Source organism: Hibiscus syriacus, unplaced genomic scaffold, assembly GCF_006381635.1.
Source record: "Hibiscus syriacus cultivar Baekdansim isolate YM2019G1 unplaced genomic scaffold, ASM638163v2 tig00110678_pilon, whole genome shotgun sequence".
Lineage (NCBI taxonomy): Eukaryota > Viridiplantae > Streptophyta > Magnoliopsida > Malvales > Malvaceae > Hibiscus > Hibiscus syriacus.
In genome coordinates this window covers 804,128-876,216 of record NW_024062822.1, presented here as the reverse complement: position 1 = coordinate 876,216, position 72,089 = coordinate 804,128, and the positions used below count along the sequence as shown (strand labels likewise).

Genomic DNA, 72,089 nt, shown 5'->3' with positions numbered 1-72,089 from the left:
CTGCTCGACTAGTTTTTCAGGTAAGATAACTATTCTCGGGGTAGACTCCTGCCTAGAAGTCTCAACTGGAGTAGTACTTGGTTCTTTAGCTGTTTCAATATGTAACCCATACATTTTATTCATCATATCGCTCATCATGTTAGCCTGACCTTGCAAGATTTGATCTATAATTGTCTTTTGTGACTGATCCATTTTTACCTGCCATTCTTGTTGTATTTTTAATAACTCTTCTTGGATCTCTCTTTTCAATTGCTCAATCTTGCCATCCATGGTTTTACTTCGTGTTTGATGCAGATTTTTACAAGTGGCCAAGTACCCTGAATGGGTAGCAAACATAGTGCCAGTCCCAAAGAAAGATGGCAAAGTTCGGATGTGTGTTGACTATTCGGGATCTCAATCGAGCGAGCCCCAAAGATAATTTTCCACTCCCACATATCGACACTTTGGTTGATAATACAGCCAGACATGCTCTTTTTTCTTTCATGGATGGTTTCTCAAGTTACAATCAAATCAAGATAGACCCATAAGACATGGAAAAGACAACGTTTGTGATAATGTGGGGTACATTTTGTTATAAGGTTATGCCTTTTGGACTTAAGAATGTCGGGGTAACATATCAAAGAGCCATGGTTACTTTGTTCCACGATATGATGCATAAAGAGATAGAACTGTATGTGGATGATATGATTGCCAAATCACAAACCGAAGAAGAACAAGTAAAAGTCTTAAGGAAGTTGTTTTTAAGATTAAGAAAATACCAGCTCAAGCTTAACTCAGCCAAGTGCACATTCGGAGATACTTCAGGGAAGTTATTGGGATTTGTAGTCAGTGAGAATGGGATAAAAATAGATCCTGATAAAGTCAAAGCAATTTTGGAACTACCACCCCCTAGAACGCAAAAAGAAGTACGAGGTTTTCTGGGGAGGTTAAATTATATTGCCAGATTCATATCTCAGTTGCCCGAGAAATGTGATCCAATATTCCGATTACTGAGAAAGCAAAACCCAGGAGAATGAGATGATAGTTGCCAAGAATGCTTCAATAGAATTAAGAGTTACTTGATTAATGCTCCTGTCCTGATGCCACCAATCCCAAACAAACCGTTAATTTTTTATTTGACTGTCTTTGAGATGTTAGTGGGATGTGTGTTGGCTCAACATGACGAAACTGGAAGAAGAGAACGAGCTATTTACTATCTCAGTAAGAAATTCACTGACTGTGAGACTCGATACTACTTTATTTGAAAAGCTGTGTTGTGCTTTAGTATGGACTACTAAAAGGCTGAGACAGTATTTGCTGTACCACACTACCTGGTTGATATCAAGACTGGATCCGTTAAAATACCTGATGTAGTCAACGGCTCTAACTGGAAAGATGGAGAGATGGCAAATGTTGTTGTCCGAATTTGATAGTCAATATGAATCAGAAATCAGTTAAAGGAAGTGCTATTGCAGATTTCCTAGCAAGCAGATCATTAGAAGACTATGAGCCAGTAAAATATGATTTTCCGAATGAGGACTTAATGAGTATATTTTTTACTGAAGAAGATACTTAGGAAAATGAAGCATGGAAAATGAACTTCGATGGTGCTTCGAATGCTGTGGGATATGGAATTGGAGCAATACTAGTTTCACATGAGGGAGATCATTATCCTTTTACTAGTAGGCTCACCTTCGAATGCACTAACAATATGGCAAAATATGAAGCATGTATCTTGGGTATTCAAGCTGTAATTGAGCGTAAAGTTGAAAGCCTAGAAGTATTCGGTGATTCTGCTTTGGTTATTTATCAACTTCGCGGGGAGTGGATGAGTCGAGATTCCAAGTTGATAGAATACAAGAACTTGGTGATGGAGTTGATCAAAGAGTTTGAAGAAATTTCTTTTACTTATCTTCCCCGTGAAGAAAATTAAATGGCAGATGCCTTGGCTACATTGACAGCTATGTTCAACGCCAACGATCAATCTCTAATGATGCATATTCGGATGAGTATAAGAGAAATGCCAGCTCATTGTTGTAACATTGAGGAAGAGGAAGAGGATGGTCTCCCATGGTATTATGATATTCTCCAGTATGTGAAATATCGGGCTTACCCAGCTGAGGCAACTGAGAATGAAAAACGAACCTTAAGAAGAATAGCAATGGGGTATGTCCTTGATGGAGATATTTTGTATAAAAAAAAGAAAGGATCAGGTGCTTTTGAGATGTGTGGATAGAATTGAGGCCAAGAAAATACTTGAAGAAGTACATGAAGGGGTTTGCGGAACACATGCAAACGAATTCACAATAGTTAGACAAATCATGAGGTTTGGATACTTTTGGTCTACTATGGAAGGAGATTGTATCAGATTTGCTCGAAGATGTCATAAATGTCAGATTCATGATAACCAAATACATGTTCCTTCTTCACCACTCCGTGTAATGAACGCGCCTTGGCCATTTTCAATGTGGGGCATCGATGTCATTGGGGCAATTTCACCGAAGGCCTCAAATGGATATCGTTTTATCTTAGTGGCTATAGACTACTTCACCAAATGGGTTGAAGTTGCCTCTTATGCTAATGTCACAAAAGGAGCAGTGTGCAGATTTCTAAAAGGAGAAATCATTTGTAGATATGGAACACCTGAAAGAATCATTACAGATAATGCGTTGAATCTGAACAATGATTTAATTAAGGAAGTCTGTACAAAGTTAAAAATCAAACATCAGAATTCGGCTCCTTATCGCCAAAAAATGAATGGGGCAGTAGAGGCAGCAAATAAAAACATCAAGAAGATCATCACAAAAGCAACTAAAACATATTGAGACTGGCATTAGAAGTTACCTTTTGCGTTGCTTGCTTATCGCACATCCGTTTGTACATCTACTGGAGCAACACCATTCTCTTTGGTATATGGGATGGAAGCAGTTTTACCTGTTGAGGTGGAAATACCTTCTCTGAGAGTATTGATGAAGTTGAAACTTGAATAGGCTGATTGGGTACAAAGTAGGTTTGATCAATTAAATTTGATTGAGGAGAAAAGGTTGAGAGCTATATGTCATGGCCAAATGTACCAGAAAAGGATGATACGAACATATGACAAGAAGGTCAGACCTTGAGAATTTTGTGAAGGTGATTTGGTACTAAAAACGATCCTACCTATGCAAAAAAGACTTTCGAGGGAAGTGGATGCCAAACTGGGAAGGTCCCTATGTGGGAAGGTCCCTATGTGGTAAAAAAGGCATTCTCAGGAGGAGCTTTGGTGTTAACAGAGATGGATAGAGAAGATTTGCCTAATCCTGTGAATTCTGATTTGGTCAAATGATATTACACTTAAAAAATTAACAAATGAAAAAAATGAAAAATGAAAAAAATGAAAAAAATGAAAAATGAAAAATGAAAAAAAAGAAAAGAAAAGAAAAGAAAAAATAAATAAATGAGGGTACAAGATGAAAACCCAAAATGGACGTCTTGAAACCAAAGGAGGGTTCGAGTTGAAAATCCGTAATGGACGACGAATACTCAGGTTTTGAAATGGCGGATTCCCTCGAAAGCCTAATGGTTAGGGGAAAGATTCTCATGCTCACACATCTTTTGTACGATCTGAATCTTTGAGACACATGTCAACTTTCAAGAAAGATTTGGGGTGAAGAAATAGAATGACTCATCATTTGATAGTCACTGTATTCATCATTTGTTCTTCCTGTAATACTTAATTATTTCTTGTCCCCTAAAGATTGTACTTTCTCATTGCCTATTTTCAATGAAATTTTTTGAATTTGATTCATTATCCTTGCATATATTTGCCAAATTATTGATCAATAACAATATCGATTATTATGTCTTACTCTGAAAAGTGTTAGAGTGTGGGGATTTCAAAACAGGTGTTCACCAGAAAGCACGTACAAAGACACACTTCCCTAAACCATTACCCGAATTATTGGAAAAGGAGAGTAAATCAAGGAAATAAGTTTCAACAAAACCTTCCAAGCAAAGAAGTCCCAAGTTAAAGACACAACAATGAGAGGTCATTCTGATCGAATTTTCTCAGAAAATCAATCAATGACCAAAGAATCAAAGGGGCAAGATAAACTTTCTCGGGGTAAATCAGAGGGACCAATTCAAACAATATTTAGTGAGAGCTCAAGAAAGTAACCACGATCAAAGCCCAGGCATGGGCGAACATATAAATCTCGCTTATTCCGATCAAATAACATGAGAGATTTCAAATGCTAGGATTGAACTGAGCATAATCTTTTAAACATGCATTTAGATCATCTTTAGGGCATAGGTCCAACATGAAATCATGTCATATGACTATTTTTTACAGGGCTTTCAAGATCCATTTCATTAGCGAAGAAATAAATCAGTCAAAATCAGCTGACCAGACCTCCTCATCACTTAGGAGCAGCGTCAACATTAGATAACCAACATCCCTCATCGTGAAGGATTCGTGTTATCTATCTTATCAATAAAGATGATCAGCCAACCTCATCACGTAGGAACCGTGTCATCCCTTAACCAGACCTCCTCATCACGTAGGAGCCGCGTTAACCCTAGATAACCAGCCGTCCTCATCGCGTAGGAACCGAGTTATCACCATTCCTAAATATGGCCAAGAACTCTTCATCACGTATGAGCAGTGTCATCCCATGACCAGATTTCCACATCACGTAGGAACCGTGTCACCCTTAGACGACCAGACCTCTTCATTGCGTATGAGCAGTGTTGTCCCCAACAACAATCTAATTTCTAAGCGAAAAGGGGGAGAACCAGACAAAAACATGTTGTCTTGTCATCTTTGCCCTATACTTGTTAACATAAGAATGTGCAAAGAGGGGCAGCTGTAAACACCTGTTTTTGTCCGGGTCTTTTCTATCCATTTTTATTTATTATTATCATTTATTTGTTATATATTATTATTATTGTCGTTTTATTAATACAATTATAATTACATATGTTTGTAGGCCCAAACCCGAGTCCACTCAACACTCAACAGGCCTAGCATTCAATCCAGAGCCCAACCATTTACAAAACCCGACCCAACAGTCCCATCAATAGACCTAAACCAATTAGGGTTCCCCTTCTTTACTCCAACCACCTACTTCTGGCCGTTGGATCTGGACCCATCTAACGGTCCAGATCGCGTAGAGTCTAGGGTTTGAAACCCTAAAATATCATCAGCTCAGCCGTTAGCCTTCCAGCTCCAGCCGCCAACCTTTCAATGTCGCGCGCCGATGTTGCAGCTGCCGAGTCGAGCCATACCCCAACAGCCTCTGACACCGCCATAGACAATCCTGCGCCAAACAGTGATGGCTATCCATTAAACAGCCGAAAGCTCATGCAAAATCAGGAAAAAAATCGAAGTAAGATCCTATCTAGTCCATCAATGGAAATAGGATAATGGTATCCTATTTCCTCGGTAACATCATGAATCAGAAGCATGCAATCAGATAAAAGAAAACAATTGGGTTCAGTAAGGAGAGGAAAAAAAACAGAAAAAATGAGAGAACACGAAGAAGAAAAAACAGAAAATACCCAGGGGAATAGAACCAAATTCGAAACAAAATAGAGAGAAATGAAAGGGGAAGTCTTACCCTTGTAGATATATCCCTTATCAGCCTCACTGGAGCTTGAAGAACCTTAAATCAAAGGTAAAACATTCTCTTTCTTGATTTTAGGTATAGAATAAGAGGGGGTTTTGAGTTTTGTGGGGTGAAGGGTTGGGTTTTCATCTGAAATGAGGAAGAATGAGGATTAAGGGTCTTTCGAGGTTTGGTTTACTCCCCATGGCAATTGGTACGGTGGCCGGGGTGCCTTGGTTTGCTTGTCTCGGCGAGGGAGAAGGGAGATTAGAGAGAGGTAAAGTTAGAAAAGGCTGAGAGAATGTTGAAAATGATTTAGGGTTTGATTGATAACCCTTGATTTGGGATTATATCCTAGCTTCAATACGGTGTAGCTTTGGGGATAGAGAGTGAGACTGAGCGATGAGATTTAGGGTTAATAGCATATTTAGTCCTCGTGGGTCTGTAATCTTGCACCCGTGTCCTTAATGTTTAGGGTTAATCTCAACTTTGGTCCTTGCTCCTTTGTAAATGCTTACCCGTGTCCTGGGATTTAAGGGTCAATGTTATATTTGGTCCTCTGTAGTTGTATTTTTATCATTTCGATCTTTAATGGAAATTTTAATTTCTTCTGTTATGGTCTCATATGTTGTTTATTTTGTAAATTCATCCCTATTTAACCTTAAATAGTTTTATGGTCTTATTGAAATTAATGACATCGCATTTCATTTTATTTGTACTTAATTTATATATGTTTATATTATTTTGTTTTAGTCCTATTTGCTTGATTATTTTTACTTTTCAATGTTTATATACTTATCTCATTATTTTAATAGTCCCTGTTTAGGTCCCTATGATTTAGCTTTAGTGTTTGTTCATATTTAGATTCTGGATCTTTGATTCCACTTAATATTTGATTTTAATCCTTTAATATTTATGAATGTATAAAATAGAGTATTTCATGCGTTGGTTTTGTCCTGAGTTCATTTTAGTCACTATTTTCAATGTTTTAGTGCTTGTGGTTTATTGCTCATTAAATCCCTGTTATTCTGTTTGCCTATCATTTTAAAACACCACGTGAAATTTTTATGATTCATCCATGGATATGTGTGTAGGTTGATTTTTTTTAAACTTTAATATGGTGTTTGATTTCCGCATGCTATTTTTATACTTCATTGATGAATATTATTTTATGTTATATGTATGTATATACATTTATATGTGTTTTTTTATTATCACATGCTTTTATGTATTGTATTTTTATATTTAATGTATGTATTTATTTTAATTTTTAAAATGACCATTTGTCACTTTTACTTAATAATAATGTATTTTGAATATTTTATCCAAATGATTTCAAGAGCAAAGATTTGTGGAACGAGCATGGAAAGTATCGTTTGATCGAAGTGGTGCAGTCTGATATGACGTTCAAATAGAATATGGATTTGAAAGCGTAAATTCTTACGAGTTTATAGAAATTAGTTTTAACTTTTTATTGTTATTCCATTTTTGTTATTTTATTTTATTTTATTTTATGTTCATATTGTTTAATGTTTAATCTTTATTATTATTTCTTCATTTATTTATTGAATCTTAATATGAAAGATGTATGCTTTGGAAAAATAAATATGATGTATTTTTTGTCAATTTTTCGATATTTTTTTAATTTAAAGCGAAAATATTCTTTACGAGTAAGAAATAGACGAGGTAGCTTTCCCGATGGAGGATTGCAAATCTCAGGATTTCTTATCGAGGAAAGTTTTTTTCCTTTTATTTTAATTAATATTCAATAAATAGATCATAGTTTTACTTTGGATTTAAATTTTAAATTCCACTATTTACGACAAGGTATAAGCGATACAGTACCAAATTTTGGGCGCTGTGGGGTGCTAATCCTTCCCTACGCGTAATCGATTTCCGAACCTTTTTAAATTAAATCTTTGGCCAACGCAGACCTTTTTTATCTTTAAAAACAATTTTCTTTAAAATTGTTTTTAGGTATTCGACCTACCTAAAGGTCGATGGCGACTCCTTTCAATTTAATTCCAAATTAATTCAAAATTATCAATTTTTCAAAATTAAAATCATAATCGTATTTTAAAATAATAAAAAAATGCTTTATAAAAAAATGGTTATGACATCAATTACTCATCTAAGTAAATCATAGAATTTGAAGAGCATGTATTTTATTAGTTTAATGTTAGTATTTGAAAGATAGAACATGAATACATGAATAGATCTAATGTTTCGATGATTGAGATATTCAAATATATAGGTACAACTATGACCATTTTTTTAAACAAAATCGTCTTTCATCAAATGAGATGGTTCTTTAACTTTACGAGAGTTTATTGTACATATAAAATACCATAAATAACAGAAGTTGTATTTAAATTCTTAGTTATCAACATATTACAAGACATTGGTGAAATATTTTGAGTTCTCTTTAAAAAAATGAAAAAAGTTTTTAATCTACATGGATCAAACTAAAAAAACAATTTGAAATCTCTTAAGGCGTGATGTATAAAATTTTCTAAACCCCTGTATATAAAGATGAAAAGTATCTTAAAAGTTCTATGGAAAGAATAACTTCATTCCTTTCATTAACAGAGATTGGGTATTCATGTCAAATTTTATATTCTTACCACTGATTTATATAACACTTGCCATGGTCATGACTAATATTAACTATATATACTGTTATCAAACTATCTCAGCTTATCATTCATGATAAGCAAATAAAACACAAATTCATTAAAAAAATATTGAAGAGAGCAATTCCAGTAATTAATCAAATTTTTTTGTAGAGGAGCTATACAAATTTACATAAAGAAAATATTCATATACGAAATCAAATGTACTTTAAAACAAAGAAATCATTTGTAAATAAGAAAAAGATTCATCCAATACCCATGAAATTTCAATGAAAATATTTTATTTAAAAGTCAAATTCTAAGAAAAGATAAATACACAAAAAAAACTAACATGTCTTACTTGTGAATCGTTTGAAGAAGATAAAACCCTCACCTCTGACCTATAAAAACTGAAGGTCCTCTCTTTTTCTTCTACTGAAATTCACTAAAGATGCGAATGGACGTTCGTGTCACTGGTGCGAAAGTGAAAAATATAGAGAAAAATAGTAAATCAGAGAGATATATTACCGATTGCATCGTCGGTTAAAAAAATCTAGATGAGAACCACCAACGAGGGAAAGAATAAGGGTAAAATGATGTTCAGACTTCAGAAAAATGTGAAAAAGAAAAGAGATATTTTTATAAAACGACTTACGAAGGCGTTAGTCGTTTTACATAAAAATACGTTTGTTTTTCCTTTGATCGTAAAATAATTTACGTTGACTCATTTTACTTTCTACAACCAAATACAGGAAAATAATAAAAGTATTTTCCGTAACATGCCCTTAATTTAAAAATTAAAGAAATTTATAGGTAAAATACGTCTAGTAAAAATAGGACAGTTTAGATCTTCGAGCTTTCGCCATGAATGTTAAAGTAAAGTTTGCGGTGGCTGCTTCGTTTTGGCAGCCAGCCAGAATACATGGTTTCAAGATGTTACTGTGGTGTTCTCGACACGTTTGTATATAATAGAGAAGGGGCTTGAATGACGTCATTGGGTCGGATATGGGTGATTATAAAACTAGTCGATCACGACTTGGATAATATTCAACTTGTACTCATTAAAAGGTTTTATTATTTGACTCGACTCATTTTTTCATTAAACTCATTAAATATTTGTTCGACTTGTGCTTATTAGAAAAACTTATTACTCTATTCACTATTTATTAAGTCCACTATAATTTTTTTAATAAGGTAATTAAGGTTTGATTTTTGAGTAATGTAAGGTATGGCTCATAAATATACGATTATGTGGGTTGGGGGTGCAGGGGCTGCGCCCCAGCGGTACGGTACAGGGTTAATTTTATAATTATGTACCAGGGTTTTCTATTATAAATAGAGATGTAACCTAAACCTATTATCATTGAATAAAAATTTTCTAGCGCCGCCTAGGCACCGAGGACGTAAGCACATTGTCGAACCTCGTTAAAATTCTTGTGTTCTTTCGTTTACTTTGCCCGATTTATCAACAATTGATATCAGATGTCAGGAGCAAAATTCGAAGTTGCGAAATTCGATGGTCTGGGTAACTTCGGATTATGGAAAACGAGGGTGAAGGATCTGTTGGCGCAGCAGGGGATCCTGAAGGCTTTGCGACCTACAAAGCCGGCGTCGATGGACGAGGAAGATTGGGAAGAATTGCAACAACGAGCGGCAGGAACCATACGATTATGCTTGGCGGACGAGGTTATGTATCACGTCATGCATCTATCGTCTCAAGACGAAATTTGGAGGAAGTTGGAAAGTTAGTTTATGTCCAAATCCTTAACGACAAAATTGTATCTAAAGCAGCGGCTGTATGGGCTGAAGATGCAGGACGATCATGATTTGGCACAACACGTGAATGTCTTCAATCAGCTTGATGTAAAAATTGAGGATGAAGACAGAGCGATGATTTTGTTATGTTCGTTGCCTCCCTCTTACGAACACATTGTGACTACTCTTACATATGGGAAAGAGACTATCAACGTTGAGGAGATTACTGCAGCCTTGTTGGCTCACAACCAGCGGAAGCAGAATGCAGGGGAAAACTCTCAAGCTGATAGCTTATATGTCAAGGGTAATCGAGACCGTGGATGGAAGCCAGAGAAGGCAAGGTCTGGCAAGCGGAATTCCAGATCCAAATCTAGGGATAAGAAGACAATTCACTGTTACAAGTGCAAGGAGGCGAGACATATGAAGCGAGACTGTCCGAAGTTAAAAAAGCAGACTGATGAGAAGCGTGATGTTTCATCCAAGTCTGTGAACGTGGTCGAGGATGACAATTCTGATTGCAGTGAGGGTGATATGCTTTCTATTTCAACGACTCAATTGACGGATGCGTGGATTCTTGATTCTGGATGTTCTTATCACATCACGCCAAATAGGGAATGGTTTTCGACATACAGGTCGGTTAATTCTGGTTTTGTTTATTTGGGTGATGGTCGATGTTGCAATATTGTTGGTATTAGTGATGTCAGAATTAAGATGTATGATGGCTCTGTTCGGACGTTGAGTGGTGTTCGACATATCCCGGATTTGAAGAAGAATTTGATTTTTTTGGGCACTTTGCACAAGAATGGTTTTATCCCTAAGGCTGATGAGGATAGGGAAACCATTCGGATTGTTAAAGGTGCTTTGATTGTGATGAAAGGAAAGATGACTGCAGGAAATATTTATAGATTGTTAGGGAGTACCGTTGCAGGTGGAGTTCATTCTGTTGAATCCTGTGATGATACTACAAAACTGTGGCATATGCGTCTTGCTCATCTTAGTGAACGTGGTATGACAGAATTACACAAAAGAAATCTGTTGCATGGTGTCAAAAGATGTAAGCTCGATTTTTGCAAGTATTGTGTTCTTCGTAAACAGACTAAAGTCCGTTTCAAGACTGCGAAGCACACAACTCAAGGGATTCTTGATTATGTGCATTCTGATGTATGGGGGCCTTCCACGACATCGTCTTTGGGTAGATCTAGGTATTATGTTACTTTTATTGATGATTTTTCACGAAAAGTTTGGGTGTATTTTTTGAAACTGAAATCTGAAGTTTTTGAGAAGTTCAAGCTGTGGAAAAGAGAGGTAGAAAACCAAACAGGACAAAAAATCAAGTGTTTGCGGTCTGACAATGGTACGGAGTACACAGATTCACAGTTCTTACACTTCTGTAAGGAGCACGGGATTAAGAGACATTTTACAGTGCGCAAGACACCACAACAGAATGGTGTTGCGGAACAGATGAATAGGTCGTTGAATGAAAGAGCCAGATGTTTGCGGTTGAATGTGGGGCTTCCCAAACACTTCTGGGCCGAGGCTGTTAACATGGCGTGTTATCTTATCAACAAATCGTCAAGGGCATCATTGGCTAGGAAAGTTGCAGAAGAGGTATGGACTGGTCATGATATTAGTTTTGATAACTTACAGATTTTTGGTTGTCCTGCTTATGTGCATGTACCTGCTGATGAGAGATCCAAACTTGATGCAAAATCGAATGAGTACATTTTTCTGGGTTACAAGAAAGGTGTCAAAGGATTCAAGTTCTGGGATCCAGTTGCGAAGAAAATTGTGATCAGTAGAGATGTTGTTTTTGATGAACAATCCATGTTGCAACAGAAGAAAGACACGACAGTGGTGGATTTCGAGCAGTTTCCAGTTGAGAAACCAGAAACGTCTCAACCAACTTCTGGTGGTTCCACTACGGATGATTTGCAGGATTATAGTCTTGCCAGAGACAGGGTGATACGGACGAATATAAAGCCTCCGAGTAGATTGGGTTTTGAAGACTTGGTCTCTTTTGCACTTATTGTTAGCAGTGATGATCCGGTTACTTTTCATGATGCTGTTACTGGTCAGGAAAATGAAAAGTGGATGGCAGCCATGGTTGAGGAGATGGAGTCTTTGAATCACAATCGTACATGAGAGTTGGTTCCCCTTCCTGAGGGTAAAAAGCCGATTGGTTGCAAATGGGTGTATAAGAAGAAACCAGCAGTAACAGAAAAATATGGGGAGAAGTTCAAGGCTCGTTTGGTAGCAAAGGGTTTTTCACAGCAGAAAGGAGTTGATTATGATGAAATCTTTTCTCTTGTGGTCAGACACACTTCAATCTGAGCAGTACTTGCATTGGTGGCCAGTTGGGATTTGCATTTAGAGCAGATGGGTGTTAAAACTGCTTTTTTGCATGGTGATTTAGAGGAGCAGATCTACATGCGGCAACCTGAAGGTTTCACTCAACCTGGAAACGAGCATTTAGTTTGCAGATTGAAGAAATCTTTGTACGGGTTGAAACAGTCTCCGAGACAGTGGTATAAACGGTTTGACTCCTTTATGATCAAGATTGGCTACAACCGATGTGAGTATGATTGTTGTGTCTATGTTAAGAGCCTTGATGATGGTTCTTTTATTTTTCTATTACTGTATGTTGATGATATGTTGATTGCTGCGAAGAACATGGATGATGTTATCGGTTTGAAAACTTTATTGAGTCAGGAATTTGATATGAAAGATTTAGGTGCTGCAAAGAAAATTCTTGGAATGGAAATTTGTAGGGACAGAGACTCAAGGAAACTGTGGCTATCTCAACGGGGTTATGTTAAAAAAATGCTAGAAAGGTTTGCGATGAGCAGCGCAAAACCAGTTAGCACTCCATTGGCGAACCACTTTAAGCTCTCATCAGAACAGTGCCCTAAGACAGATAAGGAAGCTGAAGATATGGCAAAGATTCCGTATTCTAATGTTGTTGGCTGCTTGATGTATGCAATGGTATGTACTCGTCCTGATTTAGCTCATGCTGTTAGTCAAGTTTGTAAGTACATGTCTAAACCTGGTAAGCAACATTGGGAAGCAGTCAAGTGGATCTTTCGGTACTTAAAGGGTACTGTGGGATATGGAATTATTTTTGGTAGTCAACAAGATAATCTTTTGGTTGTAGGATATGTGGATTCAGACTAAGCAGGTGACTTGGATAATAGAAGATCTACGACAGGGTATGTTTTTACTCTTGGTGGAGGACCTATTTGTTGGAAGTCTACTGTTCAATCTGTTGTGGCACTATCTACAACTGAAGCTGAGTACATGGCAATGGCTGAAGCTGCAAAAGAAGCTTTATGGCTCACTGGTTTAGTGAATGAGTTAGGTGTTCAACAAGGTGGAGTTCAGCTGCTCTGCGACAATCAAAGTGCTATTCACTTAGCTAAAAATCAGGTATATCGTGTTAGAACTAAGCACATTGATGTACGTTTTCACAAGATCAGATAGTTGGTTGCATCTGGAGAGATTTTGTTTCAGAAGGTACACACTGATGAGAATGCCGCTGATATGTTCACCAAGCCAGTTACAACAGACAAGTTCAAGCATTGCTTGGACTTATTGAATGTTTCAAGTTATTAAAGAAGGTAACCCAACCCACATTGAATGTTTCCTAACGGGCAAGATATTCGCCAAGGTGGAGATTTGTAAGGTATGGCTCATAAATATACCGGTAAAGAGGACAGGGGATGGAGCGGAGTGAGCGAAGCGAACATCAACTGTCCTTACAAAGAAAGTCTTGTAGAGGGGGTTACGATTATATGGGTTGGGGGTGCAGGTGCTGCGCCCCCGCGGTACGGTACAGGGTTAATTTTGTAATTATGTACTAGGGTTTTCTATTATAAATAGAGATGTAACCTAAACCTATTATCATTGAATAAAAATTTTCTAGCGCCGTCTAGGCACCGAGGACGTAAGCACATTGCCAAACCTCGTTAAAATTCTTGTGTTCTTTCGTTTACTTTGCCCGATTTATCAACAAGTAATAAATTAATTAATTTGAAATTAATAATTTAATATCTTTCTTATTTTTTTAATGATATACTTTTTAACGTAACTATTAAAAAATTTATAACGAAAATAATAAATTGTTCATGAATTTATCAAATCGAACTAAGTGTTTATCGACCTGACTCGTTAAATTTTTTAGTCTAATTTGAATTCAAATAGGACCGAGTGAACCAATCATTAATGCAATTTTTGTTCGAGTTAAATTCGAATAACTTACGAATTATTTAACTTATCAAGTATGTGACGGAGACACCGAGACGTCTCTAGTGGGTCCCCCTTAGAAATATCAATATCGATGGGTACGGAGAGAGACTGTTGAAACATAAATTACAGACACGGGAAAGAGGGTATACATAGGCATACACCAATTAGGCGTTTCTACCGAAAAATCACCTTTAGACCCATTAATTACCTGCCAGACACCTTCTCCCCTAATATTAGCAATCTAGCACCCTTTCTGACACGATGTCAATAAAGCGTGGATCAACAGCCATGCCTTCGCGGGGTTTTGTCCGAGTTGGCGCCACGTAAGGAAAGGCGCGAATGTTCATCTACGCCTTCGTTGAAGGTCTGACACGTATGGAACGTGCGGATCATATTTTATGGTATAATTCTTACGTCGACTAATATTTATCTTATAATATAATGAAGGCTATAACAATAAAAATAGAAGCAATGTAACACCCCAAATTACAGGTTAGTAGTTTCAGGTTTACCTGAGAGGTAAGTAGACCATATGAAATTATAAATTTTGTTGTTTAGCTTAATTAGGTTGGCTTTGGGGTCTTATTAGTCATAAAAAGGGGATTTTTGAATATAAGATAAAATGCATAGGATATAAAGTGTAATTAGACCATTGAAGATTTTGGAAGTTGATTTTAGGGTTTTATATCAAGCTTTCACATAGGGATTTTCTCATCTTCTCTTATCTTCCTCATTTGTCATTTCTTTCTCCATTTTCTTTCTCTATAGTAAGTGCTTAGCTCAAGGTGAGTGATGGAGGTTTCTTGCTTACCTTCTTAAGCTCCAATCTGTTCCTAATCTTCATGATTTCCATCTTATGCTAAGAATCTTGTCTTTATTTTTGGTTCGAGGAAAATTGTGGAAAAATAAAAGATGAACCCTAAAATGCTCAAATCACCAAATCATATTTTAGGTATTAATAATATGTTTAAATGATGCCTTAAGACACTGGATAACTTACTAAAGCATTTGAATAAGTTTAGAAACCAACCCATGTTGTTTGGGGTGATTTTTGAATTATTCTTGAGCTTAAGCAAGTCATTCCCGGAGAAAGGATCTATTCCTCGACCAAAAGGATTGATCCCAAAGTTTATGTCCACTAAATGATCAATAATTTTTCAAAAGGATTGATCCCTTGGAGAAAATGATCGATCCCTTGGAGAAAATGATCGATTCCTCAAAGAAAATGATCGATCCCTTAAAAGAAATGATCGATCCCATCTCTGTTTTGTTATATTAAAAGGGATGGATTTGCATTCATTAAAGGTCCTAAGTGTTGTTGAATGTTTGTTTGACTTGTTTAAAGTCCGTAAGATCTAAGGATGATCCGTAATAGTAAGATTTAGTCTGTAAGGAACATAAATGACCAAACATATCTAAAAACACTCGTATGAGTAGGTTACATCGGGTGTAACCATATTAAGCGTAATAAACCAAAGCATCTTCAATCAAGGACATATACAGATAGTTGGGATCGAAGATCATTACAAGAGATATCTGATAAGTTGTACGATGAATGTATCAGATTCAGCACTGACAAAAAGTATGGGGCTTCGAGGATGTCAATGAACTGGGAATGGATAAGTCGTTCCACTACTTTAAGGGTTTGGGGAGAAGTACGATAAGAGCGTTAGGAGTGTTGTTGTAATATCCTCTATATCGGGTTAGTGATCAAATTATGAGATTTAAAAATTCAGTGACCAAATTAGATAAATTAAAAAGTTCAAAGAATTGATTGTAATGTTTTGTGTATGAGCAATTAGCAAAGAATGAGGAACTAAAGGGGTAAATAAGTCTTTTAATAAGTGAAGTAATTAAATATTACTTTTGAAGGGATATTTTAATACCACGTGGAAGATAATTGGGGAAAACCAAAATTCCATATTTATCTTCTTCTTCATTCTTCTTCTCTACCGTGAGACCAAGTTAAAGGTGAGTTTTCTTGTTGATCAAATTATTGATGAATTTAAGGTTGCTTATTGATCATTAGATGATAACTAAGCTTAAGGAAAGCTTAGATTATCTTAAAACCATAAGATGAGGAGTACATGAAGAATTAAAGAAAGGAAGTAGAAAAGTGAAATCTTGGATTAGAGTTCATAATAAGAATTAGAAGTGGGATTTAACTTATCATCAAGCTAATTAAGGAATAGGAAGTGTTAGAATTAGATTAAGAACATGTTGGAAGTTGAGTGAGATTCTTAAATTCTATATGAAGAATTCGATTTCTAAGTTTTAGAGGTTTGAAATGGATAATAATTAGTTTAAGTAAGAGTATGCAAGTTAGGGATATAAAAAAAGGGGAAATATAAAGTGTTGAGAAGATTATGAAGAGATTTTCGTGCTAAAATGACATTTATGGGCAATGTGCATCGATGCACATTCAATGTGTACCGATGCATCAAGGATAAATCCCAGAAATTGTTCAAGGTGTATCGATGCACATGAAGTGCATCGATGCACTACTTAAAAAAACATCGAATGCCATCAGTGTATTGACGCACAAGTAGTGCATTGATGTACCCCCTTAAATACAAACATCGAATATGATTTATGTATCGATGCATAGATAGTGTATCGATGCACCCGTCAAGGGATGCATCAATACATGGTGTAGTCCATCGATGCATACCTTTATTAAAAGATGAAAATGGCTTTTCTTTTAGCCTAAGGAATGATAGTTTAGAATATATTAATTAGTATACTGATAAGTATCAATGAATTACCATGTAGATACAGAGCCTAAACAAGTTCCAGAACAATTGCCTAGTAAGATTGATCGAGGAAAAATCAAGAAAATATAGGTGAGTGCATATGCATAACATGATTATAACGATATATTTAGTTCTAGACTTGTGAGAAGTCTAGATTCAATACATTGATGCATGATTCATTTCATATTGTGAAGCATGATATGAATTCATACTATGTGAATTGTGTAACATGTGTTAAATGAATATGTATACAAAGTTATATGAGCCATGTGATGAAAGTAAGGAAATGATATGTCTATGTGATATATTATGTAATTTGGGAAAAACCCATGTTATGTAGATGAGAACTATAGGTATTCTTGGCATGCCAAGAGAAGAGGGTCTACGCGGTCCTTCGGGACATATATGTATTCTTTGGAACATGTGTGAGGTCTTTTGAGATACATACTTGATCTTTGGCATATGTATATGATTCTTAAGGAATTTTCTACGTGGTCCTTAGAAACAATCTTATATGGCACTACGGTGTAATTTTACGCGGCACTTCGGTGCAATTCTACGTGGCACTTCGGTGCATTTATACGAGCTGTGGTGACAGTATAGTTCACAACCTCACAGTACTCACATACCTTAGGTTCTCAGTATGATATCATGGGTCAATAATCTTATTAATACGAATTCATGAATGTTAATGTACTATGCTTACAGGTAAGGAACATGGTGATATAAACTGCATGGTTAAGTATTTGATTTCATCTTATTCCATTTTATTATGGTATTTTCATTACATTTCTTTGTTGTTATTATTATATTGCCTCACTAAGTCGATGACTTAGCGTGTGAGTATTTCACACGTAGGATCCGAGAAAGTAGATGAGACAGGTTAAACAGCTGGACAACGCTACTCCTGCAACTATCAGATCAGAGGCAACTTAATTAGTAGGTCCTTTTGTTATGTAAATGAATGTTGGCATGTAATCAAAGGGTCAAGTTGTGTATGCTCTGAGTATTTTGATAAACTTGTATTAACATATATATATTATTATATTTTAATAATATAAGTTCAAATGTTTTATCATTTTTTTAGAGTATTGTTTGGTATAGTCAATGTGACATCCTGAACTCGTATCCGGGTCGGGTATGGGTTGAGGGTGTTATATTTAATGGTATCAGAGCTATGGTTTAGCCGATTCTAGGTATAAACCAGAGTCTATAGAGTCTTTAAAAGGAATACATGCCAACAAATAGTGAGAATTTCTGATATGGTATAGTATGAGTATGTTGTTTTGTTCATAGAACAGTGTGTTTATTTTATTAGATGTCCGGACATAATAGCTCCTGAAGTGAAGCGGGAGAAGATAGGCCTGCTGAAAGCAGTAATTTACCTACCCTGGCCAGGCAAGGTGAAGGACAAGCATCCCAGGGAGTGTCTGTACAAGACCAAGACACTTTCTTCAGGATGTTGGACGTTATTCTAAAGCGTCTTCAACCTCCTACTCCACCAATTCAAAGAATGAATGTAGCAAAAGAGTTGAGAAGTTTGGGAGCTCCCGAATTTAAGGGAGAATCTGAGGAAGGTCCGGTTGCGGCGGATCTTTGGTTAAATGATTTGAAAATCATGTTGGATTGTCTCCACTGTTCTGAAGTAGAGAAGTTAGATGGAGTTGTCTCGTTACTGAGGGGTCAGGCGAGGATATGGTGGATGAACATCGCCATGAGGATGTCAAGTGACCAGTTGACTTGGTTTTTATTCTTAGATGAATTTAAAAACAAGTATATAGGAGATCAGTTCATTCGACAGATGAAACAGGAGTTTATGAACTTGAAACAGATGAACCGCTCTATAAATGAGTATGAATGCGAGTTCAACAAGCTGAGTCGGTTTGCATCTGAGCTTGTGCCTACTGAAAAAGATGTGTGTGAATGGTTTGTGGAGGGCTTACGCCCTAGATTGAAAGAAATGCTGATAGTATTGAATTTGTCCTCGTTCTAAGAGGTGATTAATCGTGCCAAAGATCTTGAAAGAGCTCAGAATGAGAGATTCGAGGACTTAAGAGTTTAGACATCAAAGAGGACAGGTGCTTCTTCCAGATCAGTACCATCAAAAAGAGGGAGAGACTCAGGATTTCGATCACAAGTTAGATCAGAATCAGTTGTATCATCTGCTAGGGGAGCAAGTCAAGCAAGGCTTAGACAAACACAGTCAGTGGGATCTGGTGCGGGGAGATCTAACCATGGTCAAGCAAGACAGTGTCAGCATTATGGGAAAAACCATTTTGGGGCGTATCGGATGACTGCTAGGACTTGTTTTTGATACAGAGATACTGGACATTTTATTCGGGATTGTCCGTTGATGGTTAGTGAACCTGCACCATCTGAGAGAGTTGGTTCTGCCTCGCAGAGAGGACGAGGAAGAGTCAGATGAAGGAACCAGTCTGAATCCTCTGCTCAACATGAAGTTTGGTCAACCGCACGGGTATACAATTTAAAGACAAGTGAAGACTGTGATGATCCCGATATTATAGCAGGTTCTTTCTAACTGTATGATAAATTAGTATTGGTATTGATTGATCCAGGTTCTAATTATTCTTACATTACAAGTAAATTAGTAAAGGAATTGAGGATCCCTTTAGAAGCCACGAGTAATGAAATTATAGTAACTAATCCTTTAGGCCATAGTGCTCAGGTGAAAAAAGTCTGTAAGGGGTGTCCCATAAAGATTCAGGGAATTGAATTCCCTGCTAATCTGATGGAATTACCCTTTGACGAGTTTAAAGTGATTCTGGGAATGGATTGGTTGTTCCGTTACTATGGGGATGTTAATTGCAGATCGAAAAAGGTAACCCTGAAGAGTCCAGGAGGAATAGAAATAAGTGTGATCAGTGAAAGGTTTAATCCTTTAGAAAATGTAATATCATTAATGTCTGCTAAGAAGCTATTGCTACAAGGATGTCAAGGTTTTTTTTTGCAAATGTGATAGATACAAGAGCTAAAGAGAAAGGATTAAATGAGATTTCAATAGTTCGGGAATTCCCTGATGTTTTCCCTGCTAAGTTGCCAGGATTACCTCCAGATAGAGAGGTAGAATTTCAAATTGAAGTAATATCGGGAACAGCTCCGATTGCAATGGCACCTTATCGGATGACTCCGAAAGAATTGCAAGAGTTAAAGAATCAACTACAAGAGTTGTTATAGAAGCGATTTATTCGACCAAGCGTGTCGCCTTGGGGAGCTCCGGTGTTATTTGTTAAGAAGAAGAATGGGTCAATGCGTCTCTGCATTGATTATCGACAGCTTAATAAGGTGACCATCAAGAATAAGCATCCCCTCCCGCGCATTGATGACATGTTTGATCAGCTAAAAGGAGTTTCGATATTTTCGAAGATCGATCTACTTTCGGGTTATCACCAATTGAAGATTCAGGAGAAGGATATTCCAAATACTGCTTTTAGAATGAGATATGGCCATTATAAATTCATTGTAATGTCATTCGGAGTAACAAATGCACATGCTGCTTTCATGGATCTCATGAACAGGATTTTTTAGCCCTATTTGGATCAATTTGTTGTTGTCTTTATTGATGACATGCTGGTTTACTCAAAGTCCATTGAAGAGCATAGCGCACATTTGCGGATAGTTTTGTAAATTCTCAGGGATAAGAAGCTCTTTGTCAAATTGTCCAAATGTGAATTTTTGCTAAATGAATTAATTTTCTTGGGGCATTTGATCTCAGCAGATGGGATTCGAGTGGACCCTCAAAAGGTAAAAGCTATAATGGACTGGGAAGTTCCAAAGAATGTATCTGAAGTTTCCTTGGACTTACCGGTTATTATCGAAGATTCATTAAGAATTTTTCGATGATAGTGTTGCCTTTAACGAAGCTGATGAGAAAGAATGTACCGTTTGTTTGGACTTCTGAATGTCAAGAAAGTTTTGAAGCTTTAAAGATATTTATAATAGAAACTCATGTATTGGTTTAACCAGAATCTGGTAAGAATTTTGTGGTATACAGTGACGCGTCCCACAATGGGTTGGGGTGTGTATTAATGAAAGAAGGGAATGTGGTAGCGTATGCATCGAGACAGTTAAAACCACATGAAAAGAATTACCCCACCCATGATTTAGAAATGGTTGCAGTGGTGTTCGCTCTCAAGATTTGGCGTCATTATCTGTATGGAGAACGATGTTACTTGTATACGAATCATAAGAGTTTGAAATACCTAATGACTCAAAAAGAGCTTAATTTGAGAGAAAGGAGATGGGTTGAGTTTTTGAGAGATTATGATATAATAATTGACTATCATCCCGGAAAGGCTAATGTGGTAGCAGATGCTTTGAGTAGAAAAACGTTTGTAGCTTTACGAGCTATGGATGCAAGATTACCTTTGACTAGAGACGGTGGTCTATGTGCAAAGTTAAAACTTAAACCATCATGGTTGGACCAATAGGAGAATTGCAAAGCCAAGATGAAATATGTTTGAAAAGAATAGAGCAAGTAAAGAATAAGGAAATTAAGGATTTTGAGGTGAATTCTAAAGGGAAATTGTATTATAAACAAAGAATTATGATACCAGACGATAAAGAGTTGAAGAAAGATTTATTGACAGAGGCTCATTGCAGTCCATTGACAATGCACCCAGGTGGAACCAAGATGTATATGGATTTAAAAGATCGTTATTGGTGGCCAGGGATGGAACGAAGCATGACTGAATTTGTGTCCAAGTGCTTAACATGTCAGCAAGTCAAAGTCGAACATCAAGTTCTGTCTGGATTATTGCAAACACTTTTCATTCCACAATGGAAGTGGGAAAATGTAACGATGGATTTTATTTTGGGGTTACCCCTGACTCCAAACAAAAGAGATTCGGTCTGGGTAATTGTTGATCGATTGACCAAGTCAGCACATTTTCTTCCTGTCAGAACAGATTTCTCTATGGAAAAGTATTCGGAGTTGTATATTAGAGAAATTATTAGATTGCATGGAGTGCCTATTTCTATAATTTCTGATCGAGACCTTCGATTCACCTCGAGATTCTAAAAATCCTTGCATGGAGTGCCTGTTTCTATAATTTCTCTTCTTCTTCATTCTTCTTCTCCATCGTGAGACCAAGTTAAAGGTGAGTTTTCTTGTTGATCAAATTCTTGATGAATTTAAGGTTGTTTATTGATCATTACATGATAACTAAGCTTAAGGAAAGCTTAGATTATCTTAAAACCATAAGATGAGGAGTACATGAAGAATTAAATAAAGGAAGTAGAAAAGTGAAACCTTGGATTAAAATTCATAATAAGAATTAAAAGTGGGATTTGACTTATCATCAAGCTAATTAAGGAATAGGAAGTGTTAGAATTAGATTAAGAACATGTTGGAAGTTGAGTGAGATTCTTAAATTCTATATGAAGAATTGGATTTCTAAGTTTTAGAGGTATATAATGGATAATAATTAGTTTAAGTAAGAGTATGCAAGTTAGGGATATAAAAAGAGGGGAAATATAAAGTGTTGAGAAGATAATGAAGAGATTTTCATGCTAAAATGACATTTCTGGGCAATGTACATCGATGCACATTCAATGTGTACCGATACATCAAGGATAAATCCATAAATTGTTCAAGGTGAAGTGCATCGATGCACTACTTAAAAAACATCGAATGCCATCAGTGTATCGACGTACAAGTAGTGCATCGATGCACCCCCTTAAATACAAACATCGAATATGATTTATGTATCGATGCATAGATAGTGTATCGATGCACCAATCAAGGGATGCATCGATACATGGTGTAGTCCATCGATGCATACCTTTATTAAAAGATGAAAATGGCTTTTCTTTTAGCCTAAGGAATGATAGTTTAGAATATATTAATTAGTATACTGATAAGTATCAATGAATTACCATGTAGATACAGAGCCTAAACAAGTTCCAGAACAATTGCCTAGTAAGATCGATCGAGGAAAAATCAAGGAAATATAGGTGAGTGCATATGCATAACATGATTATAACGATATATTTAATTCTAGACTTGTGAGAAGTCTATATTCAATACATTGATGCATGATTCATTTCATATTCTGAAGCATGATATGAATTCATACTATGTGCATTATGTAATATATTTCAAATGAATATGTATGCAAAGTTATATGAGTCATATGATGAAAGTAAGGAAATGATATGTCTATGTGATATATTATGTAATTTGGGAAAAGCCCATGTTATGTAGATGAGAACTATAAGTATAGTTGGCATGCCAAGAGTAGAGGGTCTACGTGGTCCTTCGAGACATATATGTATTCTTTGAAACATGTGTGAGGTCTTTTGAGACACATACTTGATTATTGGCATATGTATATGATTCTTAAGGAATTTTCTACATAGTCCTTAGGGACAATCTTATATGGCACTACGGTGCAATTCTACGCGGCACTTCGGTGCAATTCTATGTGGCACTTTGGTGCATTTATACGAGCTGTGGTGACAGCATAGTGCACAACCTAACAGTAGTCACATACCTTAGGTTCTTAGTATGATATCATGGGCCAATAATCTTATTAATACGAATTCATGAATGTTAAAGTACTATGCTTACAGGTAAGGAACATGGTGATATAAACTCCATGGTTAAGTATTTGATTTCATCTCATTCCATTTTATTATGGCATTTTTGTTACATTTCTTTGTTGTTATTATTATATTGTCTCACTAAGTCGATGACTTAGCGTGTGAGTATTTCACACGTAGGATCCGATAAAGTAGACGAGACATGTTAAACAGCTGGACAACGTTACTCCTGCAACTATCAGATCAGAGGCAACGTAATCAGTAAGTCCTTTTGTTATGTAAATGAATGTTGGCATGTAATCAAAGGGTCAAGTTGTGTATGCTCTGAGTATTTTGATAAACTTGTATTAACATAGGTATATTAATATATTTTAATAATATAAGTTCAAATATTTTATCATTTTTTAGAGTATTGTTTGGTATAGTCAATATGACATCCTGAACTCGTATCCGGGTAGGGTATGGGTTGAGAATGTTACATTTGTTACCACGTAATTAACCCGACTCAGGTATCAGGCTAACTAGTGATTCAGTCAGTGAACAACAAGTATAATCGACAGAAAATAGTGAAATGCTTAGAGATATCTTTGAAGAAAGAGATGACTACGGTACCCTTTAAGCACCAATTAACATTTCCTTAAAGTCCTGGGTGAGAGAACGAGCGAGATAGTTCAGGTAAAAGGAAATGGTCTCACCTGACTTTGATTGCCTTAGAGGGGCATCGTCTAACCTGTGTTAAGACATTAGCTTTAGAGAAGACTTATAATAATAACAAGATAATAATAATTGTGTGATAATCATAAGATCTTTATGAGGTAAGATTACATAAGACTTATGCCCTTGTGTGCAGTTCGAGAAACGGTGAGGACACCCGAGTTACTTTAGCAGTAGCACAGTCGTCATGTGTGCATAGAATATCCACATATATCCAAGTCAGTACAAGATGCACTTTAATCACTAGTTGAACGTAGTACTGATGCTATGTGACCCAAGTACGTACCATAGTACTCAAGAGGAGTAGACTAGCCAGGACATGTGCCAATGTTGTGTGACCCAGACCTAGCCTAATGATGGGAGGTGTTGATGCTATGTGACCCATACCTCACCTGAGATACATGGGAGATGTTGATGTTGTGTGACCCATGTCAACCCAAGTTACCTCTATTAAGCAAACAAAGGTGTGAGTTCCGTGATGCTATGTGACCACGAGCTACACCACGATACTTACTTATTGTTGAGTGATAGTATTAGCGTCTCTGTGATACTGGGTACCGTCATTGTGTTTGGCATGGTGATGCATTATAGGATGATAATGAGGTTAGAGACTTAGTACTTGTATACTCATGGGGCCCTTAACGAAGACTAAGGGAATCATGAGGCGTAAATTCGAGAGATAGAACTGGAGGAACTTACTTAGGTAACACTGATTGTAATCATGCTTGTACCTACTACTTAGAACTATGTCTCTAGCATGCTTTAGTTTATGAAATTCTTATGTTGCTCTAAATTAGTGATTATACCGCTAAGCTTTGTAAGCTCAATATTCGGATGTTTTCCGTTGGCAAGTCCGTAGCTCGAGCAGTTCATGGAGCACCGTCGTTGCAGGACTTCCATAATCTCCAACATAATAATGTATTGTAGCTTTAGTGGCATGTGTATTCATAAAACTTTACTTATATATTTCAGTTGTAAACTTCGAGATGTATTATTTTGATTTAAATCATGTGTCTCGGAGCTTTGGTTTTGTAAAATGCTTTTATAACAATTGTTTATGTTTTATTATGATACCATTCAGTACATTTGAAAAGAAAATGAACATGTTTTGAGGATCAGGGGTTGCCTCAGCAACCTAGTGTGGCACTTTAGGCCCAATCGGGTTTAGGGTGTTACAAATAACACTAAAATAATTGTAGTATGGGTGGGTCGAATATAAATAATATATTTTAAAATATATTATTTTCTAGGTGGTTCAAATATAATAAATATATTACTTTGACCATTTCAAATATAATAAAAAATATAAGCAACCCTAAAATGACTTGATTAGAATAAATTAATTTATATTCGACCCGCCTCGACTTGATTCGAATAAATTAATTTATATTCGATCCACCTCGACTTGATTCAAATAAATTAATTTATATTTGACCCGCCTCGACTTGATTCGAATAAATTAATTTATTTGAATCAAGTCATTTTAGTGTTGTTTCTATTTTTATTATGTTTTAAATGGTCAAAGTAATATATTTATTATATTCAAACTACCTAAAAAATAATATATTTTAAAATATATTGTTTGTATTCGATCCGCCCCGACTTGAATCGTTTTAGTGTTACTACTATTTTTATTGTTCTAGCATTCATTATATTATAAGATAAATATTAGTTGATGTAAGAATTATACTAGAAAATAGCCTTGGGACAATGGTTGAGGTAGTTCCTTATCATACAAGGGGGTAGAGGTTCGATTCTCCCCGCCCCTAGTGCAACATACAATGTTGTTTTAATTTGCTTTCTTTCAATCAGATGGTGTCACGTGACATCATCTGATTAGAGGAAAGAATATTTAAATTAAATATAAATTAAATTAATAAAAGTCCTCCAATGATATCGTGTCACGTGTCATCATAAACTTAGAGGATTAAATATAGAGAAAATCGTCTCAGTGACAAAAAATATCTTATAATATACTATTTTAACCAACTTTTTTTGGATTTGCCAAAATGACCAACAAAATCGCAATACGAAATAAAAATCGCAACGCGATCTCCAGAATCGCAAATCAGTTCCCAGAATCGCAACGCGATAGTACAAATTCGCATTGCGATTTTCCAGAATCGCAACGCGAATATGAAAATCGCAACGCGATTCTGACTATCGCAACGAGTATCCGTAAAATCGCAACGTGTATCCGTAAATCGCAACGACAATACGTAAAATCGCAACGACAATATGTAAAATCGCAACGCGTATCCGTAAATCGCAACGAGAATACATAAATCGCAATGCGTATCCGTAAATCGTAACGACAATACGTAAAATCGCAACGCGTATCCGTAAATCGCAACACAATTTTTAAAACGCCATTAGAATCGCTACGCGTATTTTATTTTCAAATTCCAAACACAAATATTAATTATCGGAACACTGAACCGTCCACAGTATATCCCGTAATCGTAACTCATAACCTAAAACCTAAAATCACAACTCAGTCCCATCTCCATCTCTCACTCTCTACGGCGAAATCCGTCCCCATCTCCGAAGATTTCCGTCCCCATCTCCGGCGAAATCCCTCACAATCATTCAGAAATGGAAAATCAACCTCCGAGGGTTAGTTTTTTTAATTATTTTTATTTTGAAATTTTTGCATTATTTTAGGTTTTTCATATTGAAATTGATGATAAGTTTACAAGTAATTTCAATAATAGATTAACCATTTCACTTAGATTTCTTATTAAATTCATTCGATTGCTGCCAATACTGCTAAATTGTTTAGTCTTTAACCCTGTGAAGTTAGTATTTGTCTTTGTTTTGTCTTTTGGTTGAAGTAATGCAATCCATTAAAGTTTCAATTTGCAGAAGAAGAATAGTTTCTAAACTTAAAATCGCAACATGAAAATGAAAATCGCAACACGAAAATGACTATCGCAACGAGAGAAATGAAAATCGCAACGAGAGAATCGCAACGCGAAATGAAAATCGCAATGCGATTTTGGTTTCGCGTTGCGATTATCTCGTTGCGATTTTCATTTCGCGTTGCGATTCTCTCGTTGCGATTTTCATTTCGCGTTGCGATTCTCTCATTGCGATTTTCATTTCGCGTTGCGATTCTCTCGTTGCGATAGTCATTTCCGCGTTGCAATAGTCATTATCTCGTTGCGATTTTTATTTCAACCAAAAGACAAAACAGTGTTGCAAATTTTAGTTTCAAGAATAAACTACTACTCTTTATGTTTATTGTTTTTGGTATATCTTCACAGTGTAGTTTTTTGGTATATCTAACTTGGTATGTTTATTGTTTTTGTAGAAATTTTTTTCGGCTTCATTGACATTAAGGAATAAAGTTAGCCTAGCCACTACAATTGCTTCGAAGCTTTCACCTGCACAAAGAAAATTGTTTGAGGAAACCTGCTTCGGGCCATGGCTGAGAGTACAGCATCCGGGTGGAGATGCTAATTTGACCCATTTGTGGCTTCAGACCATGACTAGCGATCTACCCGACAGTATACAACGTGGTGAGGAAGAGATATGGTTTCATTTTCCACCGACGTAAACTTGTTTTCGGCGGAAGGAGTTCTGCTTAATCACTAGCTACGATTCGGACACAATGATGTAGGCTGGTACACTCGTCATATCACCCGCCCATCATGGTTATCCCAGGTTTTTCTTGATGAGTCAATAGAGAAGCCGAACTTACACGTTGAAGACCTGAAGAAATTGTTTAATAAGAAAGATGGTTTTACTTGGATGAATGACGTCGATGTTGTCCGAGTATGCCTTCTAGTACTTTTGTATGCCAACTTTTTAGGCAGAGAGGCCAGACAACCTATTCCTCAGGAGCTAATATTATTGGTAGAGGACCTAAATGCATGGAATCTTCCGTGGGGTTCGTATATATGGAAAGCTACCTGGACTAAGTTGTCGTCTGCCTTTGATGACCGCAAAAGTTTGCATGGCGATGGGTCGAAATACACTTTGTCAGGCTTTGTTTGGGCCTTTAAGGTAAGAATTTCTATATAATGTTTTCAAAATTATAATTAATTATTTAACAATTACTAATGTTTTTTATTATATTGTTTGTAGATTTGGATATTCGAGGCTTTCCCCAGCATGCAGACATATGCATTAAAAACTTCAAATGATATTCCTAGGGCTATTTCCTGGAAGAGAAAACGTCTGTTGGATTGGGAACACTTAATACCATATGCGGCAATAAATAATGTAAGTTAACACAAATACTATCATATATAAACAAGTTATTAATAGTAGACGTTTAACTTTGTTTGAGTTTTTATATTTTTAGGAGGCCAACACTCCATTACAGAAACTGACACCCACGGAGGCTGAGCTTGCCACTGATTGGTGGCAAGCTAGTCAGCGTTTTTTGATGGCACGAATGATGAGTAGCCTCCACTTCCTCCACTTCAAGAGCCATCACCTCACCCAGAGCCATCACCTGATCGACCCGACTATACACCTCTACAACGAGAGCCATCACCTATCCCGTCACATCATCGAGCCTCTTCTCTACCATCACCTCATGATAGGCGATCGGTAAAGATGCCACGACTTCTATCTCCCTGTTCTCTACCTCCACCTCCACGGGATGAGTCAAGGGAGTTACGTGATGAGGTCAATGCCTTGCGTGAGGATATCGGTACTCTACGCGATAACGATGGTGCATGGCGTGTGGAGGTGTCTACTTTACGTGGTGAGGTTGCCGCTCTACGTGAGATGGTAGTATCGTTGCAGAATGAGGTTCATACTCTACGCAAAGAGGTAAGTTTAAGATTTTCCATATTTAACTTGATGATAAATTTACTCGTAATTTCACTTAGATTAACCATTTCACTTAGATTGCTTAGTAAATTTATTCGGTTGCTACCAATACTGCTAAATTGTTTATTCTTTAACACTGTGAAGTTAGTATTTGTCTTTTGTTTTGTCTTTTGGTTGAAAGTAAATTTGTTTGGTTGCTGCTAAACGGTGTATTCTTTAACACTGTGAAGTTAGTATTTGTCTTTGTTTTGTCTTTTGGTTGAAAGTAAATTTGTTCGGTTGCTGCTAATTCTGCTAAACTGTGTATTCACGTTGCGATTTTAAGTTCCAGGAACTATTCTTCTTCTGCAAATTGAAACTTGAATGAATTGCATTACTTCAACCAATAGACAAAGACAAATACTAACTTGACAGTGTTGCAAGTTTGAAACATATTTATCTTTGTTATCTGATGCATTTTGTGAACTATGATAGAATAATGACTTGGGTGAATACAATGCAAGTTTGAAACATATTTGTCTTTGTTTTCACTGTTTAAATATCATGTCTGTTTATTTACTAATTTTTGTATTTAATTATTTAGCGGCCCGATAAGGTGGATGCTTTACGTCGGGTTTTTCTTGCGCGACGGAGTTCACGCATCAGACGGCGTACACGTGCTATTAAGTCTCCGTACACCCCAATAGTGCGAAGACATCGCAAGAAGAAGCCTGACTCGCCTGTCATCCCTCAAGAGTCCACTCTTATCGTTGAAGAGGCCCCTATCATTCCTCGAGAGTCCCCTCCCACCGTTCAAGAGGCCACTATCATCGTTGAAGAGGTCCCTCCCACCATTCAAGAGCCCGATTCACATGGCGTCATATGTAAGATTCTTGAGAAACCCTCTGACATGCCGGACATGATGGATGAGAGTTGGCTCTCGTATGAGTTACCGGCCAGTACCATTCCGGTATCTGAAGTGGAGAGGAGACAACTATCGGACATAATTCTGGATAACACCCTTTGGGCTAAGACCGCAGTTGATTTTTATCTACATGAGCGGAGCCAGGGGTGTTTCTCTGACATATGCAAGCTCAATGATGATATCTATTTGTTGCTTGATCGGTCTTGGTGGGGCGTATTATTAGGGGTCGAAGACAATGGCTATTTCGATGGAGGGGTAAGTCTTATATTTTTCTTATATTTCAATTTGATTATTTTTTTTAAAATTTATGTAAGTCACTAATATATGTCTTTTTTTGTAAAACAACATATCGATGTGTGGGTGTCACGTCTTCTAATAATTAGGAAACTTAAGAAAAATAAAAGAAATACACGATATACAATTATGCCAACGTCTTTTAACGCCGTTCACTTAAAGAATCAACGAGATGAATCATTTGCGTTGGGCAATGGACAAGCTAAACTTTATCCTGCATGGTGGGAGGTCGATAAGGTTAGTATTTATTTTAGATTGAGTTTAAAGGTATTCATAAATAAGTGCGCAAATGAATGAATTATTATGTATGATTGCAGGTGTTTATCCCTGTTTTGGAACGTAAACATTGGCTTCTCGTCGAGCTTCAGCTCCCATCCCTTAAGGCAATAGTATATAACAGCATGATAAATTACATATCATTGGCTGATAAAAGAGATATTATTAAGGGATGGAGCTCTCATTTGGCTAAATTCTTGGATGCGAAAATTTATTGGACTCGTTCTGGAAACAAGAAGCCAAAGAAGCTCAATATTACAGTTAGCAGAGACGAGACCGCACCACAACAAACGGAAGGAGCCAGAGGGGATTTTGGTCCTCTCGTATGCTTGGCGTTGGAGCGTTTGATCACAGGAAGTATAAAGTATCTACCTCCCACAGATAGAGATAGAGCTGCAGTAGGCTTGTGGTTTCGGCATTATATGGCTAGATCGATATATACGAGACGCTGCCTACCTGCATCCGCGTTATAAAAAATGTCCATAAACAATTGGTAAGTTTATAGGCTTTTGGTTTGAAAATGTTTGGTTAAGTACCTAGAATTCAATAATTTGCTGTTTGTAGGTTTTAGATGTGTAGAAAGTGTTGTTTGAGCAAATGTTTGGTTTCTGCAGGTTAATCTTAGAAGTGAGTTGCGTGAAAATGATGTATGGCTGCAAAAGTTGATTCAATAGTAGATGAGGAAATAAGAATTATTGCTTATTTTTTGATTGTTTAATTGATTTGTAAAAGATGATTTGTAAAATTTGATTTGTTTAATTGATGTGAACATAATTCTTATTTATGCTTGTTTAATTGATTGAAATGTAATGGTTGATTTTGTTGATTTCAATCTGCATTATGTTGAAGGCAAAAATGACTATCGCAATGCGAAATGAAAATCGTAACGAGAGAATCGCAATGCGAAATGAAAATCGCAACGACAAAATCGCAACGCGAAACTAAAATTACAACGCGAAACTAAATTCGCGTTGTGATTTTCATTTCGCTTTGCGATTCCCTCGTTGCGATTTTCATTTCGCATTGCGATATTCATATTCGCGTTGCGATTTTCGCGTTGCGATTTTCACGTTGCGATTTTCATTTCGCTTTGCGATTCTCTCGTTGCGATAGTAATTTCCGCGTTGCGATAGACATTAAGATGATTGCGAACGTCATTTCCGTGTTGCGATAGTCAAATGAATGCCTAATAAGTGATAACAACTGAACAGATCATAGCAATTTTCAAACTCAAGTTACTAATACATGCCTAACTGAAAATGTTAAAAGTTCACACATAAAATCCACATAATACAACATTTGCATTTAAAAATCACCTAAGTTAACAGTCCCAAAAGGTGAAGCCGGTTGTGATTGGGATTTTAAAGATGATTGCGATTTTGATTGCCTTTTGCTTGACACCATATGAGCTTTGGATTTTGATGAGGATCCATATTTTGGTAGAGGAAAAGATGATTGTGATGGCACTGGTGATCCACACGTCAACCTTGTATGACCACTTTCCTTGCACCGACTACATGTCGATCTCTTCTTCTCTTCACCCTTAGACGGTATACGATCGTGACTTTTTGGTCGGCCAGGTAGCCTTCTGTCCATGGCTGGTGGCAAAACTGTTTGTAAGTCATATGGTATGTCCCACTCAGAAGGATGTGGAATAGGGTAGACAATCTCGCCATAAGTCTGTCGATATACTTCTGTAGTGTAGCAATCCATAGCGTATGCGCTTGAATCATCTTGGTTTAGATGAAGAGAAACTTTTATAACATGGCCACACGGATAACCAGATGTTTGCCATTTTATACAACTACACGTCTTTGCATTTAGATCGACAAGCCCATTTAAGTTATTATCCAGTACTTCAAACAAAGTGTTTGAACATGGTTCAACTCTCTATGACGTTGACTTCACAACACGTTTCGTTATCTTTTTTTTTTCTGTCCATGGTGTAACACGATGTTCCAATGTTCCTGTAAATTTAAATAAATAATACTTAGTAAAATATATGATAAGTTACGAATTTAAAGAAATAATACCTGCATGGTTTCTTTTCTTGTAGTACCACTGTTGAATAGAGGCTCGAAAAAACTCCATTAACATAGTAATGGGTAAATTCCGGGAATGACGACTTAGAGCGTTGATCGATTCTACACTATTAGACGTCATGAAACCATATCTTGCTCCAAGTTGATGTACTCTTGACCATCTTTCAAACCCGACATCTTCTAGTGTTTGAGCACACTGAGGCAAAACACGTCTTAAACAGTTTATATGCTTATTAAAATCCACTTCCCGATAAGCTTTTACAGCCTTCCAGTATGTCCATTTGTGATTTTTTATACCAGCAGACCTTGATTTTAGATTTCTATACAAATGAACACCACAAAGTCCATGAAAAGCATCTGGGAAACACCTTCTAACAGCGTTGTCAATTGAGTTTTCCCTATCGGATATGATTGTAAGATTGCTAATAGGATCTATGCAATCCCTAAGATGCCCCATAAACCATGTCCATGAATCAGAGGTTTCAGATTTGCCAACCCCGTAAGCTATTGGCAGTATCCCATTGTTAGCATCCATGGCTACTGCTAATAAGTTTACTCCAAGGTATCGACCTTTTAAATGTGCTCTGTCAACTATAATAACTGGGCGCATGCAATTAATAAACGAACGAATCTACAAAATCATATACACAAGAAATATAATCATTTAAATGTGAAATGCATGTAACTAACAAAAATGAGTCAACAAAATTATATTGATTTACTAACCGCAGCACCAATGGCGATAAACAGCAACTCAAAGCGTCCATCTCTATCTGTTTTGATATGAGTTACCGATCCAGGATTTTTCTGCTTTAAATTGTGACAATAAGCCGGAAGTTGGGCAAACGATGCTTCTGGCGACCCCCTCAACAATTCCAAGGCATAACATTTGTCTCTCCAAGCTTGAGAATATGAGATACTAATCTTGAACCGAGCATTCATGTCAGTCATAATTTCATGTCCCCGATATACCTACCATTCAAAAACATTAACTCAGTCAGAAAACCACCCAACACCTTTTTGTTTGCCTGTTTATGGTGAGGAGAAACTTGGGTTCTTGAACATGTATGTTTATCAATAAAAGTCCTAACTTGAAACATTTCACAATCTTTTATCCTCTTTGCAATCATACGCCACATACAGTTTTTGTCAATCATACACCTTGTTTCGAAACGATCTTTGCTTGATTTGTTAACTTTTAGTTGATAGCCATCTTCCACACATTTCGTATACAAAGCTATCTTCAAGTCTTCCTTTGTATCAAAGCAATCATATTTCTTGATACGAATAATTTTTGTGTAACAATCAACTGCTATCTTTACCAACTCTTCTTTCGGTATCTGAAGTAATTCTGGCATATTCCAATTATAATCCCGTGGCATTTTCTTCGGGGACTTTTCTTGGGGGATTTCTTCTTCTTCTTTTTCTTCTTCAGTGTTATATGAATTACATAATGAATGTTCAACATGTTCATTTACAGTCGTAACTTCCTCCTCATTATCATCAACAATATCTTCCTCGACAACGGTTGTTTCATCATCAAAATTCAGGTATTGACCAATATCAAAATCATTACACGCAGGGTCTGTTTCTTCTTCTGAAAAATCATCAAAATCCGAGTATTGACCAAGATCAAAGTCCGGGTATTGACCAAGATCAAATTTTGAATACTGACTAGTACTCACAATTTTTTTTGTTGGCTCATCATCGTCTAACTGGTCAATACGAAAACCGGAATTTGGTGCTGAAAGTTGATTGGGATTTGGATTAGGGAAAGGTTGTGGGTTTTGAGATTGTGTTTGGTATTGGAAATGTGGTGAAATAATATTTGCTTGGTGATGAAATTGTGGTGGAACAATTAAATTTTGAGCACCATAAACTGGGGTTGAAAAACTTAGTTGATTACTACCCGCTACTGACCCAACTTCACTACTTCTAGGTTTAACAACATACAATGTAACATCATCACTTGAAACACTAATGTAAGCAATGAATCGTTCAACATCTTCATTGTCGGTTAACAAATAAACTTTACCATTTCTCTGATAAGATAGCCTAAATCTACTTAGGGGCTCTAAATTCAATTTATTTGCAACACGTAACATTAGAGTTTCATAAGTTAACTTTTTTAATGACAGTTTTAGTTGAAGATTCATGGGTAAAGGCATATATTGTAAAACACCATGAACATTCTCCCATGACCCTCCAAAACACAAATCTATCCAAACATGATCAACATTAGATGATTTCATTATTGTAAATTAATTTACTAAACAAACGAGCTGCGAAACTAAAACCTGTTGCCGGATGGAGATGGAATGAGTTACGATTTAGGGATTTAGGTTATGAGTTGTTGCTGCTGCGTAGTTATATACCCAAAACATTTGTGTTACGAAATTAAAACCTGTTGCGAATTCAAAAATCGAGTTGCGAATTTGAAATTCAGTATTGCGATAGTCAGAATCTCATTGCGAATACGTATTCGCGTTGCGGTTTACGTAATCGCGTTGCGGTTTACGTAATCGCGTTGCGGTTTACGTAATCGCGTTGCGGTTTACGTATTCGCGTTGCGGTTTTGGGAAATCGCAACGCGAATTTGGGAAATCACAATGCGATAGTCAGAATCGCGTTGCGAATCTGGAAACTGATTTGCGATACCAGAAATCGCGTTGCGAATTATCGATCGCATTGCGATTTAGTTGGTCATTTTGGCAAATCCAAAAAAAGTTGGTTAAAATCGTATATTATAAGACATTTTTTGTCACTGAGGTTATTTTCTCTTAAATATATTGAATTAATTTAAAATTATGACCACTTTGATAGATTGTGTAAGTAATAAGGACTAAACGTAAATTATATCAATATTATTAAATGCCGCACTTCCGTTAACTGTCAACGGTTAGTGGCCTGATTGAATGCATTTAAATAGTTGGGTGGTCTGATTGATAAAAATTCAAAAATGATAGTCCAAATGAAAAAACTATAATTGGGTGGTCTCTAGTATAATTTACCCAAATGTTTATTACATTTTCAATGACTTGGTTAACATTTGTCGTAGTTACGAAAACACATTTATATTAAATAGAATAATATTTTGAAGTTTACTTTTTTACTTTATAGTAAGATAGTTGCATAAAATTAAAACTATGACTAATTTAAAAAAACTCACCTACTTTGATGGGATTAAATAATTGATTATCAAAATATATTTTAAATTTTATTTTTTTATACTTGAATAAAAAACTTCAAATTTCAAAATTTTGACAAAAATTCAAAATAAATTTGGGGGCCTAATTGTCTAAATTCTTAGTAGCTATGACTACGATATAAGGACCCACTTCTTCATTTGGACCTTGGGGGACTTTTATTACGCTTTCGTTCTGCTGCTGCTGCTGCTGCTTAGGTATCGTTCTTTAAAGCTACACTTACACAGATTGCTTGCTCTCTCTCTCAGTCTCTCTCCTTGGTTTCAGCAAAATCCAAGTTTGTAGAGCTTCTGAATCAGTTACGCTCGGGCCTACAATTTTGTACGACTCTCTTTCTTCTTCCTCTTCTTTTATGCTTTAAAAAGTTGTTGTTGGGGGGGGGGGACTCACGTTTTTACTGATATTTTCTCTTGTTTATTGTGGTGTAATGTTAAGTGCAGCTCACAGGATTTTCCGTCGACTTTGGCCGGAGAATGGCATATATGTGTACGGATAGTGGGAATCTAATGGCAATCGCTCAACAAGTAATAAAGCAACAGCAAGAGCAACAAAGAGAGCAACAACATCATCAGCAGCAGCAACAGTTTCTTGGTCTCAGTCCTGTTAGTCTGAACCCTTGGAGTCAACACGGCGACTCCATCTCTCCCAGTCTGGGATACGGGCTTTTGGGCCCGGGTTTTGCTGATCTCTTTCAGGGAGATACTGGAGAAGTGTTTCAGTTCCCTAACACCGGTCATCATAATACGAGTGGATTTCGGCTCCCGGATTTTGGCGGTGGTTCGGGTGGTGAGTTCGACACCGACGAGTGGATGGATTGCTTAATGAACAATGGAAAGTCAACGGATAGTTCGAATCTGCCGTCTGGCTGTGAAGCCTGGCCAAACAATGCTGATTTGGGTCTTTACGGTGCCGATCCATTTAGTGCTTGCCCGAATCGTCTCAGCGTGGCATATCCTAAGCCGTCTGATCTGAACCGGGTGATTTTCTCAGCGGAGGCAGAGAAAAATCTTAGCAGTTCTCTTCAACCTCAGCCTCAGCCACCTACGTGGTCCCCATCTCCTCTATCTCAACCTTCTCAAGCAACTGTTAAAGAAACCAAAGCAAGCAGTCCCCCGAGCCAGACGCCACTCAGAAAGGACGCCGCAGGGGTCTCAGTTGTTCCCCCCGAGATGGAGTCAGCTCACCCGCTGTTAAAAGCTTTACTCGTCTGTGCTGGACTCACTGAGTTGGAACCTGAACTCGCGATTAAATCACTGGAGGAACTCCTGGTGTCGGTGTCAGAATGTGGGGATCCTACTGAAAGAGTGGCCTTCTATTTCACCGAAGCTCTCTGTAGCAGAGTCCCTGTTCGGGCAGAGAAAATACTGGATCTGCCTGAAACGACGTCGGAGGACTTCACTCTCTCTTACGAAGTATTGAACGAATCGTGTCCTTACTCGAAATTCGCTCATTTAACGGCAAATAAAGCGATTCTCGAAGCAACGGAGCGGGCAAGCAAGATTCACATAGTGGACTTTGGAATTGTTCAAGGAGTTCAATGGGCTGCTCTTTTGCAAGCGTTAGCTACCAGGTCAGCTGGAAAACCAACCCGGATTCGTATTTCTGGTATACCTGCCCCGGTTTTGGGCTCCTCTCGGTCTCCTTCCCTTTATGCTACGGGTAACCGTCTACGTGACTTTGCAAAGCTACTGAATTTGAATTTTGAGTTTGAACCATTCTAACTCCGATTAAGGAACTTGACGAGTCTTGTTTCCGGGTTGACGACGATGAGGCATTGGCTGTAAATTTCATGCTTCAATTGTTGCTCCGGTCAATGTTGAAGCAGCTCTCCGTTTGGCTAAATCTTTGAACCCCAAAATCGTGACATTGGGTGAGTACGAAGCGAGTTTAAATCGAGTTGGGTTTTTGAACCGATTTAAGAATGCCTTGCGGTATTACTCGGCCATGTTCGAATCGTTGGAACCCAACTTACCTCGTGATTCACCCCAGCGAATACAAGTTGAGAGACTGTTATTGGGTCGGAAAATCGCAGGGATTATTGGACCGGACGAAGCTGAAAACCGAAGGGAACGGATGGAAGATATAGAGCAATTGAAGGTTTTAATGGAAAGTGCTGGTTTTGAAACGGTAACCCTTAGCCACTACGCGATAAGTCAAGCGAAAATTCTGCTGTGGAATTACAATTAAAGTTCTTCGTATTCAATAATTCAATCCCAGCCTGGATTTCTTTCTTTAGCTTGGAAAGAAGTGCCTCTACTCACTGTATCGTCGTGGCGTTGATGGTGAAATTTTCCGCTTGGTCATTTTTGTCTAGTGTGGGATGGAACAGCTCAGCTCAGTCTATGGTGAGAATTCAAGTGCAAAATGCTTATTTCCATGGTTTTATATATCATTTTAATTTTGATTTTAATTTTTTCCCTTTGGTATTTGAGTTCTGGTTTTAGAACTTTCAGCATGACAAAAATTGTAATGCAAGGGGATATGAAATTCTGACCCTGGGGTGTTTTGGACGTTCGCATCTTCAGGAGAAATGTAAGTTTTACGCAGTTTGGTTCACTAACATCTAGATCCTAGGTTATTTTGTATCAATGTGATCAGCAGTTTGGTTCATTAACCTTGCGGGGATTACCTTTTCCTATCTTCTCTTCTTCAACCTTTTAGACTGCTCCTATCTTACAATATGCATCGTAAAGTCTTATTTGGATGGAAAAGGACTTTGAATTTGCATGGGGGTGGTTGTTACCATCCCTGCGTAATCTTACTTTTTTCCATTTTCAGCCTACTGGCCTGTTGGTTACAGATTTCATGGCTGTCTTTTTCATCCTGATGAAACCAAACTCTTAAATCCGTTCTGATCATGCTGGATTGAATAATATACATATTATTTTTCTTAATTTCTTTCTTTTAAACCCCCGTTGATCTCTCTCTCTATATAAGATGTATACATAATACACATATAATATGAATAAGAGCTTGCGACTGTCGGCAGCTATTTTATCCTGTTCCATGCAAATTTCTTTAGAAGTTGGGCCACAAATGCTCAAGGATCAGCTTTAGGACTCCACGAGTCTAGAAAATTCAAACAGCATGGGACCAGAAAGTGGAAAAATAATCGTTGGGAAAAACTTGGTTTGTAAGATGGAAAATTATTATATGATTTTAATTAATAATTAAATTATAATATAAACTTATGCTAAATAAATTATACTATGAGATATTTAATAATATTAATATCACAATAATAATTTAATTATTAAAATATCAAAATTAATATAAGAATCAATTTTAAAATATTTCCCATCCAAGTATTCAATTTGAACTCTCAAGTTGCTTGTATGATTCAATTTAAAAATATTTCCTATTCGAACAAATTTTGTTTCCAACTGTATTATTATGAAAAAATCAGCCTAATTCGAAGGGCTATATAGCCTCCCCTCCAGGATTTTTATGGCTAAATTATTTAAATGATCCTTTGACTATAAAATAGTATTTTATTAAGTTTTTTTATTATTAAAAGTTATAAAATAATTTTTTAATTATATAGAGTTATTTTATCGAGTCTCTCGATTATTAAAAGTTTTAAAATTATTACCCGACTATTCATTATATTTCAAACTCGTCATTTCTCTTTAAAATTTTAATGATATTCTGAATTGTTCGTTAATCTGTTAATTGAGATATAATAAAATATAATATAAGTGACTATCATATCTTATAATCAATATATTAACAACCTGTTTTGATGATTTTTTTTTTAAAAGATAAATTTAAAAGGTAATGAATGGTTAAATAGTTATTTTATAATTTTTAATAGTCGATGATTCAACAAAATAATTTCTTATATTTAAAATTTATTTTATAACTTGATAATAAATAATATCTTATGTAAAATTAACGAATAGATTAAAAGAACAGTCCAGATCCAATCCAACTTGCGTACTTACAACGCAATTTCGCAACATTGACATTTGACCTGTATCCAGCTCATAAGTTTCACGAGGCTGTGATGCCCTAGTTTTCGTCGCTTTTTTCTAGTTCCTTTGCCCCTTTCCTTCAGCAACATAATTTTCTAAATATAAAAATTAAAGATGCCTACTTAATTACACGTGGACGTATCTAACCCATTCAATGTCCCAAACTATCTTGTATCTCGACCGTCCATTCTTCTGAAAAGACCTATATAATTAAGGCTTTGTGCAACGGGTTTCTCTCATTCCAGCTAATTATTCTCATCTTTTTCTCCATGCCGTATGCGTTTTGCAGATTGGATTTTTCTTCGATGTCTTTCCTACCGAGGGACCTGTCTTCAGATCGGCTCGGATCGGGCCAGCAGCTCCTATTTGCTGGTTTTATACGATGAAAGGAGTAAGCGTTGATGGATCTATGATTTTAAAGGCCTTTTCTGGCAAGGAAGCAATCATTAACTTGAAGATCCCCAGCACTTCTAGCTTTCGAAGTATGTTTTTGAAGGCCTTCGCTTGCTTCGATTCGCAGGCTTTCTTCATTGGCATTTATGCTTTTCCCTTCTAATTTTACAGAATGGTCTCATCAGCGGCCGAGATTTGGACGAGCGTATTGATTTCAGATGTACGATATTAATAGACGAGGCATCTGGGCGATGTGGGATTGAATGGTTTGTTCTTGAAAGGATGTGTAAGATGTCAGGGCAGAAGGTCCTACTGATAATATTTATTTGTTAGGGGACTGAGTCCTGATCTATCCTTGTCGTCCAAGACCTTTGCCATGACAGGTGCGCTTGCATGGCAGGTCGCCCAACTTAATAAAAAAATTATATTTTTCGGTGTTTTTAGAGGGGAGTTCGCACGGGGTTGCCCGGGTTCTCCCCTCTGCTGCGGTGTCGTATCGTGTCTCCTGCTCCTTTATTTTCTTTTTCCCTTCCCCTTTCCCGTTTTCTATTTTTTGCAACATACGGGATGGATGCTTGCTTCAACATCATCACCACCGTCGGAATATGCTCATGAACTCCCAAGCCATACTACTAGCGTATCTCAAGGCCAAGGTATTAACTTACATATTTTAACCCAACTTTGACTTATCTACTTTTACTTTAAAATTTAATTTATTTATGCATATTTAAATATGAAAGGATAATAAATTAATAGACCATAAAGTTAAAGGGGTCAAGTAGATTGAATGGGAAAAAGATACATGATAAGTAATATTGAAGAACATATATTTTTTTTCTTAAGTTATTGAGTCATAGTTTAAAACTAGCTATCTAATCTAAGGTTATTTAATTTCGATGATGAATGAGTGAAATTAAAAATTGATTTCGGTAATGAATAACTTATCATGAAATAAATTTAACATTATTTTTAATGAACATCTTTAAGTTAGAAGTCCAATTTAAAGCAGTGCAATTTTTAATATTATACGCTGCATTGATTTTTATGTGTACCTTCTTTTAATTAAGAGTTTCTCGTAATAACGAATTAAAAAAATTGGCAACTCTCTAAAAAAGTTGAACTATCTATCTTCATTTCATGTCTCACAAGATCAATTGAGGAATCACCATTTCAATCAAATGTTAGTAGCACTGAAACACTTGTTTATGTGATCGTATTTCCTTTAATTTCTATATATGCTAGCCATTTAATCTATTGACCATTAAAGTAGTATTATGGTATATTTTAAATAAGATTTTAAATAGTGCTTGGTGATTTGGATTTTTTTTTTTTTACAAATTTGATTTGAATTTTTGTTGGGATTTTCTTTGAAATGATTCACTCGATTGAATCGATATGATTCATATATTTTGAAAATTGTTTTATATAAGCTCATTTACATATTGTTTTTATGCTCCCTAGTCTTCACGGAGAATTTTCTCACAACCTAAATGAATCATTTAACGTTCGAACTAACTTTAAAATGTCAACCCCAACCGTGTAGTTTATTGGGTTTTCTTCTTTTTCTCCCCGTCTGAATGCTCTTGGAAACATGTGTATTTTGCTTGTATATAGCTCTTTATAGTTGTTTACGTTCTTGCACAGGCTTTTGTTTACATTGGATTTAAGGTTGCAAGTTACTTCCTCTTTAGAAGATATCGATGGAAGAAGTGTTGAAAGTCCAAGGAAATTAGACAGCACATGGGATGTTAAATGGGTGCTGCAAATGGTTTAAATTATGCAGTCATTTTAGTTGAAAATGTGCAAGGGTAAATTACTCAATTTACTCATTGAACTTTAGAGTATTTATAAGATTAGTTTTTAAGTTTAACTATAAATACTCTAATCCATTTAGTTTTAAAAGCATCTTCAAATCATTCTAGCTCTCTACCAAGTGTTCTTGTAAACACCTGTAAATTTTCTTCTTTTAGTAAAAGATCTATAGTTGTCCGGAGACTTAGACATAATTAACTGAATTTCGTTATTAATTTTGGGTATTATTTTTTCGCTTTTATTTCGCATACTAATCTGTCTATAGGGAAATTACTTGTTTATTTCTCAACAACTGGTATCATGAGTTTTTGGTAGTGAATTTTTTCGGTTTTCTTGTGATGTTAATAATCACGAGAATATTGAATTTTGTGAATAGTAAAGTTTGGTCGGTGATATGAATTTGTCGACGAAGGTGGTTCGCAAGATTGTCAGAAACGATTCAAAAAAATCAGATTCGAGTGGGACCGTTGGCTTTGAGAAACGAAGTGGATGAGTTCAAGAGAGAGCTAATCATATGCAAGGGAGAAATAAGTTGAATGGTGCGCTTAAGACTTTCTTGGAAAGATATAGACCAGAGGCGATGCTTGAGGGAGAGCAAAGTGATGCCCAGAGACTTTCGGAGGCCATAGTTGTAGCAGGAAAGTTGATTGAGCTTGCATGTGTCAAGCCAAGTAGCGATGCGTTGTTCAGGCCCATGTCTAGAGATAGTGGTAATAATGGGGGAGACCGAGGAAGGGTGCAGTAGAGAGATGGTAGAGGAAGCTCTTCGAATGGCCAATGTGAGCCATCGACTGTTCGTAGCTAAGGAAAGCCATCGGGAAATAATGGCAAGGTTAAGTCCGGTGTGAAGAAGAAGGAGAGCAAGAAAAAATTGAAGTGTTACTTATGTTATGGTCTTCATTTGATTAGAAGATGTCCCGAGAAGCGTCGCCTTACAACAATCATGAAGAGGATGAGAGAAGAAGTAGCAGGAATTGGCGCGGTTGCAAGTGTTAAAGCTGTCAAGCTAGGGAAAAGAATTGGTCCGATTGAGGGGATCAATGCGGCCAAGCAATGAATAAGACATGGTACGACTACAAGATCTCTAGTAAATCTAAGATCGAGACGTGGCGAGACTGCGGGTGTCAAAGCTGTCGAGCACAGGAAAGTACCCGGTGCGATAACAAGAGATAAAGTCGTCAAGCCAAGGGTGTAAAGTAAGCAAGTCCGCTCGTAGTATGTTAGGATGGAGGTGTGGTCCAAGTTAAGGCGTCTCAGACATAAAGAGACGCTTAAGGAGTATGTGAGTCGATTCAGAAGACTCATGCTCAGTCCCAAGTTTGACTGAAGAAGATGAGTTCTTCACCTTCATGTTCGGATTGAAGCCATGGGCGAAGAAAGTGTTGGAGCGAAAGAAAGCCAAAGAGTTGTTTAAAGCCTTAACAACCGTCGAGTCCATTAAAGAATTTAGAGTAAAGAAGGACAAGATTTCCAAAGCAAAGTCGAAAGCCGAGGGTAGCGACAAGAGATTTCGTAATGAAGGCAACTCATAGGATGAGGAATGTTGTTCCTCGAGTAGCAGAGAAAATCTACTCAATGATGAACTAGATGGTGGATCTAGAGAATGTGTGCAGTCTTGATACAAGTTCAAGTGTCAAAGATGTTAAGCTGAGGGTATGAGTCGAGCAAGCGAGGGGGCGTATACTTAAGATGCTAGAAGTGTTGATAAAATTACCTGAGGGGAGCCGAGTCATCCAAGGTGATGGATGAGCCTAGGATCGAGTTGTCCAGAGAAGAGGACAAACCCAGTATCGAAGAGGCATTGAGAGTTGGCTCAATAAGGTTCATTTTTGCCAAGGCGAGTAGAAGCCAAGTGTAGGAGGAGTTGTCCATGTCCAAGGAGTTTGCCGAACATGTTCGCGTAGAAAACATGGCTTCAGAGATCATCATAAGAGAAGGGTCGAAGCAAGGGTTTGCCGAGGATATTCAAGTGAGGAACAATCCTTCAAAGACTAGTAGACAAGAGTCGAATGAAGCCAAGACGTTGAGGGACAAGGCAACCACGGAAAATTGCCCATTTACAAGGTGGGAAGTGAGCTCCAACCTTCGTGTTAGAAGGGAGGAGGCAAGAAGAGGCATTGGACTTTGCCGTGAGAAAGTGTCGATGCATGGTGGCGCAAAGAACTCCAATTGATAACGGAGTTCAGTCAATTATTTTTATGTTTTTGAATTGTTGCAGATCTTTTACTAAAGGGAGAAAATTTACAAGTGTTTACAAAAACACTTTAGAGAGAGCTAGAATGATTTGGGGATGATTTTGAAGTTAAATGGTTTAGGATATTTATAATTGAAGCTTAAGGACTAATATTGTAAATTCTCTAAAGTTCAGGGAGTAAATTGGGTAATTTATCATTGCACATTTTCAACTAAAATGGCTGTCTAATTTAGACCATTTGCAGCAGCCCATGTGTTGCTTAATTTCTTTTGACTTTTAACAATCTCCCACTTGAAGACTGATTTTAATTTGTCTTTATACCTTGATCAATGCAGCAATATTTCTAGATATGCGCCAGCCCTTCTTTCTCCTTGAAGTTTGACACTCCTCGCATTGAACCCTTATCTTTGGTTTATGAATGTGAAATTTTGAGTATGTCATAGTTTGTACTAGACCAGATATTGCTCAAGCAGTGTGAGCTGTTAACAAAGACGGTGATTACGGATAAACTGAAGTTGTGTTCAGCTTCAGTTGATATACTAGACTAACAAGACAATAAATGTTGCTTCATTGATCAAGGTGTGAAGACAGATTAAAATCAGTTTTCAAGTGGGAGATTGTTAAAAGTCAAAAGAAATTAGGCAGCACATGGGCTACTAAATGGGCGGTTGCAAATGGTCCAAATTAGGCAGTCATTTTAGTTGATAATGTGTAAGGGTAAATTATTCAATTTATTCTCTGAACTTTAGGGTATTTATAATAATAGTACTTAAGCTTCAACTATAAATACCTTAACTCATTTAGCTTCAAAATCATCCCCAAATTATTCTAGCTCTCTCAAGTGTTTTTGTAAACACCTGTAAATTTTCTCCCTTGAGTAAAAGATCTGTAGCAGTTAAGAGACGTAGGCATAATTAGCTGAACTCTGTTATCAATTTCGGGTATTATTTTTTCGTTTTTTATTTCGTATTCTTACTAATTTGGTTATAGAAAAATTATTCGTTTATTTTTCAATAAGAAGATATCATAGCAGTGAGCATCTTGCGTTGGGAGGTATTTCTGGTTTAACCCTATTACATCATGTTACATGTCATCTTTTTTATAGAAACTGGAAGTAGTGGTTTGTGGAATGTGTTCGACTCATCTGTATGGCTTGGTCACGGCATAGAGCACAAGGATACTGGGGAGTATGTTTCTGTTTACACTATTCATTCTTCTTTTTTATGGTAACTGGTTATCAAGGTATCTGGTATCAAGTGTTTGTCTGTATAGCTTTGTCACAGCAATAAGCGTAGTGATGCTGGAGGTATTTCTGGATTTATACTGTTCTATCATGTTTGGTACGTTTTCTTTTTGCTAGAAACTGGAATTCAAGGTATGTTGGATAAAGTGTTCATTTAATAGTCCACGACAGCTAGTGTGACAATGTTTGGAGATATTTCTGGATTATCTCCTGTTATATTGTATCACCCTTTCTTTTTTATAGTAACTGGAAGTCAAGGTACATGGGACGAAGGGTTCTCGTCTGTAAAGCTTGTTCAAGGCAGGGAGTGTTGACATATTTGGAGGTATTTCTGGATTTACAGTAGTGCATCTTGTTTTGATATCTCCTCTTTTCAGTAACACTGTAAATCAAGGTATCTGTGGCAAGGTGTTTGTTCATAGCTTAGTCGACATTTAGGGTTTATATTGAAGTCGTTTGAAGCACCGATGAGACTTTTAATAGGGCTTTGGAGACATTCACAGTTTGATGCAGTAGCAGGTCAATTTTCTGAAGATATTTCATATAGATTCTGTTGTGGAAGCATTGAAGTCTTGTGTTCTGAATCCTTGAGATTAGTTTTGAAAAGCTTTTGTTGTGGAAGTTTGGTCAAATACCGTAAGACGCACGTGTACCTTGTAAATCAGTTCCTTTACATAGTGAAGGTTTTCCTGTGGACTACGGTCCCGTGGTTTCCCCCCTTAATTATAAGGGTTTTCACGTAAATTTATGTCTCTTTTTTCATTTATGGTGCTCGATTGTGTTGATTTTTTATTCAAACTGCGAACATTTTATAAATTAAAAACTAAAATTTTAATATTCGTTCACACGTTTTGCTAAAATGTGGTAAATTACGAGTAAAATATCTCTCTCAGCTCAAATGGTAGAGTGCTCAAATACCATTTAGTGGAGTTGGGAGTTTGGTGGTTAGAATCCATCCGGAACTATTATCTTAGGGATATCTCCCAGTGCTTTGCAATTTGTGTATTTGTTTTGACTTATTAAGTTGATTCAACGTGACTTCTTTTAATTCTTATTATTGTTAAACTAAATTTTATAAATAGTCGCTGATCTTTTAAAATTTTTAACTTTTATTCATTTTTATTTTATTATAATTACAGTTTCTTTTTTTTCTAAAAAAATAAAATTAAACTTATCAGTTTTCTTTATTAGTATCGTTATTATTCAACATTGTTTTAAGTCATCGTCATTACTAAATATAATGTTCATTATATTTAAGAATTTCATCCTATATATATATATATATATATATATGGCAATGATGAAAGAGAAGAAAATTTTAGGTTCTATTATCTTATTATATCTTTTATCTGTTCGGTTTTATTTCTTTTGATATGTGTATGTGATATTTAGGTCTAATTTTGAAATATTTATTAATGATGAAAGAGAAGAGAAAATTTTAGGTTCACATTTTTATATATTTTATCTGTTAGGTTATTTCTTTTGATTTATGTATGTGATATTTAATTTTAATTCGTTGAAATATTTTAGATATTTTCTCAAATTCATGATGGTTGTAAACTTGTAATGGATAAAGAAAATTATAAGGAAGCTATTGATGTCTTTTTTAAAGTGTTTATTTCTTAAGGAATCAATAAGTTCTTCCTAGCAGAGTGACAATTTTTTAGATAAATAAGATACTTTTGTAAACACGTGATTTTTATTTTAATGATAACAGAAATTTTATTTTGTTTTAAAAGATTCTCCAGCCTCTATAGCCTAAGGCCTTGAAATACATTTGATCAGACACATGTTTTCGTCCAGACTTAATTAGTTTTTATTTATGTATATTATATCATATATAATACATTTTATACTTTATATTTCGTATGTTATATTATGTGCATTATATAATAATATATTACATGTTATATATTGTTATTATTACATTAGGTATCTAACTATTATTTATTTATTTTTAGGGCCAATGTAATTAATCCAAGATCAAATCCAAAAGCAGCGCTACTAGGCCCGACAGTCTAAGTCCAGCATATGGGAAGCCCACGTTTCAAGACCCTATGGGAGCTAGAGCTTCATCTTTGTCCTTCAGCGCCTTACGATCCTAGCTGTTAGATCAGAGTGCAATCTGATAGTCCAAATTGAGAGCGTTTTTAGGGTTCATGGAGAGTCCTCATTCCAGTCGTCAATCAGCCAAAGATAGCTTCAACCATCCTAGAGTTTTCGTCGTATTTTGGAAGAGATTATCTCTTAGTGAGAAAGGGATTTTGGGAAAATCAAGAAAAATAGAAAATAATGTAGTGCTTTAGTCCATTGGAACTTTAAATAAAATGAGATCCCTAAGTCTATAAATCCCTGCAAAAAATTAAAGAAAGAAGGTTAGATTGTAAGCAAAAAATACTTGTAATCTTGGAAGAAAGATCAATAGAAGAGCTATTCTTTTACCAACTTTTTTGATTTTGTCTTGTGTGCTTGCATGTTCAATTGTTTGGCCTTTTTGTGGTTTTCTTTTGTTTCGAAAAACCACTACAGATTGAGGAAGCAGATGATCGGAAGAGGATGATTGCAAAAGATCTTTCTCAGATATTGCTCTCCTCGAGACTTTCCAATGAAAACAGTGGTGAGATTATAAAAGGAGGAAGGGCTTTCAAACGCTCTAAAAAAACGTTCGATTTTACCGTTGATGAACGGTGGTCGGAGATGATCTACGACGGCCGTCAAGGCGGAGCACAACCGAAATCTGAGTTTTCTACGAACCCCGGTTGAATGTTCTTCATATGTTTAAGAACATGAAAAACATGTTCTGAGAAAATAGAAAATGATTTTGATCCATTTGAGTAGGGTTGTGAAAAATAAACTTTATTTTTTAAGTTTGGCCCTTATACTAACTCGAGGACCCGTTTTGGGGCCCTTAAGATCAAGATCATCCTTTTTAATGGGTAGGGTCAAAATACTATCATAGTCCCTTAACTTTTCTAGAAAATTCATTTTAATCCTTTTTTTTGACTTAATTTCAATAATATTACTTTTTAAATTCTTCCTGCACTTTGTTTTATTTTTTACTTCATGTTTCATTTAATCATATTTAAAATGCTATTTCACTTTACGAGATTTTGGCCTACAATAATTGGCTTTCTGTAAAACTTTAGGATTAATTTATTTCTCCTATTTCCTTAATTTCATCATTTATTCAATGTTGACTTAATTTTCCTTGCCAAACTTTAATTCTTTCTTCTTGTTTTTTCTTCAGTAAATCATTTCTTTTTTATTTTACTATAATTCAATTACTTCTCTCATTGTCCTTTCCTTTCTTTACTAGGTTTAGTCTCTTGTAAATTTTTAATTAATTTAACTATTTAAACAAAATATTAAGATCTTTAGGTTTAATATTAGAGCCTTAATTTTAGGATCAGTCTTATTAGGTCCTTTAAAATCCATAATTTGATACTTTAGTTAGATGAAGCCTTAATTAACTCATTAGCAAAGTTAGGTTTTAAAAATTGTTTTTTTTTGCTTGCATAATTCATTTTCAAAAAATAAAAGGCAATGTTAATTTATTTGGGTTTTAGTAATGTATCTTTAGCTTGTGTTCGGGGGTGACAGTTATTATCTCCCGTAATAAATTGACATCATTTTCAAACTCTTTCATCATAGTTTTAAAATTAAGGCAATATTTATGTAATGGGGTTAATGGTAAACCTCCACTCATGCTTGGGGTAATTATTATTAATTTCTAATTACATAAATACCTTTTCCAAATCTGCATACATAATAAGAAAAAAAATAAATAAAATCTCGAACTCATAATATTCAATTTTAGAACCATGGGTAATCAACTAGGTATCAAATTTAGACGTTATGAGGGTGTTAATCATTCCCCACGCGTAATCGACTTTCGAACTCGTTTTCTGATTTCGCAGATCAAAACTTATAACACCCCTAACCCGTATTGGACCCAAATACGAGTACGATGTGTCACATTGACTTTTCAAATCATTTACTTTTATAAAATAGTGTGTAATTTAAAACTTTTATAACATATAACTTATTCAAAACGTTTACAAAACTATTCAAAATTTATACAATATATTCTTTTGAATACATGCCAACTAGAACTTTATATATTAAAATACCTCTTATTCACCTCTCTTCTGATATGACCTTCAGTAAGGAGAACTGGCATGTCTTGTTCCACATTGCTCTTTACTCTTCTTGAAACCTACGTGTAAATCACTTACACACTAAGTTTATGACTTAGTGAGGCAATAAACATATAATGTAAACTATAACTTGTAATCATGCATGAACAATTACTACTATCACATCATACCCAAACATATATCCATTCATATATCAAATCCACACATGCATATAATTATCTTTTTTCCTATCATTATCATATTATTACCATTCATATTTTTATTCTCTTGTTTATATGATCTATTATGTTCATATCATATATCTTATAACATATACAATAATCACTAACACACATATATCATATCATATAATTTATATCACAAAACACATATATATATCACATACATTGTATTCAATGTTATCTCTTATTAGCCCATGTACACCTGTGAGAATTGTAGATATGTGAGTCTATTGAGGTTGTGCACTATGCTGTCACCACAGCTCGTAAGGGGTCCCATTAGGGGCAATGAAATTTTATCCCGAAGGACCACTATGAAATATCCCGAAGGATCACTGTATGTCCCGAAGGACCGCGTAGACCCTCGACTCTTGGCATGCCTACTATACCTATAGCTCTCGTATAATATAACATGGGCATTTTCACTTATATCATTTCACATATACACTTTCATATCACATGTCATATAAGCTCATAGCTTTTTTCACATATACATGTAGTCACATAGCTTCTTTTCATATTCTCATAGGATCACATAGTTCATATCTTATACTTTGTTTTCTCATGTTCACATATATCATGTCATATGGCTCATATCTTTCTCATGCAGATACATAGTTCAGTTTCACTTATGTTCATATATATACATCACATAACACATACTTCTTATATCATTACATTCAAAAGCATGCTAACACATATAGGCATACATACAATTCATGTTATTCATATACGTATAATCATATATTCATGCATTCTAACATAGGAAATAGACTTGTCGCAAGTCTTGTTTCCATTTAGCACCATAAACTAACTAATATGCACTCACCTTGGCCTCACTAAGTTCCTATCTACTTTTATAATTTCCTTTCTTTTGATCGAATCTTAATTTGATGATCGTTCCGGAACTTGTTCGTGCTCGATATCTACATAAATATACATTTTAAGGTAATTATCAGATATCTACACCTTGTAATTTGATGCTAATAACTTGAACAAATTTAATAGACCAATATTCACTTTTTCCTTTAGGGGTGTACCGATGCACTATGGATGCATCGATACATAAATTAGGTTCGAAATACCCATGCATCGATGCACCCTTTAATGTATCGATGCACCTTCAAAATTGGGCTTAGTGCATCAGTGCATTTTCATAGTATACCGATGCACCTTCCCAGAATAGGCTATTTTCACCCGAAATTCCTCAATACTTACCCAAATTTTCATGTATAAACCCTTTATTATGCTATCAAACTCATTTATAACCATTATAACTAATTTCTAGTATTCCAACACCTTAAATCTCCCATATTTTATCCAAATTCTTAAAGCTAAGAACCATACCAAAATATCAACATGATCCAAATTCAATTATAATGCTTTAGACTTCTTAATTCTTCTTATGTCAAGTCAAAAATCTCATCAAAACCCTAAAAACCAAACCATATCAAAATTCATCTTTAAAACTCATTTTACAAATCCCATCATAATTCACTCATCTTATTGTTTTAAGTTTATATAAGCTTTCCTTAAGTTTATATAAGCTTTCCTTAAGCTTATATAACACCCAATTATTCCAACCCAACCTATAAATTCAAGGAATTAACAAGATGAATTCAACTTACCTTTACTTTGGCTCTCTCTTTCTCTCGTACATGGAGAAGAAGAAGATGAAATGGAGAAATATCTCCTCATCCTTATCCCCTTATACATATATATATATATATATATATATATATCATTTATTTATCATTTCAATAAAATGACCATTTTGCCCTTTCATTCTTTTAATAATTACTAATAACTTTAAGGAAATATCACCACATAAATCATTGAATTATTCTACTTTTATCCCCAAATTCTGAAATTTTACAATTTAGTCACTAACCCGGTATTGAGGATGTTACAAAACTGGTTATTTTTTTATGAAATAAATATTTTATTTAAAATTACCTTATTTTATATGACCCAATGACACTTTAAAAATGATTGGTGGTGACTCCTATTTTTACAATTTTTTTCAAAACCCATCATTGGCCCGTTAAAAGGTCGTCAAGAAATCACTTATAAAGCTTTTTTACTAGGGTTAGAGTCGATTTTAATCTAGTACATTATACTTACGTGAGAAAAGATATGAGGAATCTTGCTCTTTGTTTATAGTAATAATATTTTGAAAAGAACTTATTGATGTGAAACAAATTGAATGGGGAAAGTATTTTTGTACGATTTGGTAGACATTTTTTTAGTGAAGTTCTCTTTCTGTAATTACAATGCAATATACTTCACATTGGTCTAGTTTTTTTTTTAGATAATTCAAATTTTTTATTATCCAAAATAGCAAAGTTTTGCTACAATCCAATCAACCAATCAGAACAGAAAATAACAGTGCAAACCTAAACAAAACAATGATTGGTACAAAAACTATAAGCCCCAAGCATTACAGAAGGAAAGATTAGTGCTATCAATCCTATTGATGTTTTTTCCCCTAAGACTTAATTGGACAACCTCATAAATTTTAGTAAAAATTTGTTCTGTAGATTTAGACCAAGCTTGAAAAATTCTTTGGTTTCTTTCCTGCCATATATAATAGATGAATGCAGACCAAGCAATCTTCAAAATAGAGGTAATGAGAGACTTCCCTTTCCATGAAGTGATTGCTCTATAAACCATGTCGTCCCATGTCAAATGTGATGCATTCATTCCATTCACATTCAAAATAATATTCCATAAGCGATCTGCTAATGAACAGTCTGCGAAAAGATGGTTTCAAGTCTCAGGATAATTACTACAGTTAACACATAAAGCAACAGTGTTAATGCCCATATTTTGCAGACGGTCTCTTGTAGGCAATCTATCTTGAATGGCCATCCAGACGATTAAACAATGCTTCGGTATATGTAATGGAAACCAGAGGAGATTATGCCAAGGGACTTTTTGGCTTTTAGGTCGAATATCATCCCAAATATCCTTAATCGCATTAGAATCAGAACTGAATTGCAGAGCATCAGTCCTCTTTTTTTTATTTGGTATATCAGTTGAGAAAATCTAACAGTTGTGAGCAGTGGATAATTTACAGCAGATAATTATGGAAGCAAATAATCTCAGTTTCTTTGTGCTTACCCCCTCCTTCATTGGCGTTCTTCTTCTTTTGTTGTTTTTATGTTCATATAAACGGACAGAAACAAAAAAAAGATGTGTTCGGTCCATTTATGTTTACGAATAAGTTTATTTATTGATTCGTTTATCGATTTATTTATATGTTCATTTACTCGTTTCTCCTTTTCCTTTTATTTTTTACATATTAGATATTGATAAAATTAGAGATTAAATTTCACTATTTTTTGAACATTTAAAAGAACATGTTAAATAATGTTAAATGAACATATTAACAAACGCTAAATGAACATGTTAGTAAACGCTACGTGAATATATTGATGAACATTAAACGAACATATTGACGAATGCTAAACGGACTTGTTCATGAACAGTAAATGAATATATTTGTGAATGCTAAACGAACCAAACATGAATATCTTAAAAAGTAAACAAACAAACACGAATATAATCTTATTCGTTCAAGCTCAATTCATTTATATTCCTAACAAAAAGATAAAATAATGGATGGAATGATAATAATAAATGATCTAATGATTGTGAAAAGATGATGAATTTCTTGAATACGGTGGGTAATATGTTTAAAGATGACATCAATAGAAAAATATTGAACAGTGATGATGTAGATAAAATGAGATCGACAACTACTAATTAGTCTTAAAATCTTAGATTTTTTTATAAAAAATAGACTTTAATGTATCATTATAGTAAAAATAAATTAAAAGATCATTGATTATTGAAAGTCTTAACAGTTATGCTATTAAAATCTAAATATCATAAAAATTGAATGACTATTTATATAATTTACTCTTATTATTATATTGATGTACTAATTTAATCGGAGTGCCGCATTCTCAATTTAACCCCATCGGCTTAATTTTATTTGTACTAACCCATTGAGGACATTGTTGTATATTCATCAAATTCATAAATCAAAATACTATATACCTAGATTTGAACACATATAACAGATCCGGAAAACCGTTTGGTTAGAGTGAGAAAAGCGAGCGAAGATGATAAAAGCTGTGATGGTGATGAACACTCAAGGCAAGACTCGACTGGCAAAATTTTACGAATACCTGGTGAAGTTCTCTTTCTTTTTTCATTCCAAAATTGAAGTTCGCGATATTGTTATCTAATCCAAATTCCTTCGCAATAATCGACGTGGCTCCGAATTTCGTTCAAATCAGCCAGTGGAGAAGCAGCAGGAGCTTATACGCGGCGTTTTTGCAGGTTCCGATCTCTCGAATTGTTCTTGCTTTAGCTTGTGATTAGTTTGAATTGCTCCGTTTGGGTCTCTTGAACCTCGTTTTTCATTTTTTGTAATCTCGTTCGGTATTCCGCCTAATCAATTCTTTTTGAGCTCGTACTTGCAGTGCTTTTGTGCTTTCTTTATCTTTCCCTTTCAGTTTTGATTTCTATCTTTTAACAGTCTTGTGCAGTAGAGCTGAGAACGTAAGCAATTTCATAGACGCGGAATCAATTTTTGGTCCGGTAATTTTTTTATTGTCTAATTTTTCTCTTGTTCTTGTAAGACTTGACACCTATCGATTTCCATTTGCATTCCCCTCTTGAGTCTGTGTGAATCTTCTCAATAACTGCAATAGCTTTACTATGAGAACTCTGTTTAATTGTTTCATAATTCTCACTTTCAGGACAGTCGCCTTGTCTACAAGCATTTTGCCACTCTTTACTTTGTTTTTGTATTTGATAGTTCTGAAAATGAGCTAGCCGTGCTCGACTTGATACAAGGTATCCTGCGAAATTTTATTTTAGAATTTACCTATAATGGATTAATCAATCGATAAAATGTAGTTATTCTTATTTATACATCCATTGATCTGGTCTTTGTGATGATTTGAAGTTGAATTTGGTTTGTAAGCACCTTTTATGAAAAAGATTTTGTTATTCGAGCATTTAGTGAAAAATGAAATTTGATTTTCTTGTGTGCTGGAATCAGTGATAGCTGTTGTTTTGTCACCCGACTTAGTTGTATTTACCTCAGGTGTCCTTCAAGTGGAAAGGTTTGATTTCAAGCATTTTTATTTGGATAAGTAGTTTATGCTTATATTATCCAAGAGAGAGCAGCCAAGCTGCTACAACAGACCAACCACACCAGACAACATGTTCCCAACACCAACACAGTCTATCCAGACATACAACACCTAAGCCAAGCCAACACAGCCGGCCTCTACTAAAGCCCCTAGTTAGTACACAAAACCATATTGACTGACTATCACATCTATCAATAGAATACCTACTCAATTTAATACTAACAATCTCTTTTACACAATCCACAATAGAGTTTACCGATCGACTAACAGTTCTAAACAGACGATGATTACACTCATCCCAGATGCTATGTAAGAACCCTGTCCAAGCCAGCTTTAAGATACGATCATACGAACAAGCAGAGAACCACCCTTCAAATTATCCACTGCCCAAAAGAGATGATCATCCCAACACAAGGACCTGTAATGCAGTCCACAAACACGCAAGATTTTCCAAACTCTTCTGGAAAAGGAACACTCAGAAAACAGATGCCTTCTAGACTCAGCAACACCACAAAGACCACACAAACCATTTTTGAGAATCCCACACCGAGTTAATCTATCCTTTGTGGGTAGCCTGTCCAAAATGACCATCCAAGCAATGATGGAATGCTTCGGGACATGAGAGGGAACCAAAGAGCATTTTGTAGATACTTACCTCTTATAGCAATGTGGATTTCATGCATTTTGTAGATACTAACCTCGTTTAACCATCTTCTTCGTATGAACAATTTCAGAAATTATTGTTTTAAAACTGATTCAGTGGATTCTTGGCCCTAAAATTGCATTCTTTTTCTGATAGAACAATTTAGCAGGTTTGTGATGCATTTACTTGCAAACTAGAAAGCCATAAACAATATTTATTGATATTTATTTTAAATATTTGATCATTTTACTTACTTTAGATATGATGCCTTCAGTTTTTGTGGAAACGTTGGACAAATGCTTCCAGAATGTTTGCGAGCTTGACATTGTGTTCGGTTACAGCAAGGTTGTATCTCTCATCACTAATATCTGCATCTATTTAGTGCCGAACGTAAAGTTCATCTTTATTTATAGTTTGGCTCTTTGAAGTGCAAGAGGACGGCAAGCTAATTTTACCGGAAGGGATATTGTTGCAAAACCTTTATGGGGTATGTTTTGGGTTCCAAACTTTAGTTGATAATAAGGAAAGCCTTCTTGTGGTCTCAAAAGGTCAATTTCCATGGAGCTTGCGTAGAGTAACTTTGGGAGTTAGTTTTGCCCAAGTTCTGTAGCATTTTGATTCAGTCCCCATGTAGCTTGCCAAAAGTGACTTTTGAAGTTAGCCTCGCCTAAGTTCCTTAGTATTTTGACTTGATAGCACACATATATATAGTTTGTGTTGTAGTCAATCTAATGTTTCTAGGAAAGATGACCCGTTATTGCCTTTATGCTCTGCTAACCAAGGAACGGCTTTAGTATAAGCTCAATAGTAACTTCCTATGAGGCTATGACATCGTTTTAATTTCTTATCTGTGCACTCAAAAATAATCTAAAGTTCCCTAGAATGCCTTCTTATGATAAGATTCTGATCTACATTTAACTTGCTTCTGCTTAGTCATTTGTGTTCCTCGCTGACTCGGTCCTGGTTAATTATCTTCATTTTATTCAAATCTTTGATTACTCTTTGCAGGTACACACTATCCTGGATGAGATGATTTTTGGAGGTCAAGTGGTGGAAACAAGTTCATCGGAAATTATGAAGGCAATTGAAGAGATTTCAAAGTGCTTTCTCTATCCTTTCCTCCTCTGCTTGTCTAAAAATGCTTATACACAATGCCGGTTTTTCCACTTTTGCATTTCATTCTATTAACAAATGAAACATAACCATGATGTAGGTTAGAAGCTGCCTCAAATGCTATCACACTCATTCCAAAATCCGCTTCTGGTTGGCGAAGTAGGTAGTTTTAACATTCAGATGCTCTTAATATTGGTTATTGAATTATTTACTGTCATCGTGAGTTGGTAACTTGTGTTTGAAATTAACTCGGTGGTCAATGCTTGAGTGAGGAGTTTCATCTCATATTGGCCCACATAATAATCAGAAGTTTAGAGGTGTTCCATTTGAGCAGTTAGTTTTCTCCTGTTCTTCACAAGTAGGAAGTAAATAAATGTTACTAGGTGTTTTACTCGCACATGCTTTCAAGTTTACAGCTTTGAGTGTTTATCATGATATTCGCAATTTTTATATGCTTTTCTTAGATACATCAGGTTAATATTTTTTGACTTCTTAGGGCCATTTGGCGTGTGCTGTTATTTTCTCTTCATCTATCCATCCAATTAATTCTCCATATAAAAATATCACCAGTCAGCAGGTAATTAACTAAGAAAACCATGGCCTACGACAAGCCTCTGGTTTTTTAAAAGCTAATTTATCTTCTTCTTTCAATTGCTTTGATTTCATTTTTTGTGTTGGTTTTCGTTGGATTTTTACTACCGAAATCTTTTTTTTCCCTTAACAACAACCATAACCAAGTTTTCATCAAAACCCCTCCAAATCGGAACACCCACCAAGTTTCTGCGAAAAGTTCTAATATTATTGGAAAGGGAATGATTCCTGATATTTGTCTCAAATCTTCCACAAAATATGCATTGGAGATGGCTCCGACCGATACATTTTTCGAAAATATGAGTTAGCGATGGACTCATTTATACCAGTGAGGCAAAAAAACAAGGGGTTGAAATTTGGGTTTGTAAGAATGTCTTTATAGAGAGAGGAGCAGAATGCTATTAGCGGAATGAATGGGTAGTAATAGGGATGTAAAAATCTAAGTGGATCTGTAAAGCTGACTGAAACCGACTCGAGTCAAAATTGTTTGTGACCTGAGCGGTGGTCATTCGAAACTGACTCGAGTCCGAACTGGTGTTGACTTGAACCCGAGTTGGATCTGGAAATTGTGGATCTGAATTCGACTTGCACTCGATCTGAGAATGACCTAAACCTGAATTGAACCGATAATATGATAATTGAACCCAACTTGCATCCTACTGATATGAACCCGAACCCGAGATTAACCTGGTAAATAACTAGTATTACCTGACTTGTTATGAACTTAACCTGTAATTGACTCAACCTGTAAATAATCCGACTTATTATTGACTTAATCTAACATTTATTTGACTTGATATTTACTTGAATTATAAGTTACAATTAATGAAGTTGTGAGATTTTGGATTTATAATAAATTATGATAATTAATATGATTACTTTTTAAAAGTTAAAACAAATGGTTAGATATGATAATTAAATTAATAAATTTAATTTCTATATTAATTGTAATCCTTATATTATAAATCTTAATTATAATTATTAAATTAATTTCATTAAATAATTTATTTATTGAATACGATTTTATTATATTATATAAAATTAATTTAAATATTTATAAGTTTAATTTAGTTTTCATGTAATAATTAATTAATAGTTTAAATATAATTTAACATAAAATTTTAAAATATACATATAAGATAAATTTATTTGAGCTTGATATATATATAATTTTCTAAGAGAAAGATTGTTCTTTTTTTCGGAAAATTTGATTTTATTTGAGAATTTAGATGTAAATTGAAAAATTGGAAATTTAGAGGGAATGTCGAGGGAAATTGAGAATTTTTGGAAAAATTTGTTTTTATTTGGGAAGTTGGCGCCAAGTGAGATGTGGGATTGGTGCCAATAAATTTTTTGGGTTAATTATGTTTACGATCCTCAAATAATCATTGAGTTTTCACTTTGTAATTTGATTTTGATTTCTTTCATTTTAGTCATGGTTTAATTATAAATCTTCTTGAATTTTCAATTCGATGCAATTTAATCCTGTATAACATAAAATAAAATATGACATAAATATATACATGCATCATACATATATGTACATTTATGCATGCATCGTACATATATACATGCATTATATATATATATATATATGTATGTATAACATAAATTATACATACATATCTAAAGTATAACATATATAACATACATATCTAAGTGTAACATATATACATGCATCATATATATATATATATATATATATATATATACATCATATATATGTATACATGTGTGTGAGTCTTATAAGTATAATGGATGCATAAGTGTAATGAACATTATATATATATATGTAACATTCATCATACATATATTATATAATATGTATATTATATTTGTTTTAATTTGATCCTTATATGTCGTTTAATTTATTTAAATTATATTTTGTAATTATATTTTTAATTAATTTATTCCTTATACTATAATATCTAAACCTTATAAATTTTTGTTCACCAACTTTTTAAATGCATTCAAATTAGTCCATTTTATATTAATTTAAACTTAACATTTTATAATAATTTCGTTTTTATCCCTCATCCATGCGTGTTGTTTAATTTATTTAAATTTCAATTTGTAATTTAATGTTTGTTCATTTTAGTCCTTAAAATTATATTCTTATTAAAATTGACCCATAATTATTTATATATTTTTTGTAATTTACTCCAAATTAATTATTATATACAATTACAAATTATAATTCGTCGTTCATGAAAGACGAAAAATAATTAATCCAAAAATGACCCGACCTGAACTCAATCCGTGCCCGGTAAGATTTGATCTGAATTTTTTCTATCAATGATGTGACCTGATCTGAACGGGATTCGACTGAAGTCCATCCGAACTTGAATTAACCTGGAATTTAACTACTTCGGACCTGAACTAACATTGATCCGAACTGAAATAACCTGATCCGAACCCAAGCTGATTTCATCTGAACCCGATTTGGTCCGAGTCGAATCATCAAATTGACTTGACCAACTATTGACCTGACCTGACAAGATCTGACTAAAACCTAAACGATTACCTGATTTTACATCCCTATGTAATAATAGTATAGTGACGAAAATGAAGAGTTGCATGTTGCCTCGAATAAGAGAAATCCAATAAGAAATGACTTCATAAAGGTGATGATGGGCAAAACTATGGTGCTATCATGGAGATGGGGCACCGAACAATTTTAGGTGAATTTAGGTTTGCAATTAAGCACAAACTAATTTATCTCGGTGGTTAAAAGAATTGTTGTTATTTCTAGAGGTCATAAGTTCGAGCACCAACAACTGCAACAAGGCGACTGAGTGTTCATTTTCAAATAATTGAGAGTATTTAAAACATATACTACCTTTTAATCACCTTAGCTTACTAAAAAAAATTAGGTTTGCAATTAAAAAAATATATAGGTTATTTTTTGAACAATAAGTATGGAAGCAAAATTTTTTTGATTGGTGTGCTTTCATTTACATTGTTTGGGAGGAAATAAATAGGAGACTATTCCAAGGAAGGGCTCGAACGGTTGAAGATATGTTAAGCTTCATAAAGGAGATTGTTGGTACTCAACTTAGAAATAGAGATTTTAATAGACTTGATAATGTTAATATTTTTCTTTGTAACAATTGGGTATAAACTAACCATTTTTTGTTGTAAATAACTTATCTCTGATCCTTGATTGGGATGTTTTTGTACTGAACTCTTCTATTGGATAATAAAAATTGTACTTATTAAAAAAAATATGTTTGATTAAATTTTTTTAAGATAAATTTTTAAAGTAAGAATGAAAATGTATGAAAATTAAAATATAATAACAAGTTTTCAATGTTCAATAGAAGTATTTTATAAACTTGAAAGAAATTAAGACGAGACTTCCTTTATTTTAATGAATTAATCCAGATTTAAATCCATGAATGTAAATAATTTTTTTGAATTATATATATTAAATGTATGACTTCGGATTGAATATGTATAAATATAAGAATTTTTTAAACTTATTTATCATACTTTCATTATAACAATAGGCAATTAAATACATTTTTATATTTTTACTATTATAAATATTATTTTTATTTGCCAAACATATTTTCACTTTGTAGAAAAATGGAAATAAAAATAAACTTAGAAAAATTAAAAAAATGTTTTCAGAAGCTAAGTAAACTTTTAATGTTTTTTTTTTCATGTTAATAAAAGTTGAATATTGATTATAAGATTTAATCGAAAAATTAAGAAAATAGCAGTATCAGCAAAATGTTATGGGTAATGATTACGATACTGATAGAATTTTTTATGTAGCAGAATTTTACACGTTAAGTAATAAAATTAAAATTATAAAAAAAATGATTACGACACGCTTAAAAAAACAGAAATGATAAGATGAGCTGTTTTTTTTTTTGTGGATATACTGTCAATTTAGAAAGAGAAAATAACCTCAGTGATCAAAAATGCCTTATTATATACGATTTTAACCAACTTTTTTTGGATTTTCCAAAATGACCAACTAAATCGCAATGCGATCGATAATTCGCAACGCGATCTCCGGTATCGCAAATCAGTTTCCAGATTCGCAACGCGAACTTTGACTATTTTACTGTACAACAGTTTAATATTAAGAAAATATTCGATCTAAAATATTATAATGTATATTTTATCTTTTAAAACTTATATTTTAACAATAATCCCAAACAGTTAAATTTTAAATTGCACATTTGAAAAATACTTTTAAAAGTTCATTTCTACAACACTTTTAAAAATCATTTTTCAAAAGAAATGTCAAACTTACCCTTATTATTGAATGTCTTCGTTTCCCCGATAACTTTTAATAGAGTCATGTTAATTGTAACACCCTAAATCTGATTTGGCCTAAGGTGCCACAATAGGCTGCTAAGGCAACCCCTGATTTTCAAAATTTATTTGTTTTTATTTCAAAACATACTACATGGTATCAAAATAAATATACATGTTAGTTATAAAATATTTTTATAAATCGGAGCTCTGTGACACATCGTTTTAAAACAAAACAACACAAACTTAAAGTTTGCTTAACTAACTACATGAGTAAGGTTCTATGAATACATATGCCCACTAAAGTTATAGTACAATATTTTGAGGAAGATGTTGGAAGTCATGTTGCGATGGTGCTCCATGAACGACTTGAGCTAATAATCTATGAACGGAAAACATCTGAAAGTTGAGCTTACAAAGCACATCAGTATAATAACTAATTTAGAGCAACATTATGAGTCTCATAAACATAAGCATGCTAAAGACATGGTACTAAGCAATATGTATATTCATGATCTTAATCAAATGCTACCTACTTAAAGTTCAATTATTCTATCGTTGAAATTGAAGTTTCATGCTTCCCTTAATCCTCTGTTAAGGGCCTCGTCATGAGTAAACCTCTATTGGGTCTCTACCCACACTGACTGTAACTGTCGTGCATTCTCTAAATGCAACATATAACCCACTGTTGTGCATTATCTGAATACGACACTTGACACACTGCCACACATTATCCAAATACGACACACAGCTAGTAGCTGGACTCACATAGTCATCAAACACTAGTTGGCTGAGGGAATCTGATAATCAGATAACATTGGTAAAATTCCCACTAAATTGTTGAATGATCCCTCGGTCACATAGCAATCAGGTAAATCATAGAGGGGAACCCAATAATCACATATCATCGGTACAATTCCTTCTCAACTGAAGTATTGGTTTGGTCTCACACAATTGGCAAGCCAAGCTCTAAGGATATCTGTTGTACCGAACTGATGCAACCATACATGTATGACTGAGGGCCCAAGGCCATAAAAATACCCTCACGAGGGAAACTGAGATAACCTAGCAACACACCACTGACAATGCCCCACTAGGGCAACTGAGGTAGCCTCGCCACACATTAGCATAACATGAATACTAAAGTGAGGTCATTCTCTCACTAGCTATTATCTTGCTAGTTCTCATATCTAGAACGTTAAACAAGGGTTTATTAGTCTGTTGCATTTGTTAATTCATTAAGCTACTTTAATCTGGTCATTTATCACTTAAGAGCGTTTAAGTCATTTTTGTCTCTAAGGAGGTCTCTCTGCGTTTCATGATTTTACAATGGTGATTGTTCCTACTTTTCACTAGTTATATTACTTGCTAGCCCAACACATGACTCAAGTGCATTATTGAGTAGTGATGTGTACATTGTACACAATTCCTCTATTTTGTAATCTGATTAGCTTATCGAACCGCTTGTCGGTACACCCTCCACAACGATCCTTTGTTCTCAATTACTCGTTACATGCTCGACTGATGATACTTGGACATATTACGCATAATATGGTTACTTCGATTATAACCCACTTCTAAGAGTGTTTCTAGGCACTTTTTGCCATTTATGTCTCTCATGGACTAAGTTTCACCATTACGGGCAATCCTTAACTCATACAGGTCTTAGCGAAGTCAAATCTAACCATCTAAAATGAGTAGTATCGATATCCTACTTGCAGTATCGGTACTCCTTGATTAAGTATCAATACCCTCATGAGTATCGATACTAAAAATAGTTTTTATTTGCTAAAAAGTGTCTCAATATCGATACTGCTAATTTCTAGTGTTAGTACCTGTACCATTTTTCAGCGTTGATATCAGTACTATTATTCTAGTATTGACAGTCAAACCCAAAAATCTCTCTATTAGGCTTGGGAACACCCAAAAATCATCCTAAAGATCTTATTTTGATTCCAAATCATACGCTAAAGCTTAGGAAAGTTACTTAGGATCATCTTGCATCCTAAAACACAATCTAAGTTACGAAAACGTCATTTATGACATAAATTAAGTATAAACCCTAAAATGCTCAAATACTCAAATCTTAACAAAGCATCATAATTATGATAGCCTTAACACCATAAATGATTATAAATACTCAATCTGAGTTGTGTGTTTTATTTTAAAATCGATCTTCACAAGATGAAAAATCACAGGAAAGGCTATGGTGGCGATGAATCCAAAAGTTTATAGAACATCTCTAATACTCTAACTCTCATATCTATGAAATTCAAAATACAGTAAATCATATTATTGTTGGAGAAAAAAAGGACGAAGAAAGGCAAAGCTCGTTGTTATCTGAGATCATTCAAATTTATCTCCGATCATAATATGTTTGCTTTTCTATAAGAGTATATCACATTATTCACACGCGTAATGTGTAAATAAGTCATGCATACACGTAAGCAGAGAATTCAGATTTTAAAGAAAATCAATCCAATTAAAAGGAGATGGAAACGAATATACCATGGATAACATCATGCACTTAATTTGAAGATCTTGGAGATCTCAGAATGTGTAAGTTCTTTATAAAATCCTAGCAAAAGATATCTTCCATCTGTTAGACTATAAGATTGAGTCAACTGTAATAAGTTTATTAGTTAGGTTTGTTAATAGTTGGTTATGGGTTTGGGTTATATAAACCCAATACTTGTAAGTAGTTAGACATTGGATTAGAATTCACTCTTTCAAATATACAGTTAATATTTCTTCTCTTTCTTTTTCTATTTTAACAAAACCTAAATTCCTAATTACATAGCAATCGTTCATCACCTTCACGCCACACATTGACCACCGGCCGCTTGTCAATGCCGATCACCATTGCTACAGATTTAGGTTGTAATTTGATTTTGATCTAAACTGATTTAATTATAAGTATGTTGGATACGCGCTTGTTGTTTTAGTCATAATTTTGGTGGTTCTCTATCTGAAACATAACAAATTGGCCAAGTTGTTGAAGACTGTTACCTCTGCAAATCATAACTTGGTGTTCGATTATGTTGGTGTTAAGTAGTGGAAAGAGTTTGCTCATATATTTGGTGCCAATAAGAATAAAAGTTTTCAAAATTGATAATTTGGAAGACTTCTTATATTGTCTATTTTCTTCCACAAGTTAAACATGGAACTTGATGTTTAACAGTTAAGTATCCATTGTGAAGAGTGTAGTGTTTAACAGCCTAGCTTTTCATTAACCAGATAACATAGGGTGTCTTCTTGTCCAAAAGTGACTTCAGATTGCACCCGAGAATTTGTAGCTTGACCGACTTACTTCCACCAAAAAAGAAAGTCCCAATAAGTGTTGAAGAAGAAAGTCAACGGGGAAGAAAAGAGAAGGTTAGAGAAAAAGGATGAATTATTGGAGATGAAGAGCAACGTCTTGTTGTCGGTGATAATATGAGGCTTATTAATCAATTAACTTATGATGTTAGCTCACAAAAAGGAAGAAGAAAAAAATTGAAGCATGATGAATGTTAGATTATAAGATTGAGTCAATTGTATTAAATAGTTAGGGTTGTTAATAGTTAGTTATGGTTTTGGTTTATATAAATCCAAATCTTTTAAGTAAGCAGACATTGGATTGGAATTCACATTTTCAAATATATAGTTAATAAAACCTAAATTCTTAATTACATAGCAGTAGTTCATCACCTTCACGCAATACATGGACCACCAGTCGCTTGTCAATTTTGGTTCTCGCTAGCTTTAATTCTCCGACAAACTCACTTAAGCCATATGATCGACTCATTTACTCTAAATTAATAAACAAAAAGATATTTCAAAAATGAAATATAATAGTACATGAGATGTAAAATGTGCTTTTAAGAACCTGATAAATGAGAGACGAAGTATGCTCAAGAGGTAATTGCATCTAGATAACTTGAAGCCAAAGGATGAGATATGTGGTCACTGCCGTTCTGCGGACGACATGGAGTCGTTGGTCAGGTCCGTCCCAAAAGATGTGAAGGCCCTGTGTTACTTTTTAAAATGAGTTCACTAAAATATTTTATAATGAAAAGAAATTATAAAATATCAAAATTTATCATATTACTGGTGTTTCTTATAAAATAAAAAATTAATTAAACATATGAAACTAAGATAATATTACAAAACAACTCTATAATCGTGATATTTTATTTAAAAAGTGTTATCCTCCGAACACTCTTAGAAGTAAAATCGTGAACCAAATCCTCATAGTTAATATTCTCCAAAATATCATTCTCAATCGCTCTTAATGCTAACCTATTAAGTTTTTCTTGTGACATAGTAGAACGCATATATGTCTTCAACAATTTTAATTTGAAAACGTTTCTTTCTGCAGATGCAATTGTCACAATAAGAATTAATATAATTCTATATGCAATAAGAGCATTAGGAAAAAATATTACCTTTCAAAAACTTTAAAATCTCCAATAGTCTTATTTTTTTTTTGCAGTCAAGAACTCTCTTAGTAACCTCAACTTTACGTACAATTCATTTCCATCAACATCATATTTTACTTATTCTTAAGAATATATTCAAAATAAGCACAATAAGACATTAGACTCGCATCATCTAGTGACAACTTATGAAAAATAAATAAAAATCTAAAAAAAAATTATATTCTTGGTATTGTTAAAATCTCCTATTAAGAAAAACAATAGCTTGATCAATAAGAAATAATTAACTCTAAATTAAATTGGGATATATGTAAACAATAATTTTTCGTTAGAAATCATGATTTTAGTGAATTTTTTAAGAAAAAAATATTATAATTCATTCAATGAGATAATAAAAGAAAAAATACTTTTTTAATTTTTTTAAATTTTATCATAAAAATTAATAAAAAAATGATAGCAATTTTTTTTGATAAAATAATTATTTTATTAGTTGTTTTTTTAAGTATGAGACCCTTAAAATTTTGAGATATGATATATCACATCCTACAAATGTAAAAAGAAGAGCCTGTCGCTGGTGGACGGCTACTGAGCGTCAAACGTCGAGTTATGTAAGCCGTTGAAGCCACGTCTGATCCCAAGCGCATCCCAGTTATTCTCCTTCAGCGCGTGCAGAGCTCTTGAGTGATTGCCGATCATCAAGCTCCTTCGCCACGTTGCTCTGATAGTGATTCTTATGTATGAAGTGAGCTCGCACCTGCTCATTGACTGGCAAACAGAGATAGAGCAAAGGAGAGGGGGAATTTGAAAATTGTATTGGAAAAGCAGGAAATGAGCAAATGTTTGGCATTGGCATCCTGTATGAAGCCGAGGCCCTACCTCAGTGGAAGCAATCTGAATCCGCATTTGAAACTTTTTGAAAAATAGGCACTGGCGCCTCTGGTGCTATTGGATAAATATTAAAGCCCATTAAAAGCTTGAAGAAGGGGAAACTAGAAATGGTATCTGTTACTAAATATATCAGCAATGGTCCCATGTTCTAGAGGTCAGGACATTGGACTCTGAATTCTGTAACCCCGAGTACAAATCTGGGTGGGATCAATTATTTTCATCTTTTGATCAACTTATTTTCTGTCGGGTTCTTTTGTTGGAAGTTAATATCATGGTGTCGTAATCAGTTTCGGCCGGGTACGAATTTTTATTTGACGGAAAAAAATAATGTGAATAAATGGTTTTTATTGAAATGTTTTGGGAGTCGCCATCGGTTTTTTGGGTCAAGTAGGTCGAATACCTAAAAATTATCTTTTAAAATAGTTTTTAAGAAAATACCATTTTAAAAGAGAAATTGATCTGCATTTAACCAAAAATTCATTTTTTAATAATGAAAAGGGATTCGTGGTCGGTTACGTTTGGAGAATGATTAGCACCCCACAACGCCCAAAATTGGTCATTGTCGATTATAAATTGTCTATAATATTAGAATTTAAGATTTCGAATATAAATTTAATTTATGATCATATTATTTCATATTTTAATCGGATAATTCTAAGGAAAAGAATATTAAATAATTTTTATAAATTATAAATAAAATATTTATTTATTTAAAACATCAGAAAATGACATCTAGTTGCTTTAAGACTGCACTTTCTTAATACTTGAAAAATAAATAAATAATAAAAATAATAATTTTTCCTAAGAAAATAATTTAAATAAAACAATATGTATTTTATGATTTTTATAAGTAGAATATTTATTTATTTTTAAAATACCAGAATATGACATCTAGTTATATTAGGACTGCCATTTTCTTTGATATTAATAAATAAATAAATATTTTTATTTAATCAAATTATAAAATTATTATATTATAAAATATTAGTGAATAAAAACATAAATAATCACAAATAAATAATAAATTACTAATTTAAACATATTGAAAAATAAATGAATAATAAATAAAAAAATAGACTAAAATTGAATTAAATAATGACTAAAATAAAAGAAATTAAAACTACTAGATCGAATTACACAATATAAAAATTAATGTAAATAATTCGAAATATCATAAAGTATAAGTATTAACAGTATAATTTAGCATATGTTAATTAATTCGGGATATAAATAAAATTTATTAAAATTAATAGGGGCTAAATAGGTTATTTTACCTTAAATATAAATATAAACTGTTAATGACTAAAATATAATGAAATAAAATTAGAAGATAGAATTAAAACATATAAAAATTGATTTTAGTGGCTAAAATGGAAGTTTACAAACTTAAAGGGGCTGCAGAAAGGGTTTTACCATTATGAAATTACACATATATCCTTCCCTCCAAAACGGCATCGTTTGGCGGAGGTTGGCCGCCCACTGGTCGGCGGTTTTGTTCTGGAACGGTGGCCAGAAATTACAAAATACCCAAAATGAAGCCCTGAACCTCCCAAGGCCAAATCCGACCTTAGTTTTTCCTAAAAAACTCCTAATCAGAGTAGATCTACAATAATTCCTTCGGTATTTCAAATATTTTGGCGGCGCGTGGTGGCGCATTGTCGGTTCCGATGGCCGTGCTTCTTCTTTGGTAGGCTTCTCTCTTTTTTATTTTCTAATATTTTTTGTTTATTTTGTTTCTTGCTTGATGGGTTGCTCTTTGTCTCCTTTCTCCCCGTCGCAAGTTCAATGGTTTTATAGGCCTCGATGAGGCTCTCGTCGGACTGGGTATAAGAGTGAAGTTCGGTGAGTCACCGAACTATGTGGTGACTTACCCCATGGCTGCGACGTGGACGACTGGCGTTGGGATCTCTAGAGCTTTCGGTTGGCGTCGTGGCAGCAAAGGCGGCTGGAAGCGGCTGGTTGGACCATCTGGCAGTGGAGGCGTCGGCAAGATGGCTGGAGACTCTTGGAGGCGACGGCTGGGGCTAGGGTTAGAAAACCCTAAATGAAACCCCAAATGATTTTGGGCTTCTCTAGCTTAGTTTGTAAACGGGCTTAGGGTTAATATAATATATAATATTAATAATAATAAGAATTATAATAATAATATAATAATATAAAAAATTTAAAATGGAAAAAATTAATGTCTACACATGGTATAACTTTAGGGTAATCTATGTCAAATACTACTCATCTTTATGTTCGGGATCGAAAATGTCATTGACGTTTCAATTTTGCCATTTTTAGCACGGACGTTTATCTTTCACTGCAATTTTGTCACTCCACCGTTAATCTGTTAACAGCACGATGACATGGTGTTCCAATGTCGTGACGGCGATGGCATGGATTGTTTATTAAAACGACGTAGTTTTGTTCATCTTGCTCCCAAAGGTCAAAACTTTACTGGTCTGATCCTTGGGAATCCTCCTTAGCAGAGGGTTGTTGCTGTTGTTGGTGCTGTTGCACCCTAGCTTGCTCCATCTGCTGATAAATATGGCTCAAAGCATGAAGATTTAGAGCCCCAATATGATTATCTTGAGACAAACCAAGTTCTAAACCAGGGAGCGGCTTATTAGCTCCACCCAAGATTGAGGTGAAACTCATCTGACCCATGTTACTAGGTGTCAAGTCAAAACCGGGAAAACCAAGCTTTTGCAGATAATTGGAACTTTCAGTGCCTAAATTTGTTGTAAATGGTCCAGATGATGACTGGAACCCGTTACCAGTGACTGGGGGCCATAACCCGGTTGCCACATGATGGAGTTTCCCCAAATTGTCAGCAATCGTTGTCCAATTGGTCATACTGCTCCCTGACCCTATACTGGACCCCCCAAAATCTTTCATCTTTTGGTGCAACCCCGTTGATCTCTGTTTTGAAAACCGGACCGACCGGTTCAATCGGTTCAATCGAGAACTGTTACTTAGTCCGGTTCAATCTAAACCGGTTGAACCGCTGCTAGTGAACCGGCCAGAACCGTTCGAACTGGACCGGCTGAAAATCGGAAAAAACCGGGAATTTTGTTTTTTTGTTTTTTTAAATTAAACCAAACAACGTCGTTTGTTAAACGAGCCAAGTCGAACTCGAGTATTGCTGAGCTCGACTCGAACTTGAAAACTTTAAAAGTAAGTTCAACTCAACTCAAACTCACAAGCTAAAAATTATCAAGTTCAACTCAAACTCGAAATATAATATTGAAACTTGAACTCAAAAAGGCTTGAACTCAAAAAATTTAGAAGCTCGATTGAAGCCTAAAATTCGAGCTTGATTGAAGTGAAAGAATAGTTCACTCAATGCTCACCAAAAGGCTTCATGATTTTGAATGCCAAATTACATCTATTATTTATAGAAGTTAATTGTGATGCTCTTCTATGTTTCTTAGTAATGTGATATTTGTTTTGTTCTCATATTTTTAATCTTTAGACTTTTGGGATGCTCTTCTATGTTTCTTAGCCATGTGAGATTGTTTTTTTGAAAAAAAATTAAACCAAACAATATCATTTTGTTATGATTTTTTTAACCCCAAATTTATTTTTTAATTATAGTTATATAATTATATTTATTATTTAATATGTTTTAGCTTAAATATTATATTGTAGTTAATTTGAATCATTTTGTTTCACTTGATTTTATGATTTTTAACTTATATATGTTATGACTTGCTTTGAATATGACTTGTGATATAAAAAAATTTATTAAATATTTTTGGTATTTTTATTTAATTTTTAAAATAATTATGACGTCGTCCGATTCTTTCGACCGGTCGAATCGATTCGACCGGTTGAACCAGTAAACCGATAGCATGACTGGTTCGCTAACCGATCTGGTTCTGAAAACCATGCCTCCCTGGCTGTGATGAAACTGAGCCCCCAGCCGCTGCCAAAGCTGATGTCGGAATCGTTCCGCTCCCTGTGGCGGCAATTATGGACGGTTCAGCTTGTTGTAACAGCCACTGTATTGTTTCCCCGTCAGATTTGTGACCCAATTCCCTTGTCAACTGAAAGATTCTAGCTGCACATAAAGCAGACATCCTTATCCTTATCCTTCTACCTCTTCCTTCGACTTTGGTATGTCTGTCTGTCTTTGTTGGAACTTCTCTTTGGGGCCAACTGTTGCTTCTTCCTTTCTCCTTTATTCGCCATCACAATCTGGAAATCCTTGATCTCAGCTGCTTTATTCTCTCCCATGCTTTGATCCTCTACCTCCTGCTATTGTTGCTGCTTGTCGCCCTTGGGATCAATAAACTGGTAAAAGAATGAGATTGGGGAAAATTTCAAACCAAAACCAAACACAAAAAACTAAAAGAGTCCTCTTTGATTGAAGAAGATGACTTGAAAAGTCCTTGCCTTTCATGAGTTTTCACTGTTTTCTTTGACAAGAAATGTGAAGACGAACTATAATATTGAAATCCCAAAGCAAAGCACACCCGAAATGTGAAAAATTTTATTCTGTTTCACAAGATGTCATCTCTCTCTCCCTCTCCCCATTGGCCATTGCTTTCATCGTTACCTTTTTCCTCACTGCAGTGAAGGTGAAAGGGGGTTTTGACTAACATCTCAGATAGGATAGCAATATTGACTGCCAATGTCATAGCCATCATTGCATTAGAACGTCGTGTCATCATACTATAAAATTAAAGTGAAATATAAATGTTTATGTTAAAATTAAAAAAATTAAAACGTCAATTGTATTTTTGATCCCGAGCGATGAGTGATATTTGATATAATTTATCCATAACTTTATTTAAGATGATTTAATATATTATTTGATAATTAAATTTATAATATTTTTGTGTTTGACTAATTTTACAGTTATATTTATCAAGTTGATAAAAAAAAAACAGTGATCATCAAATTTATTAGAAAGGTATTTTGCTAGCTGAACTATAACTCTTCAACATTCGTTCTCATCTGAGCTCCAATATCACCTACAGCCTGCGAGGTCCTTTCTTTGGCAGCCTCATACTTAGTCTTTAGATCTTCACTCGTGATCCTATCAGCTGAATCATATGTTTCAGCTACTTCATTCTTAGCTTGGGCATGACGGGCTTCATCTCCTCGATGCTCCGTCGCATTCACTACAATAAATTTATCAATTTGTGACGAAATTTTGATATGACATTATGAATAATGTCGCAAAATATACTATAAATGTAACGATTATCTGTTTTCATCATATTTAGTGATCAATGATATATTATTTATGACAATTTAAAAAAGGTTATTGATTTTCGTCACTATATGTTTATAGCCAAATTTTG

General features: G+C 34.9%; 1 protein-coding gene, 1 long non-coding RNA gene and 1 pseudogene across 2 annotated transcripts; all 3 read left to right on the top strand.

The window, feature by feature from the left end:
* Positions 1-35,881: 35,881 nt before the first annotated feature.
* LOC120138065 lies at positions 35,882-38,498 on the top strand (annotated as a pseudogene).
* Positions 38,499-39,935: 1,437 nt separating this feature from the next.
* LOC120138045 lies at positions 39,936-47,686 on the top strand. Its single transcript, XR_005517482.1, has 3 exons — positions 39,936-40,164; positions 40,247-41,883; positions 47,286-47,686. It is a non-coding gene; the product is annotated as an uncharacterized LOC120138045 (long non-coding RNA).
* Positions 47,687-53,741: 6,055 nt separating this feature from the next.
* LOC120138043 (AP-3 complex subunit sigma-like) lies at positions 53,742-56,968 on the top strand. The gene is made up of 7 exons (XM_039153649.1): positions 53,742-53,898; positions 54,007-54,049; positions 54,249-54,310; positions 54,472-54,568; positions 55,788-55,858; positions 56,522-56,613; positions 56,727-56,968. Exons 1-7 carry the CDS (start codon positions 53,830-53,832, stop codon positions 56,791-56,793), a joined length of 501 nt encoding a protein of 166 aa, XP_039009580.1. The 5' UTR covers positions 53,742-53,829; the 3' UTR covers positions 56,794-56,968.
* Positions 56,969-72,089: the final 15,121 nt, after the last annotated feature.

Coding starts and splice junctions, on each gene's coding strand:
- LOC120138043 (XM_039153649.1), top strand. CDS start 53,830: ATGATAAAAGCTGTGATGGTGATGAACACTCAAGGCAAGACTCGACTG. Junction 53,899..54,006: donor CAAAATTTTACGAATACCTG/GTGAAGTTCTCT, acceptor CGTTCAAATCAG/CCAGTGGAGAAGCAGCAGGA. Junction 54,569..55,787: donor CGTGCTCGACTTGATACAAG/GTATCCTGCGAA, acceptor TGATGCCTTCAG/TTTTTGTGGAAACGTTGGAC.